The sequence below is a fragment of the Phaseolus vulgaris genome, chromosome 7, assembly GCF_000499845.2.
Source record: "Phaseolus vulgaris cultivar G19833 chromosome 7, P. vulgaris v2.0, whole genome shotgun sequence".
NCBI classification, from domain to species: Eukaryota; Viridiplantae; Streptophyta; class Magnoliopsida; order Fabales; family Fabaceae; genus Phaseolus; species Phaseolus vulgaris.
The window spans coordinates 17,689,700-17,761,788 of record NC_023753.2 but is presented as its reverse complement, the minus strand read 5'-3'; the positions used below and the strand labels follow the sequence as shown (position 1 = coordinate 17,761,788).

The window sequence follows — 72,089 nt, the reverse complement described above, 5'->3', positions numbered from 1 at the left end:
CATCAGTTACTTCCATTTCTTCACACAAACTAGTCCTAAAACCAGCAGGAATCCAAAGACATGCCTCAAATGAAGAACTGTGGCCTTTCCCAGACAAATTCTGATCACTGATTCCTGTATAGCAGTACCCTTCTCAGAATTGACAATTAATATTAATAATTAGGGTCGTTTGAACAAGCTAATCCAGAATTTTTTAAGAGAAACCTATTCAAAGAGTTCCCTAATTCAATTGAAACTAAAAGAGTTAGATGATGCACCTTTTAGAATGTCGAGCCGCACCGCAAGAGGCAATTCTTGCTACAAAAATCAGAAGAAGAAAAAGAAGATAGTGATAGTGATTGCATTTGCAAATGTGATGTGAAGGGCGTGGTGATAGATTGAGAGAAAACGAAATTCAGTTGGAACAAAATGTTTGGGAGTGAACCTTGTGGGTTGGGTGCGAGGAAAGCGCATTGTTGGGGAAAACGGCATCGTCTTGATCTGGCGGTAAATGAAGAAAGAGTGATTGGATTAGGAAGTTGGTGTGTGCAGTGAGAATAGGTTTTTGAATCTGAATTGCAGAAAATTACCAGAAATGCTTTCGTCTGAGTCTGCTTTGTGGTGAAGTGGGATTAGGGTTTTTGGTTGCCTTCGCTTTCTCATGTCTCAACAAAACTGTGATTGTTGAATGTGAAATTATTGGTTATGACATTCAAGATTTCGGCATTTGAATTTCAAAAGTTTGAAGCAATTTGAGTGGTGACTAGTTTACATAAAAGAATGTTTGAGGATTATTATACTGAAGATGACATATGAAATTATATATATAGGTATAGATGAATATTGTAACAAGTATACTACAAGAGAATATAACCTTCCATATTCACTGAGATGTAGTAACCACAACACACAACAATCAATAAATGTCCAACTAAGAAATTGGATGTTTCCTCTATTATTCCTATAAGGTAACAAGCTTCCAAAATACAACTAGGTGACATGACAATTTTAATTTTAAAGAAATAATGTGTGGGTTTCACTTGTTGAGTTGGAAAAATTGATAAATTATAATATTTGGAAGGTGCGTTTGTGAAAGGGTTATTGGATTGCATTCGTGAAAGGGTTTGTCAAAGCCATAAGGATTTTTCTTCCATTAATCGGTGCATTTGAAAGGTAGGATGGTGGATTGCAAAGGATTGTGGACAACGTTTGCATTTGAGGTTCTTCATTGCGAAAGAACAGGTTTGAATATGTGTGCATTTTGGATTGGGAGGTTGTCGATTAGTGGGGTTTTGGAGTGCGGTGGTTTAGGGTTTTGGATTGGGCGCTAAACAACTGTGCGGCGATTATTGAAGGGAGAAGGAATGTACGTTGGCATTAGAGTTTTGGTTGAAGAGTGCAATTTCGAATCAGGTATGTATTTTGGTTCGTTTGGAACAAGCTTATTTGTTTGAATGTTTTGCTTTTAGTTTGATTTTCGTTGTGTAGCGTTGAGTGTAGTGTAATTGCGTTTGATTGTTTGTTGTTGTGGTTTTTGAATTTTTATTTTTTAATTGATTTGGATTTCATTGTTTACTATTTTTTTCCTGCGATTTTTGGAGTGGTTTTCAACTTTTTGCGTGTGTGTTATGAGTTGCTGGTGATAGAATTTAATGTGAATGTTTGCAATGTGGCCTGTCTAGGTAAGTGGTGACCCTTTTGTTTTTATGTGGTCACCTATGAAGGAGTTTTTGCACTGTAATTTTGTTTAACAATTTTGTTCCCAAAATAAAGCTTGTAGCCTTGTACAATTTAAATTACTAAAAAAAATCAGTTTCAGTCTTTAAGTTTGGAAAATTTGATATCAATTTTTTAAAGAATATTAGTTAAAGAAATTTTGTATCATTATGAAGAAGTGCAATATGTAATGATGGTTAATCATAAATGACTAAAAATGTTAGTAACCATCCTTGTCATACTGTTCAGTTAGAGGGTTTGATTACATAAAATCATGAACATGTGCAGATTGTTGAACATATTGAAAAAAAAAAGTGCTTGGAATTAAAAATTTAGAGGAATAGAAAAGGAAATAGTTCAAGAATAATGGACCAAAGAAGGATAAGTGACAAATAGAATAGTGGTTGTAGGCCACCTGACATAAATTTGGTATAAAATCCTATGTAGTTTAACCGAAAAGGGTCAATATGACTAAATTTATGCCATTGAAAAAATGAATTTTAAAAAAAAAACCTTGATTTGCAAAATGCAATTTCGTTTATTTGTTTGGTGTTATGGTTTTTGAGTGTTGAAGTTTAAATGAATTAGGTTTTCATTGTTTTTTGTTGTGCGATTGTGGGACTGATTTTGAAGTTTTTGTGGGTCGAGAAGGTTAGGGACTGAGTTAGTGGTGATAAAATTGAATGTGAATGTTAATGTCCTGAATTAGTGACACTATCATGGGGAAGTGGTGACCCCTTTGTTTTAATGTGGTGACCTATGAAGCACTTTTTTATTGAAATGATGATTTGTGTTTTAAAGTAGACATGATGTTATATTTATATTTTGATAATTTTATATATTAAAGTGTATTTCTATTTGATTTGATATACAAGTGTTTAAGCATAATTGCATATCAAAGTGTTTGGGTGTTGTGAACAAGCAATTAAGTTTGGAACAAAAGTGTATTATACAGTCCACCCCATTTGGATGGCTTATGTTTGTCCGTGAGGAGATAAAATTAAGTCGTGGACTTTTAAGTAAGTTATATAGTGCTTGGGTGGAGAGGAAGCAAGGTTTTGCAATTCAGTGTCAATTTGTGTCATTTAGTTTGTTAGATGTGTGTTTAGCTGTAGGTCTTAGAGTAGCTGGTACAAAAATTGATTTAAGGAAAAATAGAATTATATCTCGCACTATGAGTTTTTTTGAAGAAGGTGATGTAAGTGTGTAAATTATTTATTTTGTAATTTTGAAACGTGGGAACGATATTTCCTTAGAAGACTTTTGTAAGTTGTACATCCTGTTAGGTTTGTCGGAGTTTATTTTGCCTACTAGAATGAGTTTAGTTCATGATGGGTTGTTTAACATTGTTGATGATTTAGACAAACTTGGTGTGTATAATTGAGGGCATTTAGTGTATGACATTTTGGTTGATAGTTTGTGTTCGACTTCAAAATGGATGACTCACAAAAGTATGTCGTCTATCCATGTGGATGGTTGTGTATACCTCTTATAGGTAATATGAAACGTTTTTCTTGTTGCTAAATGTTTGTAATAATTGTGCATGTGTTTGACTTTGTAATAAATGAATTTTTTGTATTCATTATTCAGATATGGGCGATGGAGCATTTGTTCTCTTATAAGCATCAAGTACCTAGGAGTGAAAATAAATATCCCCGTATCATGCATTAGATGGATGTTAGAGTTAGTGACTATGAACTTCAACGTGGTCTGCATAAGAATAAGGTATGCCATTTGTATTGGAATTTGTATTACATTATGTTGTTATGAATGTAGATAATTAAGGTTGGAATTATATATGTCAACGAACAAGTTGTGTGCTTCCAATGAGAACTTTGCAGTGAATTTGTTCAATAAGGTTTTCACCAAATTGGCTGTGGAATTAGGAAGAAGAAAGAAACAAAGGATGAAGTTCGTGCAATGACGGTGAAAGTAGTTGAACTGATGGGCAAATTTGAGGAGCAAGAAGTATTAATCACGAGTATGGAGAAAGAGGTCAACGACATACTTGAGTTAATTGCAAGTAGAAATTCTGTTTCTGATGATACTCGGTCAAAAGTAGTTGACGTTGAACCTTTTTTAGTGGATTACACATACTTCAAAAAGGCAGAAAGTAGTAATGAAGATGTATATGAAGAGAAAGACTTACATGGAGATGAAGACCATCCAAATGAAAAAGTCAACATGTTTCCTAAAATGAACCTGAACACAGGAAACGTTTCAAGACTACTGTTTTGAAAACACCTTGGACAACGTATTTAAGGAGGAAGCCAAAAAACCCAAAAATTGATGCTCAAGTACTTCATTAATCGATATGTTTTTAGGTTTTTCTGGTTTTAAGTTAGTGGATGTATGGTTTATTGACATTGTTAAAACGATTGTAATTTGTGGTATTGTAGCTATATTTGTGATTGTTGTGTATTGTTCAAATGGTTTTGTTGAACTTCGTAGTGAATGTGGTCAATTGTATTGTGTGTAAACTGAGTTCAGTGGATGTAATTGGTGATCCATTTGTATTTAAGTTGGGACCTGTGAAGAACTGTATGCATTGTTATGTTACAAAGTTTGCATGTGGATTTTTGGTCTTTTGAGCGTCCACATGGGAGTCCATTGAGCTCAATACAGGTTATGCAATTCAATAGTGGAAGAGTACCTTCAAATGTAGTGGTCACCCCATACTTTTTTAAGCCGGGACCTGTGAAGAACTTTATGCAGTGTGATGTAAACATCGAAGTCAATTTTTGCATCTCGTTTTTTTGGTGTTTTGAGGGTTGAGATGGCAGTCCAGTGACCTTATTGCAGGTTAGACAATTCAGTAGTGTAACAATAACTTCAATTCTGGTGTGTGAATGTAAGTGCGGACCCCTTCGATTTTATGTGGGGACCTTTGTAGAACTTTATGCACTGTAATGCGATCCTCCAACTCAATGTTTGCATATTGGTTTTTTGGTGTTTTGAGGGTTGAGATGGTAGTTCAGTGACCACATTGCAGGTTAGGAAATTCAGTAGTTTTACAGTAGCTTCAATTCTGGTGTGTGAATGTAAGTCGGGACCCCTTCGATTTTATGTTGGGACCTCTGTACAACTTTATGCACGGTCATGTGATCCTCCAACTCAATGTTTGCATGTCATTTTTTTGGTGTTGTGAGGGTTGAGATGGGACTCCAGTGAACTCATTGGAGGTTAGGCAATTGAATACTAGAAGAGTAGCTTCAATTCTGGTTTGTCAATTTAAGTGGGAACCACTTTGATTTTATGTGGGGACCTCTGTACAACTTTATGCACTGTCATGTGATCCTTCAAGTCAATGTTTGCTTGTCGTTTTTTTGGTGTTGTGAGGGTTGAGATGAGACTCCAGTGAGCTCACTGAAGATTAGGCAATTGAATACTGGAAGAGTAGCTTCAATTCTGGTATGTCAATCTAAGTGGGGACCCCTTTGATTTTTTGTGGGGACCTATGTAGAACTTTATGCACTGTCATGTGATCCTCCAAGTCAATGTTTGCATGTCGTTTTTTTGGTGTTGTGAGGGTTGAGATGAGACTCCAGTAAGCTCATTGAAGGTTAGGCAATTGAATACTGGAACAATAACTTCAATTCTGGTTTGTCAATCTAAGTGGAGACCCCTTTGATTTTATGTGGGGACCTGTGTAGAACTTTATGCACTGTCATGTGATCCTCCAAGTCAATGTTTGCATGTCGTTTTTTTTTGGTGTTGTGAGGGTTGAGATGGGACTTCAGTGAGCTCATTAAAGGTTAGGCAATTGAATATTAGAAAAAGTAGCTTCAATTCTGGTATGGGAATGTAAGTGGGGACCCCTTTGATTTTATGTTGGGACTTGTGAAGAACTTTATGCACTGTCATGTGAGCCTCTAAGTGAATGTTTGCATCTCAATTTTTTTGTTGTTGTTGTTGAAGATGGTTGTTGTCCCTTCAAGATTGTGTTTGATGAAGACTTCTATGTACATTTCATGTGTATTTTGCTTTGCTTTAAGTGTGTCTTAGGTAGTGCTTAGAGGTTGTCTAAGAGTGGGCTTTTTGCTGAGTAACTCACCTCATAACCACTAGCCATGTGATAAGAACAAACATAAGTTTTCTTAAACTGTTTTTCACATGTTTTACAAAAAACACGTTTACTGCATAAAAATAAATCTGTTCTTTTCTAAATAAACAGATTCAGTTTTACAATGATGCCTTGGCTGAGTCTTGTGAAAATTAGATTTTGTGCATCATGTATTTTGACTAAGCCTTCTATCTTTCAAAACGACTGTGTTTCAAACAGTTAAGCTTTTCTGTTTTCGTTTTGAAAAATAAATCTGTTCATCTGTAAATGAATAGATTCTTTTTGTCTCTGGTTCCATGTCAGCTTAAACAATTTTCAGTTTTATCTCAGCACCAGAATGGTTGACTAAGTCTCCTCACTTAACAAATTCTCTAACTGCTTTTGAAAATAAATCTGTTCATTTTATTTTCAATCTGTTCATTTTGTAACAGCTTTAACTGTTTTTCAAAATTCTGTTATAAGTTGATTTTCTATAAAATGAAAACTTGTTTATGAGTTTAAACATCGTTCATACATTTGCAAAAACAAGTTTTGACAGCAGAGAATTAAAAGTTTACAAAGGATTAACTTTTGTTCTTCAAAGATTTCAAAAATCACAAAGTGCTTGTTCTTGGTTTGGTTCCAAAAGCTTGGTGTGAGGTGCTGCTACTGTTCTAGCAATCTTGCCTACTGGTTTAAGGCAGATCTTTGTATCCTCAATCAGGTGTAGTCGTTTCACTTTTCATTTCTTGTAATAGTTTGGTTGAACACTTTTCTTGATAGGTTTTCTTGAAGAGTGTGTGTGAGCTGAAATAGGTTTTTTCAGCAAGAGTACCTAAGTTCTTGTGGGTTTCAAGAACAGTGGGAATTGTGTTTGTTTGTATTGTGATTTAGTGAATTTCACCTTGGTTTTAGGTGAAGACTGGATGTAGCTCAGTTTAGTGAACCAGTATAACTGCCCTGTGTTTATTCTCTCTCAATCTCTGCAATTAAGTTTCTGCATAATTGTTAAAACAACAAAGAAATAAATTTGTTCAATCAATAATAAATCTGTTCTTTTTGGGCTCAGTTCATATTGTTCTTAATTTCTGAAAAAGTTGTTTGATTCTGATAAGAACATATAAAATTTGTTAAAAGCCATTGGAACAGATTGACTGTGATAGGTTGCTCAAGAAATTGTCAAAGCTATTAATTGAACCTTAAACAATTGCTTAAAATTGAAGCTTACTGTTCTGTGATTCATTGTTCTTAATTTCTGGAAAACTGTTTGATATCAAGAAGAACACTCATAGTTTGTTAAAAGCCACTGGAACAGGTTGATTGTAAAGGTTACTCAATTAATTGGCATGCTATCAATTGAACCTTAATCACTTGCTTGAAATTGAAGTTTGCTGTTTTGTGTTTCACTGGTTTTCGTTCTAATATCAGTGTGTGTGCATCTGGAAAATCTATCTGCATAATCTTGTGATTAACCTTGCTGTATAAACGCTTTTCAAACAAAAACAGTGCTGAAATAAATCTGTTCATTTTCACATAAATCGATTTATTTTCTGTAAACTGTGTTAAACACTGTTTCTGCGAGAAAGTTTTAAAAGGTCAATTCACCCTCCCTCTTGAACTTTGGCACTATTAAACCCAACAGTTGTGAGGGTTGACATGAGACTCTAGTGAGCTCATTGGAGGTTATGCAATTAAATAGTGTAAGAGTAGCTTCAATTGTCCTATGTGAATATAAGTGGGGACCGATTTTATGTTAGGCATGTGTAAAACTTCATGTACTATGATGTGAGCGTCCAAGGGAATGTTTGCATCTCGTTTTTTTTGCATCACCCTAATTTGGTGAATATAGCAAACAATATGTCATTGAAATATATGAAACATTATCTCGTGCAATTGTTAATAATTGTCATTAAACCCTATGACAAACACTACATGTTTTCACCCACCCAATTCATGTTCATACCCTCCACCTAGGTTCCTTCTCACATATCATGCACTGCCAAGAGCTGAATCCCAAAAAGTAAGATGAAAAACATGACCATGCAAAAACCTTGTCATGGATTCCCACTTATTAACACATGAGTCCCTACTTACACTACAAGGGTTCCTATGACCAACACAACATGCCTTCACCAACCTAATTCACATTCATACCCTCCACCTAGGTGCCTTCTCAAACATCATGCACTACGAAGTGTTGAATCCCAAAAAGTAAGATGAAAACAATGACCATGCAGAAACCTACTCATGGGTCCCCACTTACACTACAAGGGTTCCTATGACCAACATAACATGCCTTCACCCACCCTATTCATGTTCATACCCTCCACCTAGGTGCCTTCACACACATCATGCATTGTCAAGTGCTGAATCCCAAAAAGCAAGATGAAAAACATGACCATGCAGAAACCTTGTCATGGGTCCCAACTTATTAACACATGGGTCTCCACTTACACTACAAGGGTTCCTATGACCACCACTACATCCCTTCACCCACCCAATTCACGTTCATATCCTCCACCTAGGTGTCTTCACACACATAATGCACTGCCAAGTGCTGAATCTCAATAACCAACATGAATAAAAACAACATGCACAAACCTTTTCATGGATCCCCACTTATTAACACATGGGTTCCCACTTACACTAAAAGGTCTGCTATGAGAACCACTACATGGGTTCACCGACCCAATTCACACTCATATCCTCCACCTACGTGCCTCCACACACATCATTCACTTACCTGTATGTCCAACACTACCAATAATTTTTTTTACTCAAAACAACACTCAATATCACTCAATTTATTAACATACAACTTCACATTCATGTCGTCCAATGACACATTTGTGCCCAAAATATGATATATAACAATAGATCGAGTAAATAACTTAAATGAAATTGAAATTGCTTCCATTGATCAAACAAATGTATCTATATTGTTCACTTAAGCTCATAATAACTATAACATTTTTGTCAATAAGAATGAAGTTGTACAATTACATAAAAAATACGTTTAATAAAAATCAAGGATAATCTAGTTCCAAATCTGTCAAGACAACTTATCGTTCAACATTATGCTCATCCTACGTCCAAGACAAAAGCATTTCTTGATGAAACTGTAGAAGCTACTTCTGAATAATATATCATGGAATTAGTTCCAATGATCAAACTCTAAATTAAACGTGTTAACTCATGCAAATAACTCTTACTGTGGTGTAATGTGGAAAGGTATTCCCATCCAAGTGTTGTGAACCATCCCACAACTAGATATATTGACAACTAAAATGCCATAGTCATAACTGTATAGAACAAATAAATTTTTAACCCTAAACAACAATTCAAAATATTAAGTCCAAACGAATTAAAATACATATAAAATCAAATAAATAACATTATTACTATCAATACTAACCTATTTAGTTGTAATGGAACCTTTTCTTTTATCAATGAAATTTGAGGACCACTCTTTTCAGAGAAGTTGTCAAGAATTTCAAAAAGGTGTTGCAGTCGATCAACCTACAACATGCAATCTAACAAGAATGATAAACAAATCCAAACCAAATCAATTCATTAAGTATTGAAGAACATCCAACTATTTACCATTGCTTTATCAATCTTCTGTCGACCTTCAATTCCATCACCAATGGAGTTCAATACATGCAATTGCCTCCCGACAATTGAGTGCGTACAACCACCAATGCTCATTGAACACGGTTGGCACAAACACCTACAAAAAAATTCAAAATTTAAATTGACAGTCAACATGACCATTCTAACCAATACCAACAAATTTCACACAAAACTTACAAAATGACAATAAGATATTCCCTGGTTTGGGAATAAACCATTCCCATAAAATTACATGTAATCGGAACTGCACCATGAAATTTATCCCCCATTCATGTTCATCTCCTCAATTACACAAGTCTGCAACAACAAACTCTATTATTACTATTACCAAAAACTTAAAAAACAAATAACAATAAATTTTAATCAACACTGACCGCAAGACAGATTGAATGAAAATTGATTCAACACTCCAAAATTAACAATTTGATTCAGATTTAACAACCCAATTATAAATAACATAACCTACAAGCACATTCAACATAACTAAGTAAATATTATAAGTAAATACATCAAAGACTGCAATATGTAAATTTTTACCATGTTTTCATCTCTTGACCGCGACCTTAATTATTGGAAATCCAACCTCGTTAAAATATTATTTTTTATGTCCACAATGACACTACAACAACATTGAACACCAACTCATTAATCATGCAATAACAACAAATGAAGTAATGACTATAATTACTTATGCTGCACATTCAGTATATGTACTTACCATTTCATGTCAAACTTGAATGCAAAAAAAATGTTTTATACATTTTCAAAATATCCAAACTGCATGAGTTTGGACCACCATAGGTTGCACCATGAGAGGTTGGGTTGGCTCCACGCACGAATCCAACTGACCACTCCTTTTCTTTAAGAAGCAGTTGTCGGACCTCTTTAAGTTGCTTATCCACATTAACAATTCCGTTCTCATTATCTGCTACTTTCTTCTCACAAAGTTTGTGTTGGTCAAGTAAGTTGTCCCACTCACTTGTACCATCACTACCTTCCTCAACCCCCTCATCGGAATCTGCTAAGGCTTCTTTCACAATTTTCATTCCTTCCTTTTCAGCAATTTCTAGCCAATCCAATACAATCTGAAAAAAAAAATGATTATTTTTTAGTTACTCAAAATTTACTGCAATAACATGCACCAAAAACTTAACAAACCACAAATATACCTCAACAGATAAAAATACTTCATGTAACCTTCTTCCATGATTATTTACACACATTCGGTGCAAAAATCGTGGAAAACCAATACATTGGGCATGGTCACCAACACTCACATGGTGAACCGCCCACACTTATTTTTAAAAAAATAATACACAAGTAATTAACATTTAATCAAAATCACCAATTCATTAATACAACATAATTGTACAAATATTCACTAACCTGCAAGACGACAACACAAATTGTCAAATATATTTCACTAACATTGTTTTCTTGATAGTACACTTCAGATGCCCTCGTCAAGCTTGTAGGTAAGAAGACATTATAAACTGCACCCCCTAGTTATATAATTCTAGCGCATTTAAATTGTCTAAGGTCTAAAGATTTAAAAGCAGAACAACTAAATGTCCTAGAAGTCCCAGGAACATAAAAAAAACATAACCCAAGAAATATGTATAACCTACAAAAATTATCAACAACTGAAAAAGGAACTAAACTTTTTTCGAATCCTAAATGCCTCATTATCTGATGCCCATCCACTTAGTAGCTCTCTCATAAGGCTGTTAGAAATGTCAAAAAATTTGTCCATTTCAACCATCCACTTAAATGGAGTTTGTTGTATCCTTTCTTGTTGAAAGTTGTTAAGCTTACGGTTCACATCAACAATATATTGAGTAAGCACATTGTGCCTAACTCATAGCTGCAACATCACAAAATAAAACAATACCACCATCTTTATTTATTCAACAATGTCAATTCACAAAATATTCAACTATTATGAACACAATCTAAAAAAGTACCTTCAATTCAGCTTTTGCATGAGACAAAATTCTTGGACAATGAACTTTCCATTCTCTAAACCATCACAAACAATTCATTTAATAAAAAACAAAAGCAAGAAAATACATGCAAACATTCACTTGTACCACAACACGACAGTGCAAAAGGTGCTTCATAGATCCCCACATAAAATGAAAGAGGTCACCACTTACCTATGCATACGACATTTCAACCTACCCTTACAATAAACAATAGTCTAACACCCAATAAGCTCACACAACAAAAACATAGGACATCCTAACATTCACTTCTAATACAACATGACAGTGCAAATTTTTTTTCACAGCTCTCCACATAATAAGGAACGGGTTGTTGAACAAGATGCTTTGATGTTTCCAAATCCTAGAGGAAAGCTTGAAGACCTTGTTGTTGGGTGTGTGTGTGTGTTGTCTAGTTGTTTGAAACTTGTTAATTCACTCCTTAAGATGATCCAAGTTCATTTGAATCTTTAACCTTTTGAAAAGATGAGTTTTCTAAAGTGTTGTTGAAACTTCAACAGGTTATTTTTTGAAACATCAGGTTGTTTTACATTAGTAGTTTCAACAGGTTGAAATTTTTGAAACAACAGGTTGTTTTACCTTAGCAGTTTTTGAAAAGCTTGACTTTGCTGTCAAGTCAATTCAACCGATTGTGATGAGAGTCAAGTAAAGGAGGTTTTTATTAATGAAGGAAGAGGCAATTCACCATCACACTTGAAGTTCTTCCTTCTAGTCTTCTCAAAATTAAAAGAAGACATAAAATAAAGAGAGGCCCAAGCCCAAAGCCCAAGCCCAAACCCAAGTCCTTCCTATGAAGGGCAAGGCCAAGTATTAAATAATAAAGAATATTGTTGAAGGAGCTTAGAGGGAAACATTAGAAACCTCTATTGTTAAAGCATCTTTTAGTCTTTAGTTAGGAGTCTTAGGGGGGGGGGGTGTGTTAGTAGATAGGTGTAGGAGTAGAAAAGGAGGTGCCAAAGTGAAGGAAACCTTCCTCATGCTTTGTTTTAGGCGCAAATTCTAGAAGCTTTTTGGGAGGGAGTTTTTGAATTTGTTTAGCTTATATTTCAGCACCTTAGGCTATAAATAGAGGTGCTCTCTTTGTATTTTTCAGATTTGAATTTATCTAAAGAAACTATACTCAAAATTGGAGTGAGCATTGGAGAGCTTTTGAGCCTTATTCTCTAGTCTTATCTTGAAGGATCATGGTTTCCTCAAGTGGCGGCTTGCACACTCATCTAGGAGCATCCATACTTCTAGTGGCGTGATCATCCAACCTTTCTTCCATCTTCATGAGCATTCTCTTCTCCTTCCTTTCTTCTCTTGTTAATTTCCTTGTCTTAGCTTGTTTCCTAGTTGTTTTGGTTCGGCAATTTCAGCTTGTTATTGTGTAGCTATGGTTCATTTGTGTTCTTGGTTGTTTTTCATCTTTTCTTCTTCAATTCCAGCAATTTGATTCGGTACCTTACTGTTTTGTTTTGTTAATTAGTGTTTTTGCCTTTCCTCCATCTCTTTTGGTTCAATTTGACAATATGTGGAACATCCAAATGACTTTGGGATTTGGTACTAGTTTTTGGTGAGTTCTTGTCTTAGAACAATGATCCAACTCTAAGAAAAGTGCCTCAATAATGTCCAGCTCAAGGTGATTCCTAAGAATGTCAAGAATCATTCTCCATATGGCTAGTGGAATCACATCATGTGGTATCATGAGTCTTAGGTTCTTCTTGTTTAATTGTTGAGTTGTGTGCACTTTAATTTCAAGAGCTCTTTAATTTTTCTTGCAATTTAAGTTTATGTTTTAGGTGTTAATTGAGTTTTCTTGCTGTTTTTCTTTTGTTACACCAAGTGCTTGTGAAAAGGTTTATGGCACTCATTATTCATATGAGTATGGTTGCTCTTTTGGAATGGCATTCTCCTTCCTAGAGTTTACCTTAAGCTTCCTTTCACTTGTTGTTATTTTTTTGTCATATGTCTTTTAATTTTGTAATCATGTCAAGTTTTGTCTTAGTCATGTTATTTCATAATTGTCATTACTTCTAGTAGTACTTTTATTGTTTTTGATTGTTTCTTGCTTTAGTGTCATATAATTTTCTGAATTGATATTGATCCTTTGTGCATTTTCTTTTTAGAATTGAGTTCATACTTGTATTCTAGACCTATACAAGTTCCAATACATCATTTTCCATTATGTCTTTGCTAGTTCATAATTCTGTTTTTTATTCCTATTAGGATTCCTCTGTTTCTGAAAAAAAGTGCTTACTGTTTTTCCTTATTGCAATTGATTTACTGACTGGAAAATTCTGAAATTCTGGATTTGTGATATTCAAAGTTTTAGAAAAGAATAGAAAAAAGAATCATTCAAAAATTCAAAGTACACAAAAAATGATAAATAAAATAAAAAAGTGTACAATTCTGCCGAAAAGAATACGGTAATCTGGCAGAGATTTTAAAAAATTTATCTCAATTAATTGGCTTACTGTTTTTAATTGATTCCAGTGCCATTATTGAGTTAACATCTTGAAGTTTCTGTGGTTTAAATTTCATAATCCAGTTCGCTCTACATCATTCCAGTTAAATCAGTGAATATCAAGCACAGTTTGCATTTTAAATTTTTTTTTTCCAGTAGCTAATTTTTTGTTTTCTTCATCTACTCTAGTGCTGTTCCTTAAGTATTCTTTTGTGTGCCTACTTTTCTCATTGAGTTCTTTATTTTCTTGATTGTCTTTCATTCTTACACTTTGAGTTTGTCTTACATATAGTTTTCCTTTTGCAATTACCTTTCCTTGCTTATACCTTTTCTTGTTTGTCTTTATTGTTTCATTGGTTTTGTGGTGGTTGCTTTTGAGATTGGTGTGCTTGCTTTGACATCTTTCATTTGAGGATTCCAAGGCCTCAAGATCAGATTGGTGCAAGGACATTATTTCTTTGAGAGTGACCTATTTTTTTTCTGCCTCAATTTCACTTCGGCACTTTGGCTTAAAACACTCACTGTTTTTGCTAATTTTTGTTTCTTAACTTGTTTGCTGTTTTTGTGTGTTTGCTGTTTTTTTTTATTTCCAAAATGGCTGGATTTTCAAGTGATGCATCCTACAAGCAGAATTCTCCTTCCAAAGCTTCAATCCTTGGTGAATTACATGAAGCACAAAGAACTATTAGACGCTTGGAAGAGAAAATGCAAAAGATGGAGGTCCAACAAGCTAGACCATCTCCTTCTATCCATGATGGGCATCATTCTCATAGACCATCTTCAAGAGCCTCTTCAAATGATTTTGGCCGTGAAGAAGAGCATAGGAGAAGGAGGAATCCACCACAATTTCATGGACAAAGACCTCATCATCAAGGAGAAAGACATCACTACGGCAATGGTTACTACCAAGATGCAAAGGCTAGGCTACCTTCGGTCAAGCTTCCTTGTTTTAATGGCTCTAGTGATCCTAATGTATATTTAGATTGGGAGGCTAAGTGTGAACAAATATTTGAGATCCATGAGATCCAAGATGAGCATAAGCTTAAGCTAGCCACCCTAGAGTTTAGTGATTATGCCATGAAATGGTGGCATGGAATTGTAAAGGACATTATCTATCACAAGGGTCCTCCCGTGGAATCTTGGAACTCTTTAAAGGATCAAATGCGCACTAGATTTGTGCCCCCACATTTTAGGAAAGACCTCATGTTGAGACTCCAACGGTTTCAACAAGGCACGCTAAATGTGGATGAATATTATAAAGAGCTAGAAACGCTTGTGCTTAAAATTGAATTAGAGGAAAGTGAGGAAGCTATGATTGCTAGGTTTGTGAGTGGTCTTAGGAAGGATATTCAAGACATTGTTGAGTTACAAGAGTATTCATCATTGGGCTCTTTAGTTCATCTTGCAATGAAGGTGGAAGCCCAACTTGCTAAGAAAAACTCTTTCAAAAATGCTTCCAATGATGGATACTACTCCAAGTCTTGGAGAAACAAAAATTCTTTTTCTAAACATCCTTCCAAAGATTCTTCTTTCAAACCCAAGGATCCTACGCCATCTACTTCTAGGCCTAAATCCCCAATTAAATCGTCTAGTCAAAAGTGTTTTAAATGTTTGGGATATGGTCACATTGCTGCTAATTGCCCTTCTAAACGAAGTATGTACATGCATGAAGGCATTGTAGTTAGTGAGCATGATTCCAATTCACCTAGGCATTCTTCACCTTCTAGACCATCAAGTGAAAATGAGAGTGAAAGTCCTTGTGAAGGTGACTTATTGATGGTAAGACGTATGTTGGGCACAATTCCAAAATCTTTGAATGATACTCAAAGAGAAAATATTTTTCACACCCGATGTCTTATCAACAACAAGTTATGTTCCTTGATTATTGATGGGGGAAGTTGCACTAATGTGGCTAGTACAAGAGTTGTGGAGAAGTTAGCCTTACCCACTATCTCTCATACCAAGCCCTACAAATTACAATGGCTTAGTGAAGTAGGTGAAATCATGGTGAATAAACAAGTCCTCATTAACTTTGCAATAGGAAAGTATAAAGATGAGGTTTTATGTGATGTTGTGCCCATGGAAGCATCTCATCTTCTTTTAGGAAGGCCTTGGCAATATGATAGACATGCTTTACATGATGGCCTATCCAATACAATGTCTTTTTCCTTCCTAGGGCGCAAGGTTATATTAAAACCCCTCTCTCCCAAAGAGGTTCATGAGGACCAAATAAAAATGAAAACTAAAAGAGAAAATGAGAAAGAAAAAGAAGTAAGTATTACACCGAGTCACACCATTTTCTCCTCTAAATCCATCATGTTGACTCGTGCTATACCTCAAATGGACCCTCCAAGGTCTTCTTCTTCTTTATCTTTTTCATTACCCAAGGTTCCTATTTCAACACCACCTTGGTTAAAATATGTTAGGGATGATTTTTTCATACCTCCTAATGGGTTTCACCATTTAAGAGGTCTTTTTCCAAAAAACATCATCATTCCCAAACAAATTTTTCCAACTTGGTCGATTTATAGGACATCCTTTTCTGCAATCCCTTTGGTTCCATCTGCTAAGTCATGTCTTCCTTTTTCTTACACTTTTGATTGTAAAAGTAAACTGACTTTGTTATATGCAGGGATTCAGAATTCGTGGACAAATTCTCTCCAACTCGGGGAGTATGATGAGAGTCAAGTAAAGGAGGTTTTTATTAATGAAGGAAGAGGCAATTCCCCATCACACTTGAAGTTCTTCCTTCTAGTCTTCTCAAAATTAAAAGAAGACATAAAATAAAGAGAGGCCCAAGCCCAAAGCCCAAGCCCAAACCCAAGTCCATCCTATGAAGGGCAAGGCCAAGTATTAAATAATAAAGAATATTGTTGAAGGAGCTTAGAGGGAAACATTAGAAACCTCTATTGTTAAAGCATCTTTTAGTCTTTAGTTAGGAGTCTTAGGGGGGGTGTGTTAGTAGATAGGTGTAGGAGTAGAAAAGGAGGTGCCAAAGTGAAGGAAGAAGTCACACCTTCCTCATGCTTTGTTTTAGGCGCAAATTCTAGAAGCTTTTTGGGAGGGAGTTTTTGAATTTGTGTAGCTTATATTTCAGCACCTTAGGCTATAAATAGAGGTGCTCTCTTTGTATTTTTCAGATTTGAATTTATCTAAAGAAACTATACTCAAAATTGGAGTGAGCATTGGAGAGCTTTTGAGCCTTATTCTCTAGTCTTATCTTGAAGGATCATGGTTTCATCAAGTGGCGGCTTGCACACTCATCTAGGAGCATCCATACTTCTAGTGGCGTGATCATCCAACCTTTCTTCCATCTTCATGAGCATTCTCTTCTCCTTCCTTTCTTCTCTTGTTAATTTCCTTGTCTTAGCTTGTTTCCTAGTTGTTTTGGTTCGGCAATTTCAGCTTGTTATTGTGTAGCTATGGTTCATTTGTGTTCTTGGTTGTTTTTCATCTTTTCTTCTTCAATTCCAGCAATTTGATTCGGTACCTTACTGTTTTGTTTTGTTAATTAGTGTTTTTGCCTTTCCTCCATCTCTTTTGGTTCAATTTGACAATATGTGGAACATCCAAATGACTTTGGGATTTGGTACTAGTTTTTGGTGAGTTCTTGTCTTAGAACAATGATCCAATTCTAAGAAAAGTGCCTCAATAATGTCCAGCTCAAGGTGATTCCTAAGAATGTCAAAAATCATTCTCCATATGGCTAGTGGAATCACATCAGATTGTTTCGATAAAACAATCGATTGTTTTCCTGTAAACCTTAACAAAATTCTATTAAGTGGTTTTAATATGGTTTAAATGATCCTAATTACCTTGGCTCCTTTATTAAATTCTTTTGACCACTTGGTTGGTCTATATAAAGGTGGTTTTACGCTCCTAATCTTGATGTAAGAGAAAAAGTTTATCAAAACAGTTTTTCCAAGATTTGAAAGAGCTTTGGATCATTCTTAAGTGTGTGGAATAGGATTGGGTTGTAATTCTGAACTTTAAGCTTTGTAATACCCAGGTGTATTCTATTCCCTTCTTCCTTGATTACTGTATTTCTGTAGTTGTGTTGCCAATGACTGTTGTGTGTTCTTGAGGTGTTCAATATCAACATTCTTGGTGTGGTTTGCCAAAGGTAGTGTGTTTCTTGAGGGGTTCAAGGTCACTACTTTGGTGTGTGATGTTTATAATCTGGTTTTGATTGCATAGTGGATTACCCAGTAGTTTTTGGGGACTGGATGTAGCTCTTGGTGTAAGAGTGAACCAATATAAATTTTTTTTTGTGATTCTCTCTTTCCCTAATCTCACAAATATCTCTTTTAAGTTGTTTTTATTAACTGCTGATAAAAACAACTGATTGTTTCGACAAAACAACCGATTGTTTTTCTGATAACATTTTAAAACAATTTTGGGTTTTTGTTTCCGTGATTCTTTTCTCTGTAATTCAACATTGAATTTCATTATATCTTCAATGTTTGTGAAAATCTCCTATAAACAATTCACCCCCCCTCTTTTTTAAGGCCATATATTCTAATAATTGGTATCAGAGCTTGATTCTTGAAAGTTATTAAACAAACCACCTTTGTTCTGTGATATGAACTATGATTTGTGGTGCATAAGAATGAAATTCTTTGTTGAATCTATAGATAGAAAGATCTGGAATGTTATTACAAGTAGCTATCTCATGCCTATATCTGAAAATGTTTCTTCTGAAAGAGAACATCTTGATTGTGTATCTATGAACATCATTGTATCTACAATTGATTCTAATGAATTGCTCAAGGTTTCAAAATGTATTTCTGCCAAAGAAATGTGGAATACCCTTGAAGAGTATCACAAGAATCCAAGGAGTGCCTTGATGGACAAAGAAGAATCTTCTACTGTATCTTTCTCTTCAGAATCCAGAAAGGAGGTTTGTCTTATGACAAAAGAAGAATCTGGATCAAGTCAAGCAAGAAGGAGAAGAAAGCAAAATAAAAAAGAAGCCAATCTGTGTTAGATGGCCAAAGAAGAAGATGATGCAAGTAGTGTAAGTTCTTGTCCTTCTTTAAATGCTAAAAATTATAGTCAACTTCTTCAAGCTTTTAAAGAAACACATGAGGAAGCTAACCGATTGACAATCTTGAACAATCGGTTAAAAGGGTTGAATATCTGGCTTGAAAACAGAGTCAAGGCACTAGAAGAAGAGTTGGAGAATTCAAAAACTGATTTTGAAAATCTAGAAATGCTTTACATGAACTCTTCTTGCAAGTGTGACTCACTTGTTTGTGAAAATTGTGAATCTCTTGAAAAGAAGGTTCACTACCTTGTGAAAACTGTGGATAGGCTTTCAAAGGGTAAATCCAACTTTAAGACTGTCTTGGCATCTCAAAATTGTGTTTTTGGAAAAGGAGGTTTAGGTTTTAATCCACAGAGTAAGAAAACTGAGTTTTCAAAGTCTTTTTCAAAGCTGTCAGAAAAACAATCGATTGAAAAATCAAAACAACCGGTTGTCACATGTTTTTATTGCATGAAGAGAGGCCACTCAGTTAGATTATGAAATATTAGGAAGTTTTTTGTTCCTAAAGGTATTTTGAAATGGGTTCCTAAGGTTTCTGAGGTTCGTAAGACTTCTACTAACATAATTGGACCCAAATTCATAATGGGGACAAATCTTGCTTCTTAAATCTTTTCTTGTCATTTTTGAGCTTGAAGAATAACTGCTAAAGGGAAGAATATCAAGAGCAAATACAATCTTTGTACCTACACTTCTCAATTGTATATGTCTTGCAGGGTTCTTTGAATGTCAAGAGACATCCTTGGCACATGCATAGTGTTGATCAAAAGAAACTTCAAAGAGACTATGTGTGTTTTCATTTCTCAATTTATGTAAGTGTGCCTTGTGACCATATGAACATCTCAAAGTCTTCTTTTTGAGTGAAACTATTGGGGTTCTCTATGCAAAGGTATGAACAAATTGCATACTGCATTTTCATCAATTTAAAAGGTAATTTTTGGTTATGAAAAATGTTCTTTTTGTTGTCACAGTAAAACAACCGATTGTTTTTCCTCTGGCACCTTTGTATAATGCTGCCAAGTTTGCTTATGCATGATTAAACCATTCCTCTTATTTCAAATCTTGCTTTTGGACAAATATACATTGAATGTGCCTCAGAATCTGATAATAAAAGATTATATCCACTTGTTTTCTTAAAAGCTCTATATCATTTTCTATTATTGAAATGTCAACATTGTTTGTACTGCTGGTCTACTATATTATCATTCTGATTTCTGCTTTGTACAACCCTTCTCATATTCTATTTGTGAGAGCAAATAGGGGGAGTTGTTTATGCTTGATTTGGTTGTATAAGATAGTTTTAAAAACTGATGCATTATGTTGTTGCTTCTATGCATTTGAAACCACTTGATTACTTCAATTTTTCTGGTTTTTCTGCTAATGTTGTATATGCAGAAAACTGGTTTATGTGTGTCTTGTTATCTTGCTGCTATACTTGCTTTGTATATGCATCAATTCTATGTTACAGGACCTTTCAAGTACAGGTGCTATGATGAAGAATGATCAAAGTGATGCTTATGGTTCAAGAGCATATACACCTTACTCGTATTCTTGACAAGTCAAAATTCATGACCTATGTAAAGAAACTTCAAGAATAAAGAGTTTGATCTGGTGTTGTTGATGGCTTATAACTGTGGAGGACTCTGTCCATATGGTGTTTGATGAAATCATTCATAGTGATCAGGGTTCTACAAAGGTTCATGCAGAAGAAGATGAGCAGAACATCACCTTGGAGAAGCTGGAATCCTGTCCAGAAAAACAACCGATTGATTCTGCGAAACAACTGGTTGAAATTCAGCAACAAGAAGAGCTGCCAAAGGAATGGAGAATTCCAAGGGATCTTTCAGTGGAGAACATCATTGAATGCAAATGGGTTTTCAGAAGCAAGCTGGATGAATCTGGAGTAATTACAAGAAATAAGGCAAGGCTTGTGGCTAAATGTTATAATCAAGAAGAAGACATAGATTATGGTGAAACCTTTGCTCCAGTTGCAAGATTAGAAGCTGTAAGGTTGTTGTTGGCCTTTGCTTATATGAGTGGATTCAAATTGTTTCAAATGGATGTTAAGTGTGCTTTCCTTAATGGAATCATCAATGAGGAAGTCTATGTTGAACAACCACTAGGCTTTGAAGATCATCAACATCCTAACCATGTATACAAGCTGAAAAAGGCATTGTATTGGCTTAAGCAAGCTCCAAGGCAGTATGGTGTGAGAGGCTTAGTAACTTGTATATGTTCATCCTTTGTAAAGTAAGTTGTATATGTTCATCCTATGTTTTTGGCTTCATAAGGCCAAATGAAATTCTAAACATGCTTGAGGTAAAGCAAAGGTATGAATGTATTTCATTATGCATTTCCCATCACTTTGAAAGATGATTTGCTTTGAAAAATAACATTTTCTTGTTGTCTCAGAAAAACAACCGATTGTTTTCACGAAACAACCGATTGTTTTCACGAAACAACCGATTGTTTTACCTCTAGTACATTTGAATAAAGTTGTTATGATTTCTTATGTATGATTACAATTGTTTATTTTCTTTCATAACCCATTATGAGTCAAATTTGCATTCATTGTGCCTCTGAATTAGATCATAAAGAGATATATTCTTTGTTTTCCTTGAAATTCAAAGCTTTTTATGAATGGCAACCACATTGGTGGTCATGGAGTTGATGAATATTTGAGAATGTATCTTTGGAACGTCGGTAAGGTTTGCTCTTAACATAAGAAAGAATATTTCTACCAAATCCACCTCTTGAGCAATCATTTGACCAACTTGAATTGCTGGATGAAGAAAAGATTGGGGGAGAAACTGTGGTCGCCTTGCTGAAATTTCTGGGGTCTATGGTACTTTGATTTTACTGTTGTCATAGCTGTAATACACCATAAATTTTGCTACAATTCTGATATGGTATCAAAGATTTGTTGCTGCAATGGTGCTACTACACACACTGGTTTTATGGTTTATTATGTTGCTGCTATATGCTGGTTTTCAATGCTGGAAAACACTTATGCAAACAGGTTATTCTGTTTTTATCCCTTTCATTCTATTTGTGAAGACAAATAGGGGAGAATGGTGTGGTTTTATGTGTTGTAATGCTGCTGCTACACTCTGGTGTTATTTGGTTTTATCATGGTTTAAATTCTGTTGCTACCATGCTCTTATTCACCATAGTTCTGTTGCACACAAGTCTCATTTTGGCACTGGTTTTTATGGCTATATGACTGGTTTTTCTGCTTAAAGGCTTATGCAGAAAACTGGTTTTGTGTGCCTTGGTATCCTGCTGATATACTTGCTTTGTATATGCACAAATTTTATTTTGCAGGACCTTTCAAGTTTAAAAACAACAACACAAATAAATCAGGGATTTGTCTTCATCAAATAGGGGGAGATTGTTGAATAAGATGCTTTGATGTCTCCAAATCCAAGAGGAAAGCTTGAAGACCTTGTTGTTGGGTGTGTGTGTTGTCTAGTTGTTTGAAACTTGTTAATTCACTCCTTAAGATGATCCAAGTTAATTTGAATCTTTAACCTTTTGAAAAGATGAGTTTTCTAAAGTATTGTTGAAACTTCAACAGGTTGTTTTTGAAACAACATGTTGTTTTACCTTAGTAGTTTCAACAGGTTGAAATTTCGAAACAACAGGTTGTTTTACCTTAGCAGTTTTTGAAAAGGTTTTGAAAAGCTTGATTTTGTTGTTAAGTCAATTCAACCGATTATTTCAACAAAACAATCGATTGTTTTCTTGTAAACCTTAACAGAATTATGTTAAGTGGTTTTAATATGGTTTAAATGATCCTAATTACCTTGGCTCCTTTATTAAATGCTTTTGACCACTTGGTTGGTCTATATAAAGGTGGTTTTACACTCCTAATCTTGAAGTAAGAGAAAGAGTTTATCAAAACAGTTTTTCCAAGATTTGAAAGAGCTTTGGATCATTCTTAAGTGTGTGTAATAGGATTGGGTTGTAATTCTGAACTTTAAGCTTTGTAGTACCTAGGTGTATTCTATTCCCTTCTTCATTGATTATTGTATTTCTGTAGTTGTGTTGCCAAGGACTGTTGTGTGTTCTTGAGGTGTTAAAGATCAACATTCTTGGTGTGGTTTGCCAAAGGTAGTGTGTTTCTTGAGGGGTTCAAGGTCACTACTTTGGTGTGTGATGTTTGTAATCTGGTTTTGATTTCATTGTGGATTTACCTAGTGGTTTCTGGGGACTGGATGTAGCTCTTGGTGTAAGAGTGAACCAGTATAAATCTGTTTGTGTGATTCTCTCTTTCCCTGATCTCACAAATATATGTTTTAAGTTGTTTTTATTAATTGCTGATGAAAACAATCGATTGTTTCGACAAAACAACCGATTGTTTTTTTGATAACATCTTAAAACAGTTTTGGGTATTTGTTTCCTTGATTCTTTTCTCTGTAATTCGGCATTGAATTTCATTATACCTTCAAAGTTTGCGAAAATATCTTATAAACAATTCACCCCCTCTCTTGTTTAAGGTCATATATTCTAACACGGGTCACCACTTATCTACACAAACCACATACTTAAGTTACTTACGCTTATGATGTAGTTTAATCATTACAGAGGTGAAGTATGTACTATAACTTAAAAAAAAATATAAAGTAAAACATTTGGAGAAGGGACGATGCAAAAAAAATAAAATAAAGGGAAAGAAAAAGACATAATATACAAGGCTCACAAAAATATCGCCTTGCACCATATTAAGATAAACTTTCACATGCGAAAACACCTTTGTTTGGGTACAACACTAGAAACACTATAGATTACTTTTCTCATTTCCTAATTATTAAAAAATACTTATAAATTGGTAAAAAAGGTACAACACTATTTAAATATTGCTTGATTGAAGGATCATAAGTTTGATGTTGCAGTCTTCTTCGACCAATGGTGATTCCAGTATCAGTGTCATTGGTGTTCATTCTCCTTCGGTTGGTTTACAAGGCATAAAACCCCCACCTCCTAAAATATGTGGATGCATTGGTGGTCCTCACCTTACACTACTGACAATTTTGGTGTTCCTAAGCAACAAGCTACGTACAACATCATTGTCATTCATGGATATAACACTTCCAAACACAAAGCTTTACCACTTCGACAAGGCAGGTTATTAAAAAAATGACCCACATTCATCATGTCCTGTTACACATTTCTCAAAATAAACCCTAAACCTAAACAATGCATTCAAAACCAAAACGGCCACAACACCAATGCATTCAAAAAACGACCACACAAATAAAATAAAATAAACCATACACACCTTTTTGCCAAACCAAAACTTTGGCCACAACCGCAATCTATTCACATGCCAAGAAAACCTCTCCTGACTTCGTCTCACTCCACCGCACTCCAGACACAATCCTCCCCTCGCGATTTCGCCAAATGAGAACTTCGGCCTCAATATTTAAGTAGTCGCAACCTCTTTGCACTCCCAAGGAAACCTCTTCCGACTCCGCCTCACTCCGCCGCACAGTCTTCTCCTTTTTAGGGTTTAAGATTTTCGTGATTAACGTAGCTTTTTCTCTTTTCCCGCTGCACCTCTCAAGCGGGTTTTTTCGAAACAAAATCCTGTGCGTGCCAATTTCATTTGACAAAAATGACCCTTCTTGCCATGTCAGCTTCACAGTGTGTAACCTGGCGCAAAGAGGGAACCGGGTGTTGAAAAATAATTTTTGTTCCTATAATTGTGTTGCATCAAAGAAAGTACCAAGAAAGGTACTTCAAAGCTCAAGGATGAAAACCTAAATTCTAAGTATTAAGAGTAATTGAGACAAATTTGAAGTTACTCTAGAATGGTAATAAAAAGGAAATTGACAACACCTTTTAATAATACTTTATAAGTTGTACAAGTATATCATATATTTTACTTATAATTACTAAAAAAACATGTCATTAATTAAATATAACTTTAATTTACTAATATATCATATATTTGTTACAATATTAATATAATAAATATGGATAAATAATAGTTTAATTTGTGTTTTATTTTATGTATAGTTAGCCAATGTTAAGTGAATATATATGACAATGTGTATATTGTGAAATGAGATAACATAGAAACTCGCAAAAGAAACAACCTGAAGATAAACAAATGAATAACAAAGAAGAATTATACACACAAAAAATGTGGTTCAATTTAATTTTAATGAATTTCAAGACATAGTTCAGTATCAAAACAAAGAATACAATGCAAAGTTTCTCTAAGTGAACTCTTGTTAAACTAGTTTTTTGTTAGACATTTGAACTTACAATTCTCAATTAATAAGACAGTTAATATAAGTTCTTATTTATCCAGTTTAACTATTGTAAACTAAGTCTAAACTAGTAAAGAAGACATGTGAAAAGTGTTACACTATTGAGCTTGAAACTTCACCTATGCAAACTCTTAAGATGAAACAAGATGAAAAGGAAGTTAAGGTTTGATGCAGATAAACGGTGTAATATTATCAAACCCTCTCGAAAAGATAAGCATTGATGAAGAAAAATGCATTCTTCAAGACATACACACTTGAACCAACAAATGATCTTGAATTATCAAACAGTCTGGAGCAATCAATTAGTCTAAGAACCTTAACAAGATTTTACTTAACCAATACTTACAAATCTTAACCTTCTTTTAGCACAAATCTTGTAACCAAGAATCACTACCTACTACTAAGCCCACTACACATTTAATCACCAATCTAGCCATGAAGCAGATCACTTAAGCCAGACATTTCTACAGCATGTATGCGCTCATGAGGTGCTCCTAATTTATTTATCTTCCTCCCATGAGAAACGACCTTCAACTCACCACGATCCTACAATAATGAACATATATCATCAAAAAAATACCTACATACCACAAACAAGAAATAAAAGTTCATTACTTACCAAACCATCCCATAACTGTTTGGCTACATGAACTTCATAATTAATGAGTAAGGACTTATCCACTAGCCCTCCTAGATAGCCTTCATAATCATCAATTTCAACTTCTTCTTGTTCAATGTAATCTTGAAAGTATTCATTTGGAACTGAAGTACTAGGACCACCCCGTCTTCTTCTAACCGATGTAGTTGGTCGCACACGATCCGAATTAAAAAGTCCTCCACCTCTAGTCCTTACCATCTTACTATATTCAAAAAAATAACATCCAATCAAAAATTAGAATGGAACAAAGATACTATAAAAGGACAAATAAAACATACCATATAACACAAATTTTAACGACAGACATAGAAGGCACATCAATGAACATGCCCACAACTATATTCCGCACACAAATATCCGAAATGCATTCACACCCTTCCGGATGAAGACATTCACAGCCCACCACTACTACCTTCCGCATACAAATATGCAGAAGTCATTTAAACACTTCCGGATGAACATATTCACACCACAGAAGTACTTTCCGCACAAAAATATCCAGAAGTAAAAAATGACTTCCGCCTAAAATATCTGCAACGCACACGCATATTGACCTTGTCTTCTCCGGTGCCTTCCTTCACTGTCGCCTTCCTTCCAGTCAAGCCTTCATTGCCGAAGAAATGCCAACGAAGGTGCAAGGATGCGAACGATGGTGCGAGAGACGGTCTTGGGTGCAACAATGGCAGAAACAAAGCTGAAGTTGTTGGGTGTGGGATTGGGTGCAAAAATAAGTTAACCTAATTTCAGTTTCATTACGAACATTTCAGCACTTTCACAAACAAAATTGAGTGCAGGTCTAATTTGATTGGGTATAGGGAGAATCAGCCTATCAAGATAATGGTATAAATAAATCTAATCCACGAGGAAGTGTAAGGAAAGAATGGACACAATTACTGTTGCTTTTCCTGTACTTGATATGTTATTCTTACACACCTTACTTCTTAAAATATTAAGAATATTATTTTTTCAAATTATAGAATATGAATGTATATTCATATTCTATAATCTAGAATAAGTTTCTCTTCCAAAATATATTTTGGATTATGGATTCCAAAAATATATTTTTGAATTATAAAATTTGAAAAGTAATTTCTAGATAAAAATATTTTTAAGATTATAATTCAAAATACATATTTTAGATTATAGAATCCTAATTTATTGTAAAATTTGAGATAAATTTTAAAAAATAAAATAATCTTTTCGTCTAATCTACAAGAGAAATTATGAATGTGCACGAAGAAACAACCCAATTACTACGCACCATCAAATTTGATCATAACCCGATTTTTTGGATTCCAAATTCCTTTTCCATAATACATTTTCAAAATTTTGTTTTCTGAGAATCTTTCTTCTTTGAACATATTTTTTGCATTCTGAATTTTTATGGAATTTTGATATTCAAATTCTATTTCAAATATTCATTTATAGAATACAATCCACTACACATTTTCTTTTGGAGAGCAATGGTAAAGAGAGTGAGGTTAATGGAAACGCAATCGACGGAAGAACCTTCGGAATGTTCCTTTGTTGTCTTTATTCTCTCTTCTACTTGAAAGTTCTTTGCTTTGTTTGGATTAGAGGGTGTGGGGGAGTGGAAAGTTGAGGGTGAGGGGGAGTGGAAGTGTGAAAAAAGTTGAGGTTATTTGGATCGGGGTATGTTAGAGTAGATGTGTGAGAAAAGTTTATTGAAATTTGTGAGTGATGTGATGATTGTAAGAATATTATAAACTATTTTGAATAGTAAAATTTGTAAGATTACAAATTTACCCTTGTATATAAAAAAAGAATAAATAATGATTAATTATTTTTCATATTTTAGTTAATTAAAATAATTTTAAGTTTCATTTATAAATAAAAAAATGTAAATTGAAAGAAATCATGAATTATAATTTTAAATTTAAGTATAATTTTATTATTTAACATTTTATTAATTTAAATTTATTTTTTACTTAAGTTAATTTATTTACATAATTTTAATATTATATATGATTTTTTAAATTATGTTATGTTATATATATATATAATTAATTTTAATAATGATTTTCATTATTATAAATAACAAAATGAATATATTTTAAAAAGAAAATAAATATTTAGAATGAATATTAAGTAGTTGTCAAATTGTCCTTGAAAAAATATTTAAAAAAAATCAAAAAATAAAAAATCTGGAAAACTATGAACATAATCAATTATCACTTCCCTTCAAAAAGCCACATAATCGATTATCCACAGACATAACCGATTATGCTTGTAGTTCAAAAACTAACATAATCGATTATGCATAATACATAATTGATTATGGTCAAAATAACACACGTCCTATAATCGATTATGGTTCCCAAAAATTCTTAAATAACCGATTATGTGAGCAGTGTAATCGATTATGAATTGTTTTTAATTACATAATCGATTATGTAGTGTCTTATTTTTCAATAATAATCGATTATGCTTCAAACTAAAATTAAAAAAAAATGTAACCCAGGGCAAACATGAACTACCAAACTCACTCTCCTACCTCTATTCTCACTGAAGATCCTCTTCAAGCACCCTATATCAATGCAAAAAGACGTTACTGTGTGTAATGTGAATAAGGGTAGCATGGTAATTGAACCAATCCTACGTGGCTTTCCATCCTTCCCACCCTCCTTTCTCCTCATATTACAAATGACCCAAAAAACACTCTCCTTTCCACTCACCCTCACCCTCACCCTCTCCCTCCCACAGAACCAAACGGGGTGGCCACCCTATAAGCCGTTCACGCTACAGGGCCACCCCCTGATCCAAACACGGGCTTAAAGTCCAGCTCCCGAATCCATGACTCTTCCCTCATGCCAGAGCCACCAATCACGCGACAGAGGCGCACGCGGGCGTAACACGCCTGGTATGTCTTGGTCCCTTACAATAGAGTTCTCTTTAGTAGCACTCCCTACATATCTTCTCCAATATTTCTCCTAATATTTTCCCTAGAATTTGAACAAACACTTCACAACTGATTTCAAAAATAAATAATCTCTTTCAATTCAACACTACAAAAAATAGGAAATGATGCAATGTTCATAATATTGATATAAGAATAAAGTAGGAAAAGAATTGATAGCAGTTAAAGAGGAGAATACATTTACATTAAAAAAATATTGTTATGGAGTATTATTATGATAATAATTCTTAAAATAAAAAATATTAATAAATTATTTATTTTAGTAAAGTAATTTTATTGTAGATAAATTATTTATTTTGTAAGTGACTTTTTTTATTATGTGTAATCATTTAAATTTAAAAAATTAATTATTTAAAAGATAAAATGAAAGATTTATACTCTTTATGTATTGTGGTAGATATTAAATATATTAATTATGAATTAATTTTTATAAAAAAATAAAAATAACTTAGACATAGTTTTAAATATTAAAATAAAGTAAAACATTCCTTATTAATCACATGTATTTCCGGACATATGTATTCATATTTTTATTATATTAGTTATTTTTTATAATGAAAAAAATAAAAATTATATTAAAAAAATATGTATTCATTATTTTAAAAAATTATTCAATTATTAATTTATTAAATAAATATATTACTTTATACTTTTTAAAAAGTAGAATTATCAAATTAAAAACAATATGGAGGAAAGTTACTAAATGATATAAAGATAATGGTACAGAAACAGGTTGTGTAAGGAAAGAATGGACCTGGCAATTACTGCTGTATTTTTCCTGTACTTCTTGATATGTTATTCTTACACACCTTACTTCTTGAAAATATTATTGTACCGTCCCGTCTCCGGGCGTTGACCAAAGTCAAAGTCAAACATATGGTGGGACCCATCTAGGGAGCCCAGGAAAGAAAGTCAACAGGTTGACCGCTTAAGGCGTCGCCAGGTGTATGCGTCGCCAGGTGTAGGCGTCACCAGGTTAAGGCGTTGCCAGGTTAAAGCGTCGTCAGGTTAAGGCGTCGCCAGGTTAAGGCATCGATGGTGTCACCCCCCCGATACCCACGGGTAGGAAAGACCGTGGAGGGGGCGACACCACGAGGGGCCTCAGTACCTCAGAACAATAATAAAGAGAACTGAAAGGTGGCTTCAAGGCCATATTCCCAGTATCAGTGAGGAGTAACCTGACTTGTGAAGTACCCACGCCACCTCTGGGAGACCCCTGGGACAGATACGACCCATGAGAGGGCCACGCCCAGGGGCGAACCATGTACGTGGTATGAGAGGAAGGTAGATACACTCCCAGGGCGAGTGACTAGAGGCTGGGGCGCATGAGTTCGCACCCAGAAAGTCACCCCTTGCGCCAGATGCACTTCGAGGAATGAGGACTTACACGATGGAATATCCCTAAGTTGGGTTACGGCGCTGTAAGGCCCTCCACGTAGAATAGCAATCAAGTCAGAAGAACACGTGGCAGTAAGCATCGAAACATCAAGGTATATAAGTGCTAAGGTACGTTTTTATTCAGTTTACGTTTCAAACGCTTTAAAGCACTTTAAACGCTTTAAATGCTTTGAACGTTTTAAATGCGTTAAACATTTTTAAACGCCTTAAATGCGGTTTAAGACGCTTTAAATGCACTTTAAGACGCTTTGAATGCTTTAGACGTTTAAAAAAGGCTTTAGACGTTTAAAAGAGGCTTTAGACGTTTGAGACAGGGGATTCAGATCCAGTTTCAGTTTTACACACACGCTAGTTGCTTGCTTGCGAACCCACTGTACGCACAGGCAATTAGAGAGAAATCAACTACTCAGTTATCTTACCACCTTCAGAGCATCCATTCACGGTGCTCCGATACGGAGGTGCGTTCTTTGATGTTTCTCGCTAGCTGACTTGATCGTCGGAGTGCAAATGGCCGCGAGGGCGCCCCTTTGTTCACTTCTTTTCAGGTACTCACAACAGCTAAAGGTGGGGACTTGGAGCCAAGACGAAGGAGTCCTTGATACGCGGGTCTTAGCTACGCACGAAGCACAATCTGGTCAACCGGCGGGAACATTTGGCGCCCACCGTGGGGCCCGATTTAAAACATCAGTCCCACAGCAAGTGTCCAGTTTTCCAGTTGCAGTTTCCGATTTAATTCCTTCGAGATTTTACCAAGAGCCACTATTCGTTGTGAAATTGGTGCAGTTTCACCAATTGCCTTCGGTGGAGTTCGCTTTTTGATCGTGCCCGTTCGAGTTTGAGTTTTTCTTTATCCCTTGGAGTTGCACGACAACTAGAAGGAGTTCCAGAAACCGCAGATGATGAGGTCCACGAGGCAAGGTTTGACGCGCGCTGAGAGTGAAGAGATGACCATGCAGCAAATCATGGGTATGATGCAGGGATTGCAGGAGGCAATGGCAGCGTCGAAGGCTGAGCAAGAGCGCATGCAGGCCGATCTCGCGGCATCTCAGGCGAGAAATGAGGAGCTTTGTCGCATGAATGAAGAGTTGTGCCGCGGGTGGCGCAACCACACAAGACTACGCGACGGGGATGAGCCCGAGGGTTCCACCCCACCAAGGGAGTTCTCTACACCGTTCTCGCAGCTGATTCAAGAGACGGTGATCCCCAACACATTCGTGGGGCCCAAGGTAACCTTCATAGGAATGGAAGACCCCGAAGCACATCTCACTGTGTTCCACACGCAAATGATGCTGGTAGGCGGCTACGACACTGTAAAGTGCAAGATCTTCATGAGCACTTTGACTGGGATGGCCATGAACTAGTTTATTAGCCTTCCAAATGGCCATATCACCTCCTTTGCACAGCTCTCACAGCTGTTCAAGGAGCAGTACCTAGCAAACAGGGCTCCACCGCCTGTCTCGTACGACATGTTCGACGTAAAGCAGTATCAGGGGGAGACCCTCAAGGAATATATCAATCGCTTTGGAGCGCAGGTGGTGAAGGTTGGCATCAAAGAGGAGCCTATGATCGTCTACGCGTTTAGGAAAGGAATGTGCCTTGGACCCTTCTGTGAATCGATCATACGAAGCCGCCCCAAGACCTTTGCTGAGATAAGGCGTCGCGCGGTGGAACACATCACCTCTGAGGGTGAGGTAAGCGAGAAGCGCACAAGCGTCGCACCCGCATGCCCAAGAGTGCAGTCGCGTGCACAACCCACTAGGGTTAACGAGGCCACGACAGGGAGGAAGAACCAAAACAGGAAGCGCCCATACGAGGCAAGGAGGCCTTAGGCAAGGGGGGCAGTAGAGGGGGACAGGCAGGTGAGGAACAGAAATAGGCCGTTAAGGTACAATTTCGTGATGGAGCTGAAGGATCTTATTGTTGTGCCCAACATAGCTGACAGGTTGAGGCCACCCGTGAAGTCTGACAAGGTGCTGGGGCCTCGTAAAGACTCATGGTGCGAATTCCACGAGACGTTTGGGCATCATATCAACAACTGCTTGGCGCTGGGCCATCAGCTGGATGAGCTCGTGAAGAATGGATTTCTCAAGGATTATCTTGCTGGGTCTGCTACGACCACAACCCTAGCAGTGCCAGAGGAGGATCAAGCGCATGAAATTCCAATCCATGGAGAAGTGCACACCATTTCCGGTGGCTTTTCTGGAGGAGGGCCCATTGCCTCTCAACGCAAGAGGTATGTGAGGGCAGTGAATTCAGTTGCTGAGGAGGGTTCAGATGATCAGTGGGAGTCAGACCTTGTGTTCACAAGGGCTGACCTACGAGATGTCCCACATGACAATGACCCCGTGGTCATTTCGGTTGTCACAGCTGGGAGGAAGGTACACAGGGTTCTCGTTGACCAGGGCAGTTCTGCAGATGTCATGTTTTGGTCGACGTTCAATAAGTTGCAGTTGTCCCCTGACTTGCTGAGGCCCTACACTGGATGCTGGTATGGGTTCACAGGGGACCAAGTTGAGGTGCGTGGCTACCTGGAGTTGAGGAAGACGTTTACTGATGGAACAGCGTCGCGTACCGAAAGCATCCGGTATCTAGTCGTGAATGTCAATTCAGCCTACAACATCTTGTTGGGAAGACCATCGCTGAATAGGCTAAGAGCAGTGGCCTCCACCCGCCACATGAAGATGAAGCTTCCAGATCTTAGTGGCAAGGTAATCATGATCAAATCTGATCAGGAAGAGGCCCGGTAATGCTATGAAAATAGCTTGAAGACAAAGAGAGGCGTGTACATGGTACTTGAACGATCGCCTGTTTCGGATACGCCAATGGAGGTAGAGCCCTTGGAAGAGGCGACGCCCGCGGAGTCGACGCCTGCTCAGGCCTCACACGTGGAGGCGACGCCCAAAGAAGATGCGCCCTTAGAAGAAGCACACGGGGAGGCCATGCCCATGGAAGAGGCGTCAGAGGAGGTGACGCCTGAAGCACCCGATAGGGCGACGCCTATAGAAGAAGATCGCGGAAATGAGTCTCGTGCAGAGAGCATGCGAGATAGGCGACCCCAACCAGTGGACAACGTGGTAGAGAGGCAGATTGGTGGCAAGATATTCAAGCTGGGACGCTTGTTAAGCCAGGAAAAACAAGACGAAGTGGCAGCAATGATCTCACGCCACTTAGATGCATTCGTGTGGACCGCCGCAGACATGCCAGGCATCGACCCAGATTTTTTGTGCCACCACCTCACCATGGACACCAAGGTTCGCCCTGTACGACAGAGGAAGAGGAAGTTCAACGAAGAGAGGTGCCTCGTCGTGAAGGAAGAAACGCAGAAATTGCTAAGTGCTGGACACATCAGAGAGATACAATACCCTTAGTGGTTGGCCAACGTCGTCTTGGTGAAGAAGGCGAATGGGAAGTGGAGAATGTGTGTAGACTTCACGGACCTAAACAAGGCGTTTCCTAAAGATTCGTACCCCTTACCTAGCATCGACGCATTGGTGGATAGCGCCTCAGGGTGCAAGATGCTGAGTTTCTTAGACGCATTTTCAGGGTACAATCAGATAAAAATGCATCCAAGGGATGAGAGCAAAACGATGTTCATAACGGAGGCGTGCAGTTACTGTTACAAGGTGATGCCGTTTGGGCTGAAGAACGCAGGCGTCACCTACCAGAGACTAATGGACAAGGTCCTTGCACCCATGCTGGGAAGAAACGTGCACGCCTATGTTGATGACATGGTGGTGACCTCTCAAGAAAGAGGGTGACACCCCCATGACCTGGAGGAGCTGTTCGCCACCATAGCCAAGTACCGCCTCAAGTTAAACCCGAAAAAATGCGTTTTTGGCGTCGAGGCGGGGAAGTTCTTAGGATTTATGCTCACCTAGAGGGGGATAGAGGCGAACCCTGATAAGTGCACAACTATCATTGCCATGAGGAGCCAAACTTTAGTGAAAGAGGTGCAGCAGTTGACTGGGCGGATGACAGCTCTATCAAGGTTCGTATCTGCTGGAGGTGAGAATGGCCACCCCTACTTTCAGTGCCTCAAGAGGAATAGCTGTTTTGCGTGGACAGATGAGTGCGAAACAGCATTCCTCAAGTTGAAGGAGTACTTGGCGATGCCACCGGTGCTTTGCAAGCCACGGGCAGGCGTCCCTCTTCGATTGTACATTGCAGTAACAGAGTGGGCCATCAGCTTTGTGTTGGTCCAAGAGCAAGACCAGGTACAGAGGCCCATCTACTTCGTAAGCAAGGTCTTGCAAGGCCCCGAGACAAGATACCAGTCGTTGGAAAAGGCGGTGCTGGCGGTAGTATTCTCAGCTAGAAGGCTCCGTCACTACTTTCATAACTTTACAATAGTGGTGATGACGAACCTCCCCATCCAGAAGGTACTACAGAAGTCGGACGTCGCCGGAAGGATGGTTCGCTGGGCAGTGGAGCTGTCGAAGTTTGACATCCATTACGAACCCAGGGGATCCATCAAGGGGCAAGTCTACGCAGATTTTGTCCTAGAGCTCTCACCAGGAAATGCCCCCTAGGAAGTGGAGTTAGGATCACAGTGGATGGATCCTCCAACCAACAGGGAAGTGGTGCTGGAATAGTCTTGGAGGGGCCTAATGGGGTGTTGATCGAGCAAGCCTTACGTTTCGCCTTCAAGGAAAGCAATAACCAAGCTGAGTACGAGGTGCTGATTGCTGGAATGCTCTTGGCCAAGGAAATGGGCGCTCAAAGTCTCTTGGCGAAGAGTGATTCCCAGTTGATTACAGGGAAAGTAACAGGGGAGTACCAAGCAAAGGATCCACAGATGGCTGCGTACTTAAGGTACGTCGAAGTGTTAAAGGGAGCCTTCGCCGCTTTTGAGCTGGTGCATGTCCCAAGGGAGCAAAATGCCAGAGCTGACCTGCTCGCCAAGCTGGCCAGCTCAGGCAAGGGGGGAAGACAGAGGACGGTCATCCAAGAGATGCTCAAAACGCCGCGAAAGTTTGTGGCAGACAACAGGGTGGACGTTCTTCACATTAGCGCAGCAAGAGGAAAGCCAAAGAGCCATCGCTTTTTGATTCAAGATACGACGAGAACACCCCGCATCAACACCTATGCGGCCTTGCCCGAAGAAGAAAAGTGTGTGCAAGTATGTGCCTTGAAGGAAGGCGACACGTGGATGACGCCTTATAGGCGATACATTGCAGATGGGGTTCTCCCAGTAGAGCCTGGAGAAGGAAAGAGGATAAAGAAGAACTCTGCAAGGTACACCCTTGTTGATGGAGTGCTATTTAGGCATGGGTTCACGCATCCAATTCTGACATGTGTGAGTGGCGACGAGTGTACGAGGATCATGTCAGAGCTTCACGAGGGGATTTGCGGAAGCCACGTGGGGGGATGATCATTAGCTTCCAAGGTGATTCGCGCAAGGTTTTGTTGGCCTTCGGTGAGGGAGGATTGTGTAAGATACGCCCAGCGATGCAAGCAGTGCCAAATGCATGCAGACTGGCATAAGGCACCTCCAGAGGAACGAAGATCGATTTACAGCCCATGGCCCTTCCAAACATGGGGAATCGATATTCTGGGGCCTTTCCCTCTGGCGATAAGGCAGATGAAGTATTTGATAGTCACCATCGAGTACTTCACGAAGTGGATAGAGGCAGAACCAATGGCACAGATCATTGCGCACAAGGTACAACACTTTGTTTGGAAGAACATTGTGTCTCGTTTCGGGGTGCCAAGGTGTCTCATCTCAGATAATGGCACTCAGTTTGCGAGCCAACAGTTGGGGAAGCTGTGTGTAGAAGTAGGAATCAAGCAGGTGTTTGCATCAGTCGAACACCCCCAGACGAATGGGCAGGTAGAGTCAGCAAATAGAGTTTTGCTGAGGGGATTGAAGCGAAGGCTCGAGAAAGCTAAAGGGGCATGGGCAGAAGAAGTACCAAGGATCGTGTGGGCTTACCACACCACGCCTCAATCTTCCACCATGGAGACGCCTTTCAGCCTAGTATACGGGTCAAATGCCATGATCCCAACAGAGATCCACGAGAGTTCTCTGCGTTTCTTAAGCTTTGTGGCAGAAGAATCCAACGAAGAAAGAAAGGTGAATCTGGACCTGTTAGACGAGGCCAGAGAAGAAGCGAGGATAAAGGCTGAAGCTGTGAAGAGGAGAGTGGAGCATCAGTATAGATCTAAGGTAAAGCCGCGACAGTTCCAAGTAGCTGACTTGGTCATGCGAAAGGCTCATCCTTACGAGTTGGAGAACAAGTTGTCTCCCAAGTGGACCGGACCCTTCAAAATAACCGAAGCCAAGGGAAATGGTTCGTACAAGTTAGAGACTCTAGAAGGGGGCCCCATCCCACGCAGCTGGAATGCGGCTAATTTAAAATTTTATTTCAGTTGAAAGTTATGAAACACATAGTTGTAAAGGGTACACTCTTTTTCCCTCTCGGGAGTTTTTTAATGAGGTCACCCAAGTAAAAAAGAAGTTCAAGAAACTTTGTCTCAGTTTTTCCCTTTCACACAGTATAAGAGCAAAGATTAAGAAACAAAAGACAAAGACTCAAGGCATCGCCTAAGGTAGGCGTCACCAGGTGAAGGCATCGCCAGATAAGGGAGCGGGCGTCAAAATCAAAGCAAGTAAAGGGAGCACATGCTCGTGCGCAGAGATCAACACATTAGCAAGGTACGTACAGTAAAGTTAAAATCCGGGTGTCTAGTCCCTGAGCAGGGGTTAAGGGATTCCTTCGGGATGCCCCCTCCTCAAGTAGGAATAGCTAGCCTCGGTGTCTGATGTTTAGACACCTCGCAAGGAAGTGGCGGGGGGCGTTTCCTTCGAGCGTGGGCATCAGACAGTGAGAAGTTTCGGAGCAGTGGAGAACTAGGTCACTTGGTGCAGATACACGCAATAAAGGAGAAGTGCCATCCTTCGGGAAACCTTCTCCTTAGGCGTAATCACCAAAATACCCGGTCATCTTGGAGTTTAGACACATCAGGGACGATACGGCGATGTTTCCGACACGCCTCTCCCTGGGCGTGGGCACCAAGAACACTGATTGCCTTGGCATTTTTAGACACCCTGAGGATGAAACGGCACTACCCCCAGGCAGGCCTCTCCTCAGGCGTGGGCACCAAGCGCGCAGAGATAAGGGCTAAGTTGCCTTGGTGTTTAGACACCCCGTGGACGATACAACGTTGTTGTAATTAGCCTCTCCACGGGCGTGGGCACCAAAGCGCGACTTTTGTCCCAAGTGTTTAGACATGATGAGGACGATACGACCTTGCGTTCAGCAGGTCTCTCCTCGAGCGTGGACACCCAGTACAGATAAGATAAGCCCTCCTCACCTTCGAGCGATGTCGAGGCCACATAGGAAGAGATAGAGCCCTCCCTCGCCCTTGGGCGATGTCGAGGCCATAGAAGAGACGAGACCCTTTCTCATCCTAAGTGATGACAAAGCTAGCAATACCTTTGGCAGTAAGCGCCTTGGGATTCAAGAAAGCGAAGAGCAAGTTGAAACTTTTGCAAGTTGTAGAGGAAAAAGAAGATCGAAGAGTAATAAGAAGAAGAGTGAAGAGCACGAGTTATCAAAGGCCGTAAAGGCAAGAGAGGTCCTCTTTCACCTTTGAGTGATGATGAGACACGAAGTTAAGTCCTCCTATGCCTTTGGGCGACGACGAGGCAGGCGATGCCTTCATGAGGTAGATTCCTCGCAAATACGAAGGCCAAGTGAAGTTTGAAGCGAAAAGATCGAGAGAAGGGTATGCATCACGACTTAGAAAGGAAGAGTAAGAAAGAAAGTCACGTGCTACCTAAAGAGTTAAAGGCGAAGCCATGAAGAGAGGCATCGAAGGTAACACCTTTGATATAGTCAAGAAAGCAGAAGTAGATAAAGGTGCAAGAAAAGTTAAGAGCAAACAAGAATTTAAAGATAGCATCCAAATGGCATTTAAATAAATAAGGTTCGGTGTCAGAATTACAGACAAGTTCAAATATTGTATGTACAAATTTACAAAAAAGATGGAAATCTATTAAGAACTGCTCACTCCCCGAGGTCAAGGGGCACCACCTTTCCATCAACGATTTGGTTGCCAGGGTCGCAGTTTGAGGTATTGATCTTTGGGTTTTCGCACGTGGCTTGGGCCAGAGCCTCTTTAAATCCCTCCTCAAATGTGCTCGCCATGTCATCGATGAGTTCCTGGTTGGACTTCTCCAGTTCCTCGATCTTGGAGTTCTGGGAGGCTAGCTACTTGTCCAGGAATTCCTTCTCCACTTGAAGCTTGTTCACTTCAGCTTGGAGCTTGCCATTTTCAGCTTGGAGAAGGTTGAGAGCTTCAATATTCGCAGCTAGCTTCTCCTCAGTTTCGCTCAGCTTTGCCCCCAGGACCTTGGAGTTTTCAGCAGCCACCCTCAGTTCAGCGACCTCCGCCTCCAGAGAAGCCATGGAGCCCAGAAGGTCAGCATGTTTCTGACCAGCCTCGTGCAGCTTCAGGTTGGCTGCCTCCATCGCCTTATGGGTCTCCATCAAAGAAGCTTTGTAGGCGTTTTTCTTTTGCTCCCAGAGTTGTGCGAGTTTCAGCTTCTCCTCCTTCAGGGTGGCCACCTCTCGCTTAAGAGCCTGAAGGGTTTGCATCTCGATGGCCTTGGCTTTTGCTTGTGCGCGCCAATCGAGAGCAATGGCAAGGAAGGCCCCCATGTAGTAGGGCATGCCTTTCTTCTTGGCCTCGCCAGAAGAGCTTCCCGGCGACCTCTCATTGAACCCCCTCATTAGCTGCATGATTGCGGGGGGGATTTCTAAGGTCTCTGGGGCAGTTGCTTGAGCGGTGGGTGCTTGTGTCGATGGCGGCGCAGATTATGCCCCCTCCTCTTGGCCCAGTTGTTGCGTGGGAGATGTGGCGCTAGGAGGGTTGTCCCTTGGAAACCTTCCACGTTGGGGGGATGCAGATCGTGAGGAGATGACCCTATTAGTCCTCCTCCTATTGAAGACCTGGCCCTCGCCTGAGCCTTCGTCATCGGAGGGGACGACAAGAACGCCCTTGCCCTTGTCAAGGGGGGTTGGGGTAAAGGTGTGGGCCGCAGCCAGTGGGACTGCAGCGATTGGAGGGGGCGAGTTAGGTGTTTGGAGGGTGTGGGGTGAGTTGGTTGTTTGGGCGGTAGGTGGAGAAGTTGGACTTTGTGGAGGTTCTGAAGGGGTTTGTTCAGTCATAGGGGTATTAGTAGCCACAGCTTTCGCGGCAGTCGCCTTGGTGCGAGCTTTCAAAGCCTTAGCCAGAGCAAGACGCCTCGACGAGTCCATCACTGAGGCTGCACCGAGACAAGCAAAAGAACAAAGGATTAGAGCCAATACCAGTTAAGCATGAAGCGTCAGATACACATAGTTACACATAGAAGTTTGGGGCAGATGAACAACACATACAAAATAAGAGAAAGCACATTAAAGGGCAAAGATAAAAAAGACAAGTATAGGCGCAAATTCCTACCAAAGTACTGAGACAGGGCGTCCGCATCAAACTCACGAGCAATGAGCTCCGCGGTGTTGAAGACAATTCCCATTCTAGCTAGAGCCACACATACCTCTCTATCAGCAGAGGGTAGTTCGTCTAGGGACTTGGTCTTAATCAGCCTTGGCTCTTTCACCCAGTACAAGGGGAAGCCATCCAGGGCTGTGGGGTCACGTTTTGTGCAGCACACCCCGAAGAACTGACCCTTCCACCCTTTGTAGGAGTTCTGGAAGAGGGTGAGGATTATCCTTCCGGCGACCCCAGAGAAGCTCACCCAGAGGCTCTTCCCTTGCTTCTTCACTTCAAAAAAGTGGAGGAAGATGTTTACTAAGGGTAGCAGGCCCAAGTACCCGTACAGGATTTCAAACGCCCTAATGAATGCCCAACTGTTGGGGTGTAGCTGGGCAGGGGCTACGTTGATTTCAGTGAGTAGTTCCCTCTCGAAGCCGGAGAAGGGAAGGCGCAGACCGGTTCGTTTGAACATCGTCTGGTAGAGGAAGAAAAAGGGCTTCCCGCAGTTGGACCTATAGTCCACGCAGACCGGCTCCCCAGGGGTGGCGCGACGAACGGAGATGTCGGAGTCGTGTCTGCTGGAGAAGGCATTGAAGTTGTAAAAACGTGGGTCACCCAGATGGTTCTCCACGTCTTCAACGGTGGTTAGAGTCGAGCATTCGGCTAAGAGTTCGTCAGAAGCCTAGGGGTAGTGAGCCCTATAGTTGATCCCTGGGGGTGGTGGATTGGCGGTTGCTTTTGTACGCACCATGGTTTGATGAAAAAGCTGAAGAAGGAAGAAAGGAAAAAGGTTTAGCAAAAGGGGTTAAGTTAGAAAGGGGAAGAGAAAACCCTAGAAAAACCCTACCCCACGCGAGAAGCTCAGAAAGGGGAAAACAGAGGAGTGAGGAAGAAGAACACAAATGCCAAAAATATAAGCAGTCCCAGGGAGTTATAAGAGCAATACAGTAAAGGGAAAGAGTCATCAAAGGAGAAAAATCATACATTTTGAATATCTGATCGGATGAAGGTTGGAAGCACGAAAGAGAGAGCGAAGGTTGCCGAGAAAGTTTTGGAAGATGAACAGTAGAGAGAATGCGAAAGAGTTAATGCGAAAGGTTATAACGTTAACTTGAAGAAGCGCTAGCGGCACTCATCCCCAGCCGTAGGATCGTGCCATGTGTCAAGAGATTAACGAGCAACTTAAAACGTCACATCTTCAGCACAGAGAATGTCATGTCAGCTGCTCAGAGAATGTCACGTCAACTGCTCAAGGGAATGCCACGTGGGTAATAGGGCGAGGCCTTAGTCTTTTTGCTGAAACAAGTGTTAGCTCAAGACTGGGGGGCTTGTGTACCGTCTCGTCCCCGGGTGTTGACCAAAGTCAAAGTCAAACATATGGTGGGACCCATCCAGGGAGCCCAGGGAAGAAAGTCAACAGGTTGACCGCTTAAGGCGTCGTCAGGTGTATGCGTCGCCAAGTTAAGGCGTCACCAGGTTAAGGCATCGATGGTGTCACCTCCCGATACCCACGGGTAGGAAAGACCATGGAGGGGGCGACACCACGAGGGGCCTCAGTACCTCAGAACAGTAATAAAGAGAAGTGAAAGGTGGCTTCAAGGCCATATTCCCAGTATCAGTGAGGAGTAACCTGACTTGTGAAGTACCCACGCCACCTCTAGGAGACCCCTGGGACAGATACTGATGGAAGAGGGCCAAGCACAACCTTCCATGAAAGGCAAGAGCCAAGTCAAGAGCGTCTAGAACAAGAAGACTTGGAAGCTATGAATGGGAAAAGGCCTAATAGCACATATTCCGTGAAGGGCCATGAAGTGTAGTTTAGCTTTGAATGAGGTGTAAATAGCATAACCATGTGGACAATTGTTTAATTTTCTGCACATTAGAATTAAGGAAGCATTAACCTTGATTAGCTAAAGGTTTCTAAAAGCCTTTACTAATAAAGGACCATGTGCACCCATGTGTACCCATGTGCCATGTGCACCCATGTCGTTCACATTTACATTACATTTAGCTAGCATTTCATTTGCACTTAGCTTAAGAATTACGGCCTCCTTAGCCTATAAAAGGAGATGCCTATCACTTGTATTTGGAAGATTAATGAGAGTAAAGTTATGTTGCCAACATTGTGCCATACTTTGCTTTCCGTAGTTTCTAGGATCTAATCTTCACCTTCATCACCTACCATAAGGCTGGCCGAACCTCCCTACTTCCATACACATCATGCACCTTCAAGATCACCATAGCTCTTAGGAGGATCTTGCACATTTACATCCATAGCTTCCGCACCATTTTTGACATGATTCCGAGAAGAGCTCCATGAATTTGCCATCATTTGGTATCATGAGCATAGGTTCTTCAAAGATGAGTAGTTCTTGGTCATTTTCATTTTGAGTTCTTCTTTATTTCATGTTGTTCATCTTGTTTCTATATTTGTCTTGCTGTTTTTAATTTTTGCTTTGTTTTGGTGTGCTATTTGGAAAATCCAATCGGTGCACTTTGTTCAATTGATCTTGAGCAATCCTTGTGCAATTTTTGGTAGGATTCCATACACCTTTGAGTTGCTGTTTTTATTTTAGGTATTTGAGTCTTTATTGCAATTTTATTTGGTTCATTTTATGATCTTTGAGTCTTTTAATTTTTGAATCTATATGTGTTTTGTCTAGTCATGTTTTTCCAAAATGTCATCAAATCATAGTGGTACTTTGTTTGGCTTATTTGTTTCTTGATTTTGGTCTAAATATTTGATTTGAATCTTCTGTGTTTTTGATCTTTTGGTGCCTTTTATTTTTAGCTTGAGTTCATATTTGTGTTTAGATCTACACAAATTTCTTTTTCATCAATTCCATTGTGTTTGTCTTTTGGTATCTTGCTGTTTTTTCCAGTTTTTACAGAATCTCCTGTTTTACATAACTCTGTGTTGGCTGTTTTGTTTAAGAAACTTATTTTCCCACATAGGAAATTTCTGATTCTCTGGATTATGCAAGATTGAGGTGTTACAGAAAAGACAAAAAAAGAATCAGCTCAAAAGAGTCAATAGAAAAAAAATGATAAATATTTTAAAAACAGTGTGCAAATCTTGGCGCTACAGTTGGCGTAACTGAACACTGAATTTGAAAAATTTATTAAAAAAAACTGGTTCATGCGTTTGGAGTGAAACCAACGCCAGATTTTAGTTAAGATCTTGAATATTTTTCATATAAATTTTCAGAGGCAAATCTTAGAAGGGAAGCTCATCATAAATCGGGGAAAATCACACTCTCTGGCCCACAACAATTTTCCAGTGGTACTGTTTTTTGATTTTGAAATCTATTCTATTGCTATTCTTAGGATTCATTTTGTGTGCCTACCTTTATTTGAGTACCTTTATTTGCTTGTCTAATATTTCTTGGAACTCTTTCTAGTTGTCACAATCTAACTCTATTTGTATGGTATTGTTTTTCCAATTAAATTGTTTCTTGCTTTCATTCTTTGGCCTCTTAATTTGGTGTTGGAATTCATTCTCAATTGGTGCTTATTTGAGTGGAAATTTGACTTGAGTAAGGTCTAGTCTTCTTGATAGGTGCTGGAATTGGAGAATTAAGTCCTTAATTCTAAGGGGAACAAATGCAAAGGCAGAAACAAATACTTCTCAAAAAACCACAAACATTTGGAGGGCCCAACAAGAAAAGACAACCAAGGAAGTGCCAATAGCAAAAACAAAAAAAAGATCAACAAAGGAAGTTTTCTTAATTTTCTTTGCAACTTAACTTGTGTTAATTACTTCTTTAATTACGTGATTAGACGGTGAGTGTGTCTTCAAGGGCTCCAAGTGTCCAAGAAGCCTCACCTAGGGCCGACTAGTGTAGAGTTTTCTAATTAGCAATTGTTAATTGTTTTTAATTACATTTCCTTGCCTAATTAGCTACGCTTTTCATTTGTGATTGCCTTGTTTAAGCTTTGTTAATTCGTCTTGCTAGGGTAATTAGTTAGCTTGCATTGTTTTCTTGCATTATAATTTGATTTCTCAACTTAATTGTGTTCTAAGTGGTTTACTAAGAGAAAGCTTTGTGTGAAGACATTGAGGGATAGTTTTTGGCTAAGGCAAAGGCTTGGTACTTAAGTAGTCCACTGTGACTCACCTCCCTTACCTAGAAAACTACCTTCTTTGACTTTCCTAAATTTTCTCAAGGTAAAATACTTCTACACACAAAGCTCTAGTCATGTCTTCTTCTTCTCATTCTGCAAAGTCTATTGAAAGTGAAGTAAAATCTTTGAAAACTCTTTTGAGAGAAGTCTCACAAGCTGTGCAATTGATTTCATTTAGACAATTGGAGAATGAGACTAAAATCAATGAGTTGACTAAAGCCAAGGAAGAGAAGTCTCAATATTCAAAAAAATTAAATTCTCATGCATCTAGCTCTAAACATCATGATTATCTTGGGGAAGAAAGTCTTAGGACAAATGAATATCATCAACCATCCCCTAGGAGAGCTAGAAAAGAGAGACAAGAAAACCTAAAGGAAGTTAAGGTAGAGCTACCTCATTTCTATGGAAAAGAAGATCTAGAAACATATCTATATTGGAAGATGAGGGTAGAGCAATTGTTTGCTTACAACCATGTGAGTGAAGAAAAGAAAGTACCCTTAGCTACCTTAAGTTTTCAATGTGATGCTATGTATTGGTGGAATGCCCTAAAAAGAGAGAGACATCTCCACAAGGACCCTCCCATTACATCTTGGAATGACCTTAGAGGAGCCTTGAGATGTCGCCATATTCCCTCACATTACAATAGAAAGTTGATGGACAAGCTCCAAAGACTTCATCAAAAAGATATGAGTGTAGAAGAATATTGGCAAAAGATGATATCATATAGTGAGAGGGCAAGGATTAACGGGGACAACCATACCACCATAGCTAGGTTTCTAAGTGGTCTCAAACTTAAGATAAGAAACAAAGTTGAACTTTTACCTTATAGAGATTTAAATGACTTGATTCAACTTAGCATTAAAGTTGAAAAACAAATTTTGAGAAAACAATCAAGTCAAAAACAAAGTTCATACTATGTATCTTATGACAAGGACGAGTTCCATAGAGGGGAAGAACATATACAAGAACCATCTCTAGAACAACCTAACCAAGCATATCTCTCACACTCAAGCTAGAGAAATTCCATGTTTAGAATACCTTGGCAATGATCAATTAGCATCTCAATGTTCCAATGAAAGATCTATGATCTTAAGGGACAAAGACGAGAATAGTAGCCAAGAAAAAGAAGCTAGTGAGAGTGATGAAAATGTAAAAATAGAAGAGAAAGAAAACCTTGTGAAACAAAAGGCGTGGGAGAAGAGTGTTCCTTCCCACAAGGTCATTCAACAAGGCAAGCACATTGAAAATACCCTTGAAAACATGCTTCTTGTTGAACAACCTAGCCTTACCTCTTGTAAAGGAACACTTGCAAGCATAAGCAAAAAAAAAAAAGTCTTTAAAAGAAGCTTGCATAGATAAAGATAAAATAGATTATTTCTCATATGTGCTAGGATATCACCAAGTGAATGTCAAGTTATCTATAACCATCTACAAAAACAAATTTTTATGTGAAGTAGTGCCTAAAGAAACTTGTCATGTCTTATTGAGACAACCATTGCAAAGTGTACAAATTCTCATAAACAATGGTTGTAACAACGAGACTATCTTTACACATAAGAGAAAAAGTCTTCATGAAGGAGAACTCATGAGACAAAATAGAGTTGATAAAACTCTAGAGCTTTTAAAGGGAAAACTTTTGTCGCCCATGAGAAAAGAAGTTCAAAGACATTACCTTAGATACATTTCTAGTTTTACAAATATGCCTAAGGCAATGTTTCAAGAACTTTATACTCCTTCACCTTTTGTAAATGATCATTGGGAAGACACAAACTTCATATTAGAGCTTCCTAGGACAACAAAAGGATTTGATTCGATTTTCATGGATAAACTCTTTTATAGAGAAGTGATACATCTTCATGGTTTATCCTCAAGCATAGTGTTGGATAGAGCTCCAAATTTCACAAACCATGATTTGAGGATTCTCTTTGGAAAACTTGCAACTAAGTTGTACACTTTAAATTCTTATCATCCTCAAAGGCATGGTCAAAATACATTTGAAAATCTAGCTCTTTCTACTATGCCTAGAATAATCATAAAGGACAAACACAACTCTAGAGATGAGCATGCACACCATAAAGTAGTTCACAAAACTACTTATATTTCTACTTTTGAGGTTGTATGTGGGCTAAATCATCTTTCTTCTTTTGAGTTGTTACCATCTCCTATAGGATTTGTGACTAAGGAGAAAGTAACCACAATTGAAAATTTTAAAATGCATAAGATGATTAGAGAACACATACAACAATCAAAAAAGAAATATTGTAAAAAGTTGCCAAACAAAAAAGAAAACCAAAAATGGTAACTTAGTGAAATTAATTTTCAAACTAACACCTCTGCTTTATTTGATGATTTCCGTAAGTACACGTTTGACCCGGGAGGGCACTCCTAGTTCTCAAAGCAAGAGGCTGCTATCCGAGATCAAGCCTGAAGATCTGAGGATAGATCTTCTCAAGAAGGAGGAGATGATGGACACCATCCAGCCACACTCATCCCCCTAGTTGAAGAAAAAGCATTGGATTTGAGGACAAATCCTTTTCAAGAGGGAGGGGATGATGGAAGAGGGCCAAGCACAACCTTCCATGAAAGGCAAGAGCCAAGTCAAGAGCGTCTAGAACAAGAAGACTTGGATCAAGCTATGAATGGGAAAAGGCCTAATAGCACATATTCCGTGAAGGCCCATGAAGTGTAGTTTAGCTTTAAATGAGGTGTAAATAGCATAACCATGTGGACAATTGTTTAATTTTCTTCACATTAGAATTAAGGAAGCATTAACCTTGATTAGCTAAAGGTTTCTAGAAGCCTTTACTAATAAAGGACCATGTGCACCCATGTGCCATGTGCACCCATGTGCCATGTGCACCCATGTGCCATGTGCACCCATGTGCTTCACATTTACATTACATTTAGCTAGCATTTCATTTGCACTTAGCTTAAGAATTACGGCCTCCTTAGCCTATAAAAGGAGATGTCTATCACTTGTATTTGGAAGATTAATGAGAGTAAAGTTATGCTGCCAACATTGTGCCATACTTTGCTTTTCCCTAGTTTCTAGGATCTAATCTTCACCTTCATCACCTACCATAGGGCTGGCCGAACCTCCCTACTTCCATACACATCATGCACCTTCAAGATCACCATAGCTCTTAGGAGGATCTTGCACATTTACATCCATAGCTTCCGCACCATTTTTCACATGATTCCGAGAAGAGCTCCATGAATTTGCCATCAGATACGACCCATGAGAGGGCCACGCCAGGGGCGAACCATGTACGTGGTACGAGAGGAAGGTAGATACACTCCCAGGGCGAGTGACTAGAGGCTGGGGCGCATGAGTTGGCACCCAAAAAGTCACCCCTTGCGCCAGATGCACTTCGAGGAATGAGGACTTACACGATGGAATATCCCCAAGTTGGGTTACGGCGCTGTAAGGCCCTCCACATAGAATAGTGATCAAGTCAGAAGAACACGTGGCAGTAAGCATCGAAACATCAAGGTATATAAGTGCTAAGGTACGTTTTTATTCAGTTTACGTTTCAAACGCTTTAAAGCACTTTAAACGCTTTAAATGCTTTGAACGTTTTAAATGCGTTAAAGATTTTTAAAAGCCTTAAATGCGCTTTAAGACACTTTAAATGCACTTTAAGACGCTTTGAATGCTTTAGACATTTAAAAGAGGCTTTAGACGTTTGAGACAGGGGATTCAGATCCAGTTTCAGTTTTACACACGCTAGTTGCTTGCTTGCGAACCCACTGTACGCACAGGCAATTAGAGAGAAATCAACTACTCAGTTATCTTACCACCTTCAGAGCATCCATTCACGGTGCTCCAATACGGAGGTGCGTTCTTTGATGTTTCTCGCTAGCTGACTTGATCGTCGGAGTACAAACGGCCGCAAGGGCGCCCCTTTGTTCACTTCTTTTCAGGTACTCACAGCAGCTAAAGGTGGGGACTTGGAGCCAAGACGAAGGAGTCCTTGATACGCGAGTCTTAGCTACGCACGAAGCACAATCTGGTCAACCGATGGGAACAATTATTTTTTTATTAATATTTTTTCAAATTATAGAATATGAATATATTTTCATATTCTATAATCTAGAATAAGTTTCTCTTACAAAATATATTTTGGATTATGGATTCCAAAAATTATTTTTGAATTATAAAATTTGATAAGTATTTCTAGATCCAAAAATATTTTGAAGATTATAATTCAAAATACATATTTTAGATTATAGAATCCTAATTTATTGTAAAATTTGAGATGAATTTTTAAAAAATAAAATAATCTTTTCGTCTAACCTACAAGAGAAATTATGAATGTGCACGAAGAAACAACCCAATTACTACACACCCTTCAAATTTGATCCTAACCCCATTTTTTGAATTCAAAATTCCTTTTCCAGAATACATTTTCAAAATTTTGTTTTCTGGAAATCTTTCTTCCTTGAACACAATTTTTGAATTCTGAATTTTTATGGAATTTTGATTTTCAAATTCTATTTCAAATATTCATTTCTAGAACACAATCCACTCCACATTTTCTTTTGCAGAATTTTTAGAATATAATCCCAACAGTTTTAGAAGAAGAAAGTAGAGCATAGGCTTGTAGTAGTTATATTTACATATATGAGCACAAAAAATAGTAAGAAGTGAAGGACAAACATTTAAGCAAGTTGTTGATTAGCTGCAAATATCCTTCTCTCCTCAACTGCAAGCCTCTTCTGCAACCTTTCTTGGTGCTCAGAAAATGCCCAAAACAAATCCCTCATAATACTAGCTATCTTGAATTCTTTAGTTCCTGAATCTACAATCTTCAAATTGTTTCTCCTTCCCTTCTTTTCTTCCTGCAATATATTCTGCAGAATAAAACAATGAAAACATGTAGCCTATGTGGATTGTTATCACTGCACATAAACAACTTTCTGAAGTAAGATTCTGGATACAAATAAGACAGTTTCTTCCTCCACCACATAGTTTCTTCCTGCATCTTTTTTATCTTTAATTTCGGAATTAGTGACATCAAGATTAACCAATCTGTAAGGTAAAAGAAAACATTTGCCTAAAATAAATTTGTATACAGGCCTAAACAGGGAGGTCACGGGGGATTTTCATTTTTGGTTAGACACAGAGAATCACCTCTTCTGTAATAACACTTTTTCAATCAATAATACAAATTTTTCCTATTTCTCTTGAATGCTTCTTTACAACTTTTAAAGAAAAAAAAAAGTATGAAAGAACTTTTACAAATTTGCTCATACATAAACTGATAAGAAAAAGGTTTTTTTTTTCCTTCTTATTTTCTTTTCCAATAAATACTCATAAAAAAATTTATCTAATTAGGTAATGAAACTATTACAATGAAAGACTTATTTTCTTGGTCTCTGAATTTGATCATGGTTGCCCCTTTAGCCTTAATAGATTATCACACTCCCCTACAAAGCTATACAATATTCTTTCTGTGAAAGGAAAGAAATTCGGGTGTGAAACCTACCTCTGATATATGCACCAATGCTCCTATTGATGCTTTTATATTTTTTAATCCCACTAGTTTTTCAAGTATCACCCAAGGCCTAAAAACGACAATGAATAGATTAATTTTAAACAGAATATAAAAACAGTTTTACTAAATTAGTATATACAATTTTGTAAGAACTGATGGTTAAATTATTAAAACAATTACTGCAAATTTAAAAAAGAAATTGACAAGCCTGGTTTCAACGTTAAGTTGATACAACACAATAACAAACAATGAAAACCATAGTAGATTGTGCGCAAGACATCAATATTTAAGAGCTATACATGAGGAATACCTGCCAGTTGAAGATGTTATGATGCAGTTGGGATTATTCAAAACGTCACACAGCTCTTGGAACTCTTTTTCAGAATGCACCATAATGGCTCCCCTAGTATATACCTCCATTGACAAACTTGGAAAAATGAAGACTCTGACTGATAGAGAAGTATGTCTTCGTAAGAACTCTGTAACTGTAGATGGACACAACTCTTTATCTATATTTGTAATCAATATCATACACATATTTTTTGTTCCTTCAAGATCCCTCTCTTCCATTCTTCTGTCATGACAACTGACTATAAACAAAGTATAAGGAAAAGGTAAGACGATTCATATTATGGAACATCCCCATAAAAATATAAATAACTACTACCCTTACCCTAAATAAAAGTCAAGGTTGATATGGGTGTACAATACAGGTCAATGAAGAAGGCTCATATCTGTTTATATGAACATAGTAAGGATAGAGAAAAACCTAATAAATAAGAACCTCAAATTAGCATTTTATATACCATCAAATAAAGTCTCTGCTATACAACTTGCTTTGCAGACTAGTGCTCGTTTTAACATTTAAGGTTGTGTACTCATTTTCTGCAATGACTAATGTTGGAGAACTTACATCAACTAGAGACATTACCAAATTATAGTATATAAGTGGGTGGCAGGCTCACTTTCGAAATCAAATTTGTGAAATTAAGTTAAGCCCTCAGCTCTTAAGTCATAATTTAATATCTGAAGCTCAAGTGTCATAATTAGTTTCATCCAATTTGTCAGTGGAGAGATGAACATTGACATAATTAGAATAAATAGACGGATCCGGCATAATGACAGCGAAAGAGGGAATGGAAGAAGCCATAGATGATAAGGACAAATCCAATCACCGGTCAATTGGCGGCAGCAGCAAAGATGAAGGCTCTGGCAGCGGTTAGATAGTCGATTTTGGAAGAAAGTAACCAAAAATGCCTCTAAGTTGTTGCGCTTTTCATGGTGGTCTTAAGATTGGTGGATTCAAATATAAATTGCACAATGGGTTGTGCAAAAGAGAAGATTAAATGAAACTTTAATAATATTAAGAAAAGATAAAAATTTTAAATCTTCTCACTTTTAAAATTTAATTAGTTATTTGTAAAATTATTTCTAATAGAGCATAGTTGGTATTGAATCTAGTTATGAAACTATGTGGAAAATCATTGATGAAAGGTGGGATAATCAACTTCACAAGCCTTTACATGCAGCCTATTACCTCAATTCCTCCTAAAACTATGAACCTAATTTTATAGACATGATGATTCTAAATTGAAAGATGGGTTGCATATATACATAAGGTGATTGGTTAAGGATGTTGCAAAAAGAAAAAAGATAAATTGCAACTTGTTGATTTTCATTATGCTGGAGGACTTTCTTATGTGGAAAATGAAAAGGATGGTAGGAAAATACCGTTTCCTAGAGAATGACGGGAGATGTTTGGGGAATGAACTCCAGAGTTGAAGAGCTTTACTATCCAAGTTTTAAGGTTGACTCTGAGTGTGAGCATAATAAGAGCTCATTTGAAATGGTAATTCAAGTTTATCAAGTTATTTATGATTTAAAAAATTTCTTTATTTGGTTTATTTACTAAAATTTCATATCTAATTATAGGTTCAGAAATATGCCCCTAACAATAATAAGGGATGGGACCTGTGTTGTGATAGTACATTATTTGCAGTTCACCAGAGGTTGTCATATTGTTACATGATATGGTTTAGTTTTCCAAAAGCCTAAGTTACTATTTGGCAATGGTGCTTGAGCTGTCTAGACCTCTGGTAAATAGAGAGAAAGCTGTGTAGGGGGTGAGGAAAAAATGAGTGTGTGTTGTGGGTTCATTGCCTAAGAGAAGAGTGTGATGGTTGCACTTTGCTGTGAATAAGTGAACAGGAAACAAAATAACAAAAGACAGAAGTAGGCATGCTTCAGAAAAATTAGTACTCAGTAAGCTTAAGGACAATTTGTAAAAGGGACCTGAGTCTGGGTGTGTAGGTTGGCTTTTGAACGCTTTTTCTGTGAATGAGTGTAAATACATTCCACAATTTTATTTCTAGGGAGGGTGTTTTTGGGAAAAATAATTACAAAAAACATGAAAGGAGGATGTATAAGTAAAAAGGGAATCCAAATAGCAATTTCGTTTTTATAACTCGCTGAGATGTAACCCCAACAATATTACCATGTCAATGTCATGATGTCAAATTGTACATGAATGCAATTCCAATTGTTTACAAATCAAGTAGTCAAATTGATAAAATCATCCAATCCTAAACGTTGATATTTTGATTTGACAACTATGATTTACAATGTCCTAATAGAATTAGATGGACAATCATATGAAAAGAGCCACACATATCTTAATAGCAACAAAAAGGTTTTTGAAGAAGGACCTAGTGAGTTTCATCTACTTCTAGAGTTAACCTTTACTATTAAATAGGAACAAACCTTCAGGTGAACATGCATTGGCAACAGACCGTCTAGCGCGTTGTGTTTCCTGTAAAGGAGGATATAATATTAGCAACAGAACATGTCCAGTATCGCTATTATTATATCTTTCTCAGCAAGCAAGCTCATTGAAAGGATTCAAGTTACATAGAGAGGCATGTACTACTTGCCTTTATCATTCGTCCAAAATAAGTAAATTTACTAGTAGTATTAGATCTTTTGTTGCAATATGGTACCATATCAAAGCCAAAATCTTCCTTTGGCACTGCAAAAGAACAACATAGAATTAGGAAGACATTTAAAGAAAATAACCAAAGGAAAAGAATGCTCTAAAGATCATTATTTGCAAAGAAACTCATCAATTTGAGAATTAGAGCAAAGACAATAATAACCAAAAATAGATCAAAGCAAATATTTGTAAGAAGAATCTGAGCAGCATCTCAGGGAAGGAAATCAAATCAAACGTACCATATTTTAAGTTCGACCATATTTTCATTTTATGCCCAATAACCACACGTTCTTTCAAATTGTGTCACCACCCATCCTAATAGCAATTTTACCACATTATGAGATGCAACTTCAACAATTTTACCATGTGTCTTTGACAATGTCAATTCTACAGGTCCGTAAATAAAACCACATGATACTTAACATTGACATGTCATTTTCATATGGCAATAAGTACTCAATCACTTCGGAAACCCACCTTCAAACGCTAGCAATTGAGGAGGAAGAACCAAACACTTAATACTCCACTAAGCATCCTATACTACGTGCTTCACAGTAACCAAGTTTCTATCATGATACCACTCATAAAAGCTGATACCAATTGTGAACAAACTTTGATACCAATTGTTAAGTACCCAATAAATTGAGGAACCAACCCTTGAGCATCCCATACTATTTGATGAGAGACTTACACACATCCATAATACCCAAGTTCCTATCATATGTTTATGTTGTAAACAGTAAATTATTAGGATAAAAAATATACCTAACATCTCCATAGTAATTAGGAAAGAATGTCTTCAAAGTCTTTTTTTTTTTATTTCCTTATTTTAAAGGATTTGATTATTCCAGACAAATATGATAGGAATGTAATTGTTATGGTTGATAAGAATAAAATAATTCTTTGTTTCCTTACATAGTGTAAGTTTGGTATCAGAGTTCTTGATCCTGGGAACCTTGTTTCCACTGCCACAAACAGGGTTGTCACAACCTCCTAAGCCCATTCCCTGGCATATGACCAATGTTGTCAAACTCGTAACTCGGAGGCGGATCGGAGAGGGAAAAAAAACTCGTAACTCGGAGATCGTAATTCGACTCGGAAGAGTTACTATTCAAGTTTCTATACATAAGATAATTCATTAAACGGTCCAAATTAGTAAGCTATGACTTTTATTTAGGATAAGAAAATGTGTTGGAGATGAAAATAATTGTAATTTTTTAGATGGGCCCAAAAAATCTAATTTTGAGTAAGCTGTTAATTTTATTTAGGGTTAAGCTGTGAATTTTATTTAGGGTTCCAGCTGCACATAACAGAGCACATCTCATATTTAAATTTTGAATTAGGTTTTATTAGGTTAAAAGCCCAAAGTTATGTCTCTTAAAATTTAGATTTAGACATGTGCTGCCAGCATCTCTTCCTTCCTTATGCGCGGTGCCGTCGCAGCTCCTCCTTCCTTACGCGCGGCCGCCGCCACAGCTCCTTCATGCTTCGCCGACGTCACAGCATGCGTTTGCGGTGGTGCGCGAAGGCGGCGGCGAGCACGAGCGACGCATTAGGGTTTTTTTTGGACCGCGTCATGGATCGCAGAAGCTCATGGATCGTTCAATCCAACCCTTGGATTACTGGATCGCTCCGATCCAGAGAGGGTCCGATCTCACCTCCAATCCAACTCGTTTTTGCCTAAAAAGATCGTAAAAACGCAAGATCGGCAAGTTAACTCGCGATCTTGACAACGTTGCATATGACATCTCATCTGGCTCCGATTTGAGTAGATTTGGACTTTTTGTTTCTTTTGCCAAAGAGGTTATTTTCATTATGTCTTAACTTTTTTATATGAAAAAGTTGAAAGAAATAGATTAAATATATTTTTGAGATGTATTTACAAATGTGATTACAGTGTCAATTTAGATAATAGATAATTAAAGTTATACAAATCAAATCAAATCACTAAACGATATCAAATCTATCCTAATAAATAGAGAATGAAATCTGCACTTAATTACGAAATAATTATCTCCTAATTATGCAACACTCCCCCTCAAGTTGTTGAATGTATATCTATCATTCCAAACTTGGAAGTAAGATTTTTGAATTGTTTTGTGGGAAGTCCGCTAGTAAACATATATGCCAATTGGAGTATTGAAGGGATGTACTCGGTGACTATAACACCATTATCCAATTTCTCCTTAATGAAAAGTCTACGTGCTTTGTTCGGTCATGTTGAACTAGATTCAGTGCAATACTGATGACGAACTTATTATCACACACCAAACCCATAGGAGATTCATATTTTATTTTGAGATCATGGAGTGTGATCTTCATCCATAACAGTTCACAAACCCCTTGAGCCATGGCTCTAAATTCTGCTTTTGCACTTGATCTTGCAACTACATTTTGTTTTTTGCTCCTCCATGTCACCAGATTTCCACCCAGGAACATGCAATAGCCTGTGGTGGATCTCCTATCAACAATTGATCTTGCATAGTCAGCATCAGAACATATTTTCATGGATAAGTTTTTCCCTTTTTTGAATAGCAATCCTTTCCCTGGAGAGACTTTTAAGTACTAAATAATTATATTTAGTGCTTGCAAGTGTCTTTCTCTTGGATCATGCATGAATTGGCTAACCACACTATTTAAGGTGTCCTCAAGAGTCTCACGTGTATGAGTTCTTACCTCCGGTTTAGATAATTGAAGTTGTTGTTCAACCAGGACGGGTTCTTGTTCCCTTCGCTAATATTGTTTTCCAAAATATTTGTCCTCGTTATTCTTCTCTGGTAATGATGTTGGTGCAGAGTCTTTGTCATCCTCCCTAAGAATGAAATCCTACAACAAAGGAAAAGGCGACAACTTAAGAACCTCAACTTCTTGAATACTCTCCCTTAAAGCTGAGAACTAGGAAAGAAAGACTCTATTTCATGAAAGTTGACATCTTTAGAAACATATACTTTACGACTTTAAGGGTGATAACATTTGTACCCCTTTTTGTTGGGGGCATAACCGATGAAGACACATTTGATGGCGCAAGGATCTAACTTACCTTGATAAGGACTATGAATATGGACAAAAGATGGACAACAAAGACACAATTTTGAAGACTAGTCAACATGCTGAATAGGAGTAACACCCTCTAGAACCCGAGAGCAGTCAGGATTCCTTGCCCCAGAAAGATCTAGGAACAGACGTTTCGAAAAATAAAGCAATAGTAACTTCAAGGAGATGATGATTTTTCCTTTCAGCAACTTGAAAAGGTTTTGGTTCACATATTCTCTTCCATTATCAGAATGCAATCTCTTAATTGGACTTTCAAATTGTGTTTGAACCATTCTATAAAAATTTACAAACAAGTGAAAAACTTCAGACTTATATTTCAAGAGAAATATCCAGGTAACCCGAGTACACTCATCAATAAATGAAACAAACAATTTTTCACCCGAGATATTAGGAATAGGTGAAGGTCCCCATCCATCTAAAAGAATAAGATCAAAATGTTTAGAACTTTTATTACCATTAAGAAAAGTTGTCCAATGGTGTTTAGCAAATTGACAAACATCACAATGAAAAGACTCAACAGACACTTTTGTAAATAAAACAGGAAATAAAGACTTTAGGGTATTAAATGGAGGATGACCAAAACGTCTGTGTTGAAGCCATATCTGAGAGGATGACCAAGATTCAAGGCCTTGCTGAAGATTAGAAGTGTGTGCATGTAGTCTAACACATTTTTTATTTTCTTCATGTTGTAAATAATATAACCCGTCCTGCTCTTTTAGCAATTCCAATAGTCTTCCCCGTGGCAAGATCCTGAAAAACATAATGGGAATAAAAGAATACCAATGCACAATTTAAATCTTGGGTAACCTTTTGAATAGACAAAAGATTATTGGATAGTTTGGGAACATCAAACACATTTTTTAAAGGAAATTAAGGTTGAAGGTGGATGTTACCATAACCAGTAATGGGGGTATTGGAACCATTATCAAAGTAATATATTGGTTACCAGCCAGATAAAGCAGTGTACGATAAACCAACTGAGCTTTGTAGATTGGCAAAATTTGGTCTTGTTCACACAAAAAAAAGTTAGCCAAAATTTTTTACCGACGATAGTTTCCAGCAACGGTTAGCGGTTTCCAGCGATGATCGGCGGTTTCCAACGGCAATTGGCGACAGCCAATGGCGGTGGCAGTGACGATCAATGGTGCAAGGTGGTGGCCAATGGAGAAAAGAGAAGGAAAAAAAGCAGTTGCAACAATTAAAGCTGCCCAAAAAAAGTAATTGCAACAATGAAGATTGCCCAGAAAAATAATTGCAACAATGAAGGCTGCTAAAAAAAAGATTGCAGAAGCATAGTCTCCCAAATTAGGAGCTCTAATACCAAGTTAAAAGAAATAAATGAAATATATTTCTGAGATGTATTTACAAATGTGATTACAGACTCAATTTATAAACGGTTTACAACCTAATTAAGAAAAATAATAAGTAATTAAAGCTATACAAATCAAATCAAATCACTATAAGATATCAAATCTATCCTAATAAATAGATAATGAAATCTTCACTTAATTACGGAATAATTATCTCCTAATTATGCAACAGAAAGCTTACTATTAAAAATAAAATAAAAAACAAATATATAAAATTCACACATAAGATTGTTTATTTATAAATAGAAATAATAACAAAATAACAGAACTATGGGCTAAGCTCGTTACATTCAACACTTCCCTCAAGCTGGTGCATATAAAACCTATGTACCAAGCTTGTTACAAATATAATCAATTCTAGGTTCCTATAAAGCTTTAATAAAAATATCTGCCAATTGATCATTCAAATTAACAAACTCAGTTGCAAACACAATCTTTGAATGAAATGACACTCAATCTCAACATGTTTGGTCTTTTCATGAATAACGAGATTTGAACTATTATGAAGAGTAACCTAATTATCAATATGTTTAAGCCAAGTAAGCTCACAAGTAGCTAAGGCCATAACTCTATATTCTGCTTCAGAACTAGATCTTTCCACAACATTTTGTTTCTTGCTCTTACAAGAAATCAAATTATCACCCATAGATGAATACAGTCCAACTAGTTCTTGCTCTGGCAGCCCATTTTGGTTTGGACATACATCAGTTAGATGTGAAAAATGTCTTTCTCCATAGAGCTTTAATAGAAGAAGTGTGTACTCGGGGTGGAAGGAATAAGGCATGCCTCCTAAAAAAGGTTTTTTATGGGCTTAAACAATGTCCAAGAGCATGGTTTGGGAGATTTAGGACTTTGTTATTAGTAAATTGACTATACTTCTCTGTGGATGATATGATTATTGTGGGAGATGATGGAACAAAGAAATTAGATGTAAAGGAAAAATTAATGACCCAATTTGAAATGAAAGACCTAGGAAATCTCAAGTATTTCCTTGAAATAGAGGTTGCTTACTCCAAAATGAATATTTTTTAATCTCTCAAAGAAAATATGTATTTGATCACCTTAAAGAAACAAGTGAGCTAAGATATAAAACCTCAAGATTTCCTATTGAATATAATCATAAGATTGGAAGTGAAGATGACTTTCCTATGGAAAAATGGCAATATAAAAAAATTGGAAGGAAAACTTATTAGTCTATCACACATGAGACAAGACATTGCTTATAATATGAATAGAACAAATATCAAAAATACTTTTTGAATCAAAATCCAAGGAGTGGAATACTCTTCTAGAACTAATCTCTACAACTAAATAGAAACAAACCTTTATCTGAACAAACATTGATAGTACGCTGCTCATAATGTTGTGCTTCCTGTAGAGGCATATATTATAAGATCATGTTAGGCACTAAACACGCCCAACAATTGGAACTTGTAAGTTGTTTGAAGAAACTTCTTCATAAAACTTTTAGAAGACAAAAATAGAAAGAAAAATGACATGAGTTAAAATTAGTTTATTCACAACTTAAAAAAAAATTAGAGAAACAATGAGAAAACTTCTACAAATTAGCTTATGCATAAGGTAATTTAAATTTATGCAAAAGTCCTTATAAGAAGTTTGTCCAAATAGACATCATCATTATAACTTTCTCAACATGCAAGTTAATGGAAAGAGCTCATGATTGAAAATATACATACTTACCTTTTTTCTTTTGACAAAACAACTCATTCTATGAGTAGTGTTTGGGATTTTGTTGCCATATGTCACCATTTCCAAGTCATAATCCCCTGTTGACACTAAAACTGGACAAGCAGAAAACAACTCTATATTCTGCTTCACCATATCTAAAAATGAAGCCAATACAGGATCGAGCTCCCATCTAGGTTGAACTACACAAATATTCTCAATTGATGAAGTAGTCAAGTTTCTTGCATTTGGCCCATGCAACCAAAAGAGTATAAAGGTGCACAAACATTCTTCCTCTCCTGTTTCCCAAGAATGCTTGCTTTCTTGCACCTATGGAAGTAGACACAATATCAAAAGCACAAAGATAAAATCGAAGCAATTTAATCCAAAATATAAAAAGTTTTTTGTCATTTTCCCAACACTAATGATGTGATTGGTAGGTGAGAAATTGGTGGAGCAGGAAGGAAACAATTTGGTGTGCTTGGAAGACGAGAATGAGGTGGAAATAATTTTAAAAATTGTGGAACTTACTAAACTATTTTTCAATGCTTCTCTATTTCTCTTTAACCAAACACCTTTAACTTCCACATTTTTTTTCTCGCTTATTCTCACTCATCCTCTTCATTTCACTTTACCTTATTTTTCTTCTCTCTAGCAAATAGGGCCTAGCTAAAAAGACATTAGATTTCTATTTTATTGAATTTAGTACTTGGTATGACTTGCTTAGTTTCTATTGCATAATTAGAAGATAATCATTCCATAATTAGTGTAAATTTTGATATCTATTTATTAGGATAGGTTTGATATATTTTAGTGATTTGATTTGTATAGTTTTAATTACATATTATTTCTTGTTTTAATTACCTATTACCAAGGTATTCAAAATCGAGATCTTACTTGGGATCAGAAAGATAAACATAAATCATAAATCGAAAGATCGTAACACGGATCATAAGATCTTACAAATTTTATGAAATTCATAATAGAACCTCATAATATATAAAAGAGTGCATAATTAGTGTAAACAACACATCCTATGATAAGAGTAAGCATTTACTAGTTACAAAACATTGAGAAAATAACAATCAATCTAAATCAAATAATCTTGTCTAAGTTAAATTTATATTCAGTTTCATGATTTCCATCTCCTTCATCATTCAAATCAATCATGTCTAAGTGATGACTATGTAAAGATTCATCCTCCCCTACTTCGATAGGAATCCTGATGGGAAAAACGCACGCGGAAGCAACACACATAATCATGAATCAACTGCAAAAAATAAACAACACAATATTTAACGTGGTTCGGTCGCCAACTGCAACCTACATCCACACGGGCAACTATTAGGTTTTCATTATTTTCTGTTGCACACCAATTACAAGTACAATGATCTCTTTAAATAGAGATTATAAAAGAGACACAATGATTAAGCTCACTCACTAAACATGGTGTCTAGTCAGCCCAAAATGTTCACCTGCGCTTTAACTGTGTACATGTACTTTTGTAATCTATCGACGGAACTCAATGTTCCACCTCTAGTTGCCACCAGCCTTCTTAATCATTTTTTAAGACTTTGTTAAAACTCCCCTGAGTTTTAACACGTCAGTCACTGACCTGTTCTCTGTTCCTACCGACTCCCACTTACAGGAACTACCGAATCCTGAAATAGCCTGAGAACAAACATACTTCATACTCAACAAGAAATTTTCTGGAGATGTTTCAACAACTCGAATACTGGTTCTCCTAACCCACTGTCGTCTAGGAATCTCAGCTGAAGCACAACCTGTGCTCCCATTGCCATAAGTACCTCTGACTGGTCTACCTGAACTTTTTCATGCTCGTTCATCCTGAATCTGACCTATGGCTCTGGGTTTCTCTATTGTAAAGACAACCCTCTTCTGCCCATGAGATTCTTTGAACCAGACTTTGTTTATCTTCTTAAAAGGGATGGTCACTCCCTCAAACGGTAATCCGAACATATACAACGAACCTTTCTTTCTTCCGCGGGTCATGACAAGATTTCCCTTGACGACCTTTCACTGCTGATTTGCGAACTTCACTTCATGTCCCTGTTCGTTGATCTGCCTAATAGAAATCAAATTTTTCTTCAAGCTTGGAACATCTCTGACATCCTTCAAAGTCCAGAAATGAACTGGTGTCTTCAACACTATGTGACTCATGTCCGTAACATCAAGAGTTATGTTGTTTGCTAGTCTTACCTTTCCAAAGTCTCCAATAACTAGATTTTGCAATGATTCACTGTTGTGGGTAGCATGAAATGAAGCATCCGAATCCATGACCCAGGAATCCACACTGCTATCCGCACAACAGACTAAAAGGTCATCGTCCGCGAAGTCTTCTGCAATGTAGACTTGTTTATCATTTGGGAATTGATTTCTGAAATGTCTCACCTCCTTGCAGTTCCAACATATTACACTTAAGCAATCTCGAGTCTTTGATTGACTTCTTCTATTGTCAATACTCCCACTATCTCCGATATTTTTCTTATCTCTGATATTTTTCTTACCTCTGATGATATATAGCGATTCACTAGATAATTTCTCAAAACTCCTTTTTCGGACATCCTCGTCAAGAATGAGATCACAATCTTCTCAAAAGTGAATCCATCGGATCCCGCTGAACTGGTAACTCCTGCAACCGTTCCGGACCAACTGTCAAGTAATGACGATATCAATAGTAAAGTTTAAATTTCATCATCGAACTTAATGCCCACTGACGTAAGTCAGACTAATATCGAATTCATTTTATTGATGTGCTCAGTAACTGAACTAGCAAATCCCCAAGTTGCATTTTCCACCAACTGAAATTTGTACCATCGAATTTTTCAATTCGGAACTTTCCGTCTTCTGCCATCTCAAACGACTAACGAGATACTCGGTACATCTAATTTCAAATCTTGGCAATCTTTTTTTTTCTTAAATCAAGAACACAAAAATTGCACAACCTAAAATCACTCACCAATAGACCTGATCGCAGTCCCCACTACAGTGGCGCTCGGCCACACTGGACCACAGCTGTTAGAACGCGCACCGCCGTTGTTCGCACTCCGCACCGCACTAGCGCGCTCTGCACCACCCCTGTCGCTGGTCACCGCCGTCACACTGCACTCCATGTCGTCTCAAACCAGCACACCTACAGAACGCACATGCAACCCTAGCTTTAGAATGTCGCTGCCGCCCCTGTGAAACCCTAGCTTTGGGTCACGTTGTCGCCCCTGCTAGCTTTGTGACGCTACTGCAGTCGCAATTTTCACGTCTCGGGTCGATTAATTTCTACTGATTGGATCTCTAGTGTGTAAACGAATCAAGCTCTGATGTCACTTGATGAGAAAAACGCACGCAGAAGCTACACATAATCACGAATCAACTACAGAAAATAAACAACACAAGTACAATGTTGAAGTATTAGGTTTTCATTCTGTTCTGTTGCACATCAATTACAAGTACAATGATCTCTTTAAATAGAGATTATAAAAGGGATACAATGATTAAGCTCAGTCACTAAATATGGTGTCTAGTCAGCCCAACCCAATTGGTCCTGACTTCATACCCAACAAATTCAAATCAAATGTTACATTATGCTCATGCTCATCTTCCATAATCCATTCATCATCAAATGAACAATCATCAATATTAATTTGAGTTGGTTTTCTTGTTTGCTTCTTCTTAGCTAATTTTGAATTAGCCATAACAAAACCAACATCATTCATTGTGCTTTGCTTAAGTCTATTTATTCTCTTTGTGTGGACCTAAACAAATGCAAAGACAAATATTATAAGTAATTAGTGGATTAGTAGAATACTAATTTTATTCTAGAGATATATTTTAAGTTAACTTACCATCTCAAAGGAACTTCAGTTACACTCACATCCGGAAGAACTACATGTCAAGCTCAATACATGAATGACAAACTTTTGGAGTTCTGGATACTCATCACCATACTCACACCCAGTGTTGGTAAGATCGCGAGTTATATCGTAAAAATCGTGATCTTATGATTTTTTAAGCAGAAAACGCGTTGGATCGGTGGCTGGATCGGATTCTCACCGAATCGGAGTGATCCGGCGAGTAAACATTATAATTAAAGCTTCTTTATTCTCATGAAAACACCCTAATGTCAAAAAAGATGTAGCAAAGTGAGTAATACCAGGTCTTACCAAATCTTTTCCCTTTGTGAAATGTTGAAGTAGAGATATTAGAGAAGATCTTAAATAAATAAAGGTAGTAATTTTTTTACCTTTTGGAATGGTCTCCTCATGGATTGAGATTTTCTTCTCATAATCCTCCAACATTAAGTCCACCCAATGTGTTGCACAAGGTGTCCAAAACAACTTTTTCTCTTTGTCATCAACATGTGACCAGCAACTTTGTAGTTTGTTGCATTATCAGTGACAACTTGAATAATATTGTTTTCCCCCACCTCTTCAACAATGTTATTTATCATCTAAAAAACTTTCTCGACTGTTTTAGATATAGCAGATGCATCTATGGACTTCAGAAATACAGTTCCCTTTGGGCTGTTCACCAAGAAGTTTATTATTGTCCTTCTTTTCTTATCAGTCCAACCATCAATCATAATCGTACATCCCGTTTTCTTCCATTCATCCCTATGTGATTGTAGAGCAAGTGATGTATTTGTAACTTCCTCCTTCAAATATTTGACTATAATCTCATGATAGGATAGAGGTTTAAATCCAAGACCATGGTTTTGAAACCAAATCAAACATAGCAGTTAATTCTTCACTCTTTGTCACATTGAAAGGTATAACATCGTTATAAAAGAACCTAGTAATTGCTTGACATGCCTCCTCTCTAAGACCTTTCTTAAACATGTTGATTGTAGCTTGTGTATTCTTAAAAATATTTCTATCACTAGGGCTGAAGATGGACTGAGTGGACTCTTCCTCATTGTTTTTTCTTTTCTCACCAGTTTTTGCCATTTCCTCATCTTCCAAACTAAGACTTGATTTCTTATTTAATTTTTGTTGCAAATCAACAACAATTTCCTACATCTCCTTTTTAACTTCATCAGGAGCATCCTTGCATGCTCCAACATCCTTTTGAGTACCAGCCAAGTGATGCTTCAATCAATAAACTCCCCTTGTTAATACCTTTTGACAGTATTTTGCATTGAAGTTTTCTAGTATCCCCATCAACTAAGATACAATGCTTCCTAGCAACATCACTCCTATTTCTTGGAGCATTTTTTAGAGTCACTATCACGGGTATAGAAGTCATTTTAATTATGGGAATTTGGGACTGCAAATTGGGTTGCACTGAAATAAAACAGAGGAAAAAAAAACAGCACTTGGTTGCAGTGAGAAAAAACAGAGGAACAAAATCTGCACTTGGTTGCAGTGAGAAACAATAGAGAAAAAAAAACTGCACTTGGTTGCAGTGAGAAAAATTAGAGGAAAAAAAAAGTTGCACTTGGTTACAAAGAGAAAAAATAGAGGAGAGTGGGACTGCAGTGGGGAAATTGAAAGGAAAGGAGAAGATGAAACGGAAGAGGAGAAGAGAGTGGGAGTGAAGTTGTAATTCTGTTGAAGTTGTAACGTTCTCAGTACTGTGCAGTAAGTGATTTCTTTCACTGGGAGGTAAGTGGGTTCTTTTCACTTATTTGGGCTTTTTATTTAATTGAGCCCATATGTTATGCTACCTCCATCTTAAATAAAAGCCCTAATATCAAACTATCCCATATGTTGTTGATGCCTCCATCTTAAACAGATCCACCGGAATCGACGATCCCACGCGATCCACCGGAATCGTATTATTCTGGTGATCGCAGATCGTTACCATGAATATATATCGTAAAATCGTACAATCTTAGACTACCTGACTCGTAGACTCGTAAGAGTCACGAGTCTCCTTCACATAAAAAATCTAACAAAAAAATTCATGATAGCAAAATTTCATATTATTGAAATAAAAAAGTTCATACACCAACAAAATAACTAAAACAACACAAATGTTATCAAGTTTAAAAGTCTCATTCATCTAATCCTCTAAGGAAATCATCTCCAAGATTTTCATGATTCTCTCCATCATCATCTTCATCTATTTCCTGTAGCATTCTTACTTCTAGGTGGTAGTAAAAATGCTGAATTTAAATCACTTCACACATCTTACCGTGTGCCAACAAAAAAAATTTAAAAAAAAAAACAATCAATTATCCAAAATTTTAAAAAAAAAATCCAATCTACCCTAAAATAAAAAAAAAACCTAATCTGCCCAAAAAAAACTAAAATAAATCGTTATGCACCAAAATCTGTCCTAAATCGAATCACCTAAAAAACTCCAACCCATTTTAAAAGCCCCAACCTAATTTCAAAACCCTAATCCAAAACCCAATTTGTCCTAACCCTAAAAGTCATCACAACAGCCGCATCACAACATATAAGGCTGAAGTGCTTTGCGAACGATCGGCGGCGAGGATGCACGGTGCGACGAGGATGCGTCATGCGATGACGTAGTGAAGAAGATGTGTGAAGAATGGAACTAGGTAAAAAGAAATCCTAAAATCTAACCTAATTAGAATGGAACACACCGTTTTGGGGCTTTTTTTTGCAACTCGGTGACTCGGCCTTAGACTCGCGAGTTTGGTCGAGTTTGACCGAGTCAACTCCGAGTTTACTCAAAAACAAGTTTACTCCCAAGTCGACCTAGCAACCTTCATCTGACTCTTAAACTCTTAAGGGTTTACGAGTTTACCCTAGAGTTTGATAACCTTGACCGTGCCTATTACTTTCCTTAATTAGGTTGTAAATAATTTATAATTTAGACTGTAATCACATTTGTAAAGATATTTAGAAATATATTCAATCTTCTTCTTTCAACTTGGTATCAAAGCTCCTGATCTTAGAAGACTCTCTGCATTTCTTTTGGGCAACCTTCATTGCTGCAACCTTGTTTTCTAAGCAGCCTTCATTGTTGCAACTTTTTTTTTGCTTCTACATTTTTTCGGGCAGCCTTCATTGCTGCAACCTTTTTTCTGTTGACTGCAGACCACCACCGTTGATCATCGTAAGCCTTTGTTGACCGTCGCGTTAAACGTTGATTGTCTCATTGACCGTTGACCACCACCACTAGAAAAAAAACAAGTGAGTTTTGTGAACGGAACCAAATATTGTCAATCTGCAAAGCTCAGTCGATTTTGAGCTCTCATGGATTTCCTTAGTAAGACATCTAGCTATTGTTCCTTAACCATAAGTGGTAAGAGTTCTAGTTTTTTATCCTTTAATGCTTCTAGTACTGAAAATATTTGGTTATAAACTCTGGTGCTACTGACCATATGACACCTCATTCATCTTATTTTTCATCCAACACTGTTTTATCTGGTAACCAACATATTATTATTGTTAATGGTTCTAATACCTCCATTACTGGTTGTGGTAACATCCACCTTCAACCTTCCTTTTCCTTTAAAAAATGAATTTCATGTTCCCAAACTATCTAATAACCTTTTGTATATTCAATAGGAAAATGACAATTTGAAAACTAAATGCTTAAGAAATGATTTATGGAAACTCCTTGTGCAACTATATATTCTCAAGAGAAAACTTATAATTGTGAGGATCGCAAGTAATTAGCAAAATACAATATCTTTTGAAAACTCTTGAGAAATTAACATTTGGAAGATCAAATCTAGATGCACTCCTAAATTCCCTAAAGTGTGTTATGGACAAAGCTTTAATTGGTTTTTCTCATCAAAACAAACAAAAAGCTTTTAGAAATTATTTCAATTTAAGAAAACATTTACATAACCATTTGTGGATTGTTTCTATTGCTTAAAAAAGGGTCAAGCATCAAATACTAGCTATATCAAATTTCATTGAATGTCTAGATTCCCAAAGAAAACCTAAAGAACACTAATTCTCAAGATACATCACATGTTATTTGGACAAATTCAATAAAATGCCCTTAAAGATCAATGGTTTTCACCTATTGATGTAACCATGAAAGGAGCATCATCATCTAAACTAGCCCAACTTTACAAGAAGATGACAAAGAACAAAAAATATTATTCAAGGCTAGGTCAAGCATAGTGTTTTGATGAGATTGTTGGCACTCATAGTGATTATGATTACATTTTGATGTTGACTACACCTTCAACTATCTAAATAATAATAGTAATTAAAATAAATTTTTAAAATAATAATAAATAAATTATAAACAATAATAAAATATATATATATAAATTACATATTTAATAATAACTAAAATAAATTTATTAAATAATATTATTAACAATAATAAAAATTAATTTTAATTTTGATTTGATTTTATGAAAATATTTTTTACATGTATTTATAATAAAAATAAAATTATTATTCTTTACATCAAAATTTATTTGAAGTTGAAATAAAAGTTTTTAAAATTTATTACATTTCTTACTTTATAAGTGAGAATTTTATTATGACAATTTTTCATATTTCCAACAATGTTAACTAATTTGTAATTTTTCTGAAAATAATTATTTAACAAAACTCATATAAATTTTAATTAACTAAAAATTTACACATTTTAGAAAAAATAAAAAATCTCCAAATCACTACTCACAAGCTCCAATAAATTTTTCTCACAAATTCACTCTAACATACCTTAATCTTAACAAGATCATTTTCTTTATACTTTCCTCAAGTTCCTTTAAATTCACTCCTCAAATCTTGTCCCCCAATTCAAACAAGACATAAGAACATGTTAGTGATAAAAGTGTCTTACCTACTTATTCACCCTATTATACATTTAGAATCAAGTTTAACCACAAGTTGTAACAAATATTAAAGTTTGTTTTAGTACGCTAAATAGTCTCACATCTTTAGGAGTCAAGACCAATAATAATTAGTGATAGAGTTCTAAACTTCAAAGCAAACAATACTTTAGATGCCATAATTGATTCTAGTGATGTTAATTATGTGAATTTGAGGTCGGACCATTGATGTTAATGAGAAATAGTTCTAAAGAAAAACTCTCATCTCCTAAGTCTCGAGTGAGAAATAAAAAAATAATTCGAAAGAAGAACCCTAGTTTACTTGACCTTTAGGTGAAAATTAGGGGTGGCAATGCGGGATGGCCCGTCCCGCAGGCCTACCAAAAGTGGGTCGGGTTGGTCTGCCCCACATAGAATTTGCGGGTTGATTTTTCTAGCCCGCAACGCATAAGGATTTACAGACCTGCGAGTCAGCCCGCATAAGAAATATTTATTTTAAAAAATAATATTTTAAATAAAAATTTTGAATTTTTTTATTTAGATGCATTAGGTAAATTGTCTTATAATATTATTTTCATGAAACATGCATAGTAAGATGTTATTAAAAATTTCTAAATGTAAAATATAAGTGTAGAAAATACTTGCCGCGGGAGCGGTGGAAAGGCATTTCCAAAGAAGAAGAATCTTAATTTCCTTAAATGAGTGAAAAATACAAAAGCATTTCCAAAATTCAGGTTCCTTAAACATCAACTAATATTTGATTTGTTGGGTTATTTAGGGTTTAATTGTTGGGTTATTTAGGGTTTAAAATTTAGAATTTAGTATTTTCAGTGTTATAGGTTTAAAATTTAATAGTAATGGACTAAATTCACTTAATTTTGAAAAATTAAAAAAAGTGTAGAGTTAAAGATTTTTAATAACCCAAAATTGCATTTTCCAATAACTAGAGGTAGAGAACATAAAATGTGAGTATTAAAGAAATGGTGAAGGATTAGCGATGACTGACCCCGTCGACGAGGGCGTCGTAGAAGCGAACGTCGTCGTGGGCGAAGGAGTGGCAAGCGCAGACCCTAGCACCGGGAGAGAGTAACCGACACTCCTCGTCCTGAACCTGTTTGGAGAGCGGTCTGAACCGGAACTTGAAGTTCTCCACTTCGTTCATGTTCTGAAAGTCTGAGGGCCGAAAAGCGTCGTCGTTTTCGGGGGAGAAGTTCGAGTACTTCACTGTGAGAGTGTCGCCATGGAACAATACGCACACCGTGTACCAGGCGTCGTCTTTGTAGGCTCTGAACTCCGTTGCGTAACTGGCCACCGGAACCACCGCACTCGTCTTTTCTTTAACTGCCAGCATTTTCTCTTTACTCTCTTTCTTTCTGCCACCTTTCGCTTCCACCCACTCCAACAGTATATATAAGATTTTGAAACTACACTTATAAAAATTTTAAAATTTCAGAATTACCCTTTATTTTGAAATTAGAAATTTAGAATCAAAAATTATATTCCACTACAGAAATTAGGTATTTCTTCCTTACCTTTATTTTTTTTTTCTCCGAACCGTTACATTTATATGCAGTTACTAAATTATTTTTTCAATTTTTAAAAATCTTAATTGAGTTTTTAAAAACCTTAAAGGCAGCATACTACCATCGTTACAAATTTAATTTAGAATTAAAAATTATATTCCACAACAGAAATTAGGTATTTCTTCTTTACCCTTAATTTTTTTTCGTTACAATTATATGTAATTACTAAATTATTTTTGGAGTTTTTAAAAACTTTAAAGGCAGCATATTCTCATGTTACAAACTTTTCTGTCTCTTTCTTTTATTTTTTTATCCACATTGCTATTAAAAGCGCGACAATTGTGGTGGTGTTTTAGGTTGAATTTTTCTAGTTGTTTTATCTAACAGGTTGGTTTATGTATTCTATTTTTTTGGGGTTAATGAATTCGAAAGTTAATATTATGGCTATCAAATTTAGTAGTCCATCTAAGCTAAACGGAAAGGCGGATCCGAAATGATACTGGAATTACTGTTTCACAATAGTCCTGAATTTAGCAATTCGGTATTGGTTTATGTGTTGTTTTTCTGTTTTATTTGTTGTTTTTGTTGGCTGAGGTTCTTTGCAATTTTTTGGTTGGATGAGTTTGTGTTTTTAGGTGATGAAAGTTTTTTTGTTTTTAAGTGGTTACTTGTAGATTGTTTAGTTCATAATCCACAGAACCTGATTTCCCCTTTAAACTCCATTATCACCTAACCCTCTTGAATAAAACTCAATTATTACCTTCAAATCAACCAACACTTCAAAACGACTACCACACCTTCACCCTTACTCCTTTCAACTTAAAGCACCCTCTACCAACGACAATAATCAACCAAGAAAAACAAGCGTAGTCATGGAAACCATCAACTATGCCTTTTCAAATAAAAATGGCAAGGCTAATTTTGTATTTTTAAAAATGTAGGGGTGCATGAAAAAATATGTAGGGGTTAAAGAAGAAACACCTCATAAATTAAGGATAATAATGTGAGGCAGTTCGATAATAAAAAACGCAAGGTTGACTACCTATTTTAATCTGTTGGCCCACTTAGACATGTCCCGCATAATTCACATTCCATGCAGACCAAGTATAGGGCGGGGCAGGACAGACCGCATAACCCGTGTATGGTTGTTTCTTCTTACATCTCCATAACATCTCCAGACACCCAATAGATGAGACGAAAAGACCAATTTGTTCTTAATATATTTTGTAGGGAATATTTTTTTTTCTATTTTGACCTCCCGAATTCTACAATATGGAATACACTTACTTCTTTTAAAAAAAAAACAATTTTGGATTATAAAATCCATAAGGTATTTCTGGATCCAGATTGTGTAATATGAAATGCAATTTTTAAATTTATTATGGATTGTACAATCCATAAGATATTTTGAAATCCAAAAATACATTCCAAATTATATAATTTATAATACATATTATAGTAAGGGAGTGTTACAAGTTTTACAAACCAGTATACACTAGAAAATGAAAAAAAATAGTGAACAAAAAATCTTAAAATATACTCAAAAGTGTAGGATTATAATTAAAAAAATACATGAAAGTGTAGGAAGAATGTATGGAGGTGCACGTATTCGTGCATTCTCATAATTTATTCGTGCATTCTCATACTCTCAAATATTTCAAAATTATTCATTCCAATTTTCACAATATGAATAAAAATGTTAATATTTAATAGTTTTTTTTTTTTACTTTTTGAAATGCATAGATGACATCCAATGTAGTAGTTTCACCTAAATCTTTTATAATTTTTTTTAAAATATAATATTATTTATATATATGTATATATTATAGATATTATTTTATATTAATTTTCAATAGAATAGTAATCACGTGTCTTCATTTATTACCTAACCCTCTTGAACAAAACTCAATTATTACCTTCAACTAACACTTCAAAACGACTACCACACCTCCACCCTTGCTCCGTTCAATTTAAAGCACTCTCTACTAGAGCCAATAATCAACCAAGAAAAACAAGCGTAGTCATGGAAGCCATCAACGGTGCCTTTTTCAAATAAAAATGGCAAGGCTAATTTGGTATTTTTAAAAATGTAGGGGTGCATGAAAAAAAAATGTAAGGGTGCAAGAAGAAACACCTCATAAATTAAGGATAACAATGTGAGGCGGTTCGATGATAAAAAACGCAAGGTTGACTACCTATTTTAACCCGTTGGCCCACTTAGACACGACCCGCATAATTTACATTCCATGCAGACCAAGTATAGGGTGGGACAGGGCGGACCGCATAACCCGTGTATGGTTGTTTCTTCTTACATCTCCATAACATCTCCAGACACTCCATAGATGAGACGAAAAGATCAATTTGTCTTAATATATTTTGTAGGAAATATTATTTTTTTCTTCTATTTAGACCTCTTCAATTCTACAATACGGAATACACTTACTTTCTTTTAAAAGAACAATTTTGGATTACAAAATCCATAAGATATTTCTGGATCCGATAATACATTCTGGATTGTACAATCCGCAACACCCCTTACTATAATATGTATTCCATTCCATATTTTACAATCCAAAAGGTATTTATAGATCCGAAAATGCCTTCCAGATTGTGTAATATGGAATGTGATTTTTAAATTTATTATGGATTGTACAATCCATAAGATATTTCGAAATCCAAAAATACATTTCGAATTATATAATTTATAATATATATTATAGTAAGGGAGTGTTACGGATTTTACAATCCAATATACACTAGAAAATGAAAAAAAAAAATAGTGAACAAAAAATCTTAAAATATACTCAAAAGTGTAGGATTGTAATTAAAAAATACATGAACATGTAGGAAGAATGTATGGAGGTGTAGTTATTCGTGCATTCTCATAATTTATTCGAGCATTCTCATACTCTCAAATATTCTGAAATTATTCATTCCAATTTTCACAATATAATAAATTTTTTAATATTTAATAGTATTTTTATTTTTTTTTGAAATTCATAAATGTTTAGGTATCCAATGTAGTAGTTTCACCTAAATCTTTTATAATTTTTTTAAAATATAATATTATTTATATATATATATATTATAGATATTATTTTATACTATTTTTCAATTAGAATAGTAATCACGTGTCTTCATTTATTACCTTAAAAATGTATATATTTAATGAAATATTTTATTAGTCAATTTATTAGTATGATTAAAATCCAAATTTCATTGAAAATTCATAACATCATAATTATTTATTTTTATCCATATCTTATTATGTATGTGTCATGAGAATAATACTGAGAGATCATTTACATAATTAATCTAAATAAGAAAATAATTAATTTAATAAAAAAATTTATTCAAAAATTTATATTTAAAATATATTTCTCATTAATTATTATTTTTTAAATTATTATGCGAGTTGACTTGCAAGCCCATGACCCAGCTTTTATGTGGGACGTGTTGAATCAAGTGTGTTCAAGCTTTGAAAAATCCAAATCCTTT

At 36.8% G+C, this 72,089-nt stretch overlaps 4 protein-coding genes across 14 annotated transcripts in view; 2 read left to right on the top strand and 2 right to left on the bottom strand.

Moving 5' to 3' along the window:
* LOC137828189 (uncharacterized) overlaps positions 1 to 776 on the bottom strand; it is a 6,374-nt gene extending 5,598 nt beyond the window's left edge. For 2 of the 9 annotated variants that reach the window (XR_011083827.1, XR_011083826.1), the window contains exons 1-4: positions 570 to 775; positions 425 to 480; positions 258 to 297; positions 65 to 129 (exon numbers count right to left, since the gene is read on the bottom strand). Coding sequence is in view for 4 of the 9 variants with exons in the window: in XM_068634654.1 (XP_068490755.1) it covers positions 65 to 129; positions 258 to 297; positions 425 to 480; positions 570 to 642 (234 nt within the window). In the remaining 5 variants the exon portion in view is untranslated. Of the gene's footprint in view, positions 1 to 64; positions 130 to 257; positions 298 to 424; positions 481 to 569 lie in introns of all 9 variants that reach the window. The other 7 variants (XR_011083829.1, XR_011083828.1, XM_068634654.1 and 4 more) reach the window with 4 other exon arrangements.
* Positions 777 to 32,033: 31,257 nt separating this feature from the next.
* LOC137829174 (uncharacterized) lies at positions 32,034 to 32,882 on the top strand. Its single transcript, XM_068635969.1, has one exon. The coding sequence runs from the start codon at positions 32,034 to 32,036 to the stop codon at positions 32,880 to 32,882; it is 849 nt and encodes a 282-aa protein (XP_068492070.1).
* Positions 32,883 to 34,058: 1,176 nt separating this feature from the next.
* Positions 34,059 to 35,506, top strand: LOC137829173 (uncharacterized). Its single transcript, XM_068635968.1, has 2 exons — positions 34,059 to 34,349; positions 34,598 to 35,506. Exons 1-2 carry the CDS (start codon positions 34,059 to 34,061, stop codon positions 35,504 to 35,506), a joined length of 1,200 nt encoding a protein of 399 aa, XP_068492069.1.
* A 12,701-nt stretch (positions 35,507 to 48,207) lies between these two features.
* Positions 48,208 to 68,465, bottom strand: LOC137828598 (uncharacterized). 3 transcript variants are annotated; one of them, XM_068635237.1, is made up of 10 exons: positions 68,075 to 68,455; positions 58,353 to 58,667; positions 57,975 to 58,023; positions 56,326 to 56,485; positions 55,859 to 56,031; positions 52,169 to 52,263; positions 51,999 to 52,047; positions 49,549 to 49,828; positions 49,230 to 49,308; positions 48,208 to 48,594 (listed from the first exon to the last, which is right to left on the bottom strand). In XM_068635237.1, the coding sequence occupies exons 1-10, from the start codon at positions 68,417 to 68,419 to the stop codon at positions 48,403 to 48,405; spliced, it is 1,737 nt and encodes a 578-aa protein (XP_068491338.1). In that variant the 5' UTR covers positions 68,420 to 68,455; the 3' UTR covers positions 48,208 to 48,402. The 3 variants fall into 3 exon arrangements, with proteins under 3 accessions (XP_068491338.1, XP_068491340.1, XP_068491341.1); XM_068635239.1 differs by lacking the exon at positions 49,230 to 49,308; XM_068635240.1 differs by lacking the exons at positions 55,859 to 56,031; positions 56,326 to 56,485 and having other exon boundaries at positions 68,075 to 68,465.
* Between the last annotated feature and the right edge of the window lie 3,624 nt (positions 68,466 to 72,089).

Bases quoted from the DNA above. Each gene is read 5' to 3' on its own strand.
- LOC137829173 (XM_068635968.1), top strand. From the start codon at position 34,059: ATGAGGAGCCAAACTTTAGTGAAAGAGGTGCAGCAGTTGACTGGGCGG. The intron at 34,350-34,597 runs GTACAGAGGCCC...TTACGAACCCAG, and splicing joins TGGTCCAAGAGCAAGACCAG to GGGATCCATCAAGGGGCAAG.
- LOC137829174 (XM_068635969.1), top strand. From the start codon at position 32,034: ATGGAGCTGAAGGATCTTATTGTTGTGCCCAACATAGCTGACAGGTTG.
- LOC137828598 (XM_068635237.1), bottom strand. From the start codon at position 68,419: ATGCTGGCAGTTAAAGAAAAGACGAGTGCGGTGGTTCCGGTGGCCAGT. The intron at 49,829-51,998 runs GTTTGTTCCTAT...CTTTGTTTATAG, and splicing joins CAATGCATGTTCACCTGAAG to TCAGTTGTCATGACAGAAGA. The intron at 49,309-49,548 runs GTATTCCTCATG...TGTCGTTTTTAG, and splicing joins ATAACATCTTCAACTGGCAG to GCCTTGGGTGATACTTGAAA.